The sequence below is a fragment of the Phyllostomus hastatus genome, unplaced genomic scaffold (assembly GCF_019186645.2).
Source record: "Phyllostomus hastatus isolate PE091 unplaced genomic scaffold, TTU_PhHast_1.1 phas_contig_159, whole genome shotgun sequence".
Classification (NCBI taxonomy): Eukaryota; Metazoa; Chordata; class Mammalia; order Chiroptera; family Phyllostomidae; genus Phyllostomus; species Phyllostomus hastatus.
The window spans coordinates 30,972,547-31,044,635 of record NW_025333640.1 but is presented as its reverse complement, the minus strand read 5'-3'; positions in this window follow the sequence as shown (position 1 = coordinate 31,044,635).

The window sequence follows — 72,089 nt, the reverse complement described above, 5'->3', positions numbered from 1 at the left end:
AGCTGTCCCACACCCCCACTGTCCTGCTGGTGGGGTCCTGATTTCCGGGCCAGCAAGGGTTCTTCTCTGTGTCCGGTTGGCTATGTTCACAATTTTGTACCCCAAACCTTGGGTACCTGCCACAGTGTCACTTTAGGTGCCTGTCCCTCGCCACCACCTTTGAGCCTCTTATTTCTTCAAGCACGAGGCCCACATTCACTCCACTTGTTCACGCCGGTCCGGGAGCACGGGAAGGAGCAGGTGTGAAAAGAGCGGTGCACACGGGGTGCCGGGGGCCCCTGCCCACACACCCTGACCCAGAGGGTCATCTGCATCCCTCCTCCCTGGCCATTACTGAGTTCCAGATCCTTTGAAGACAAAATGGTGATTCCGTAAGGAACATCTCTCTCTGAGCTGCTCTCACAAATTAATCAAACCCAAGGAGGGAGGCATGGAAGCCTCTAAGCTACAGCCAGTGGGTCAGAAGTACAGGTAATAACCTGAACTTGTGATGGGCATCTGATTTGGAGGGAGTGGTTGGAACCTCCAGGCTGTAGCCTGTCGGTCATTTACTACAGATAAGAGCCTGGACTGGCGGCTGGCTTCCGCAGAGTGTGCGTGGGGAGCGGAGGGCCCTGGCCCTGCGGGATCTGAGGCTGTCTCCGGGTAGACGGGGTTGGAGTTGCGTTCCGTTCTCACACACCCTGCTGGCACCCTGAGAATCGTCGGTTGCTGTTGGGGGAACTGCCTCTCCTCCCTGGAAACAGGCCCGGGAACCCAGCCCACCCCCTTTCCTTTCTTGGCATCCTCAAGGGGCACTGGTCACTTGGTGTTCCTCTAGAGGAACACTCAGTAAAGTGAATCCCCGCCAGCAAGCCTGGTGTTTGCTTTTCCTGAAAGGCCCATGCCCACGCCAGCCCCGGTCTTCACCTGGCCATCCTCTCTTCTCCTCTCACTGCGAGTCTCAGTTTGCGGATCAGTTCTACGGAGCAGCGCCCCCCTCCGGCCCCGCGCCCCACTCCCCTGTCACGCCCCGAGTGATCAGGTCTCCCTGGCACAGGTTCTCCCAGCACAAGACACATTTCAGTCACGGCGCTTGTTTCATCTATAATGAAATAACCTTTTCCACAATCATCAATGTCCGCCTCCACCACAGACTCAATGGTAAGATCTATGACATCAGTGTTGCTGGTATGATGTTGGTGAATTGCTAATTATTTAATGTTATATTCACAGCCATTTCTGGGCTCACCATTTCTGTGATAGGCTTTTTTAAGGCTCAGATATTAAAAACTACAAGTTTAGATTTAAATCACATGTATAGTCTCTATTTCTCTATCTCTACACTTTAGACGTATATCTAAATAGTTAATGTATAGGTTTGAGATGAGGATGAGACGAAAATAAAAATTTGGGGAATTGTAGGGGAATGGCATTTTTTCTTCAAAGGACATGTCAATCACTGACAAGGACAGGATCCTCCACCCACAGATGTCATCCTTGCACCTCTAGAAATAATGAACTAGTATCCATTTTCATTCAAACGTCACTCTTATTGCTGGGAGCGCTCACAGAAGAGTTCATTAGTGACACCAAGGGTGACAAGCTTACGGCTCCATCACTACTTCTGCTAATAAATGAACTGATGATATGAATCAGATTCACTGAAATCTCTGTTCCCCTTGAACTACACTGTAAAAAAAATCTAAGTCAAGGCGATGTGCTCCGTAGTGTTTCAGATGTAATAAAGCCTAAAGCTCTCCCGGCAAAAATGAGAATCAGGTGCAGTGAGCTATGTTATTTAACCCAGAATGTTTTGGGGGCTAATAGCCCATGGCATACTGCGCATCAGCGTGGCCCAAGAGAAAAGACACGGTTGAAATCCGAGGGCTGACTCCATTGCCACTTGCGACTGCCCCCGTCCCTGAGAGAGCCAGTGGAAGCACGTCCACCCACAGATGTCGTGGATGTCCTCCCCGGGAAGCCACTGTGGTCCTCCCCTCCACTGGACACCCACCACTTACTATTCTTGATTCCCTCATTTGTGGAGAACTTCGAGTGCACTCAATAAACTGCTCACAACTGCCTTAGGCTCTGTGGAAAACTGCAGTATAAAATGAAATCGAGGGGGTTCAGCACACGCCTCCCCAAGACGGGCTACTTTGGATTATCTTGAGCTCAAGCAATCAAGACCCCATGAGCTCAGAAGCAAGTTTTACCTCTCCCCTAAAGAATTTAAATGAGGGGCCTTGCCAGTAAGAGTTATTGCCAGAAATAACTTCTTAGAGGCCTCTCTGTTATGACAGGGAAAACACCTAATCACAGAACATCCACCCCTCTCATTGTCCTGCAAATGGCGTTACTCCCCGAGGAACCCCCAGGGCATCTCAGGATGCCGCATACACCTCACTGCAACTTTCCATGCCTGCACCTCTCACCCATGGGGGGTCTCTCACACTCTCGTGAGTATAGGGGTTCCAAACATGTGCATGTAATTAAATTTGGCTGTTTTCTCTTGTTAGTCCATCCCATGCAGATTCCACTATTAAGCCGGCTGAAAGAGCAGACAAGGGTAAAGGAACATCTCTTCCTCCCTGACAAAGCGGAGCCTGAACTTTAAAATAATTAGCAAGGTGACATTTCATAACTTTCGCATACATCTATAAACAAGACTAATGGACAACTATTTTAAAAAGTGGAGAATCTTTTGATAGAGATCACATGGTGGGTTTAAAGTGAATTTCAAAATAAAAGAAAGGTCACTGCGAGATCGGTCTAAGAAATATTCTTAGCAGAGCATAAAAGAGGCTGGGATTTCACGTGCGCTCCTACCTACCGCGTGCTCGCCGGGGTGGGCCGAGGAGAGCTGAAGGGAACGAGTTGGCTGATGTTGAAAGCGCGGAGAGGGAATGTTGGTGAGGTGGGGCCACACTGAGAGAGTTTCTACATACTGACATGAGAAAACCTGAACAACTCTGTAAGGGTGAAGGGAGGAGTATATTCTTAATGACAGTGACAACAAGAACGGTGCGACAAGGAAAGTGCAGATGGAGGGACAGATGTGCAAACGCCAGGGTACCACAGGTCTCAAATGACGGGGGCCTGGATGAGCCTGCGGAGAATGAGAATACCCAGCACAGTGACGAGAGTGACACTGAGAAGTCGGAGTCTGGAACACAGTGGCCGACGCGAGTGTGAGCGGGGAAAGGTGGCCGGCCTTTACGAGGGTTGCAGTGGGGAGAATGGTATCTCGGTCAACACACCTGGAAAAGTGGAAGGGGACGTGTTTGGGGACTTCTCAAGGGTGGGGCACAGGGTTTTGCAGTAAAGAACAGAGATTCGAAGGGGACTGCCAACATTTTAGAGTCGAGAAGTCCTTGGGTCCCGGAGTTCAAGTCCACAGGGGAATTCAGAAATCCTTCCTGAGATATTCGTAGCAGACATGCAAATATTTTCTGCATTTAGAGACATTACCAAGAAGCCCTTTTTACATTGAATTAAAATGTACTCTCTCCTGTAAGTTGTACCTAACATTTCCATTTCCACTTCTGGAGCAACGCCAGACAAAACTATTCCATGTGATCATTTTTCAAACATATGTCAGTCATTAGCTCCCCCCTTAATTCCAGCTTTCCAAGAATAACCACCCCGCCGTTCCTTCAGGTATAGCTCACTAACACAACTTATAAAATAAACTTCTTATTTATTGACAGAGATTTATAAGGCGTCACCACTCTCTCCCAGCTACGAGAACTGATTGCTACTTTAGTCTTATGGCTGGATTTTATAATACTCTCCTACGAAAAAGGACAGGCAACTTGCTTTTCCCTGAGAGTAAAAAATATAAAAACTACGCTCAAAACTAAAATATCTTATGTCTAATGAAAACTCAACACCAGCGAGTCTAAAGAATTTATGGTTGGGCTTCGAACTTCAACAGAAGAATAAATTAAAAAGAATAAAATTCAATGTCCTTAAAGATTGTGATTTCTCTGCTTGTATTCATACTATGAATTTGGCAGGTCATAAAGATTTTAGAAAAATTATTGTTATTATTGTCTGATATTTTTAACAATGTATTTGCTTCTAAACCTTGAGGTGCATACATCAAAATGAAAAGCAAATTTAACTCTATTATCTCTAAATGGAGACTGAATTCGAGGAAGCCCCCATACAACTAATAGATGTTGGCCTACCCAGACGATTCTGCCTGCTCTGGTGCTATGCCTCAGAAAATAAATTATTATTATTTATAATCATAATAGTGTGTATTTACATAATAAGTTTCTCAGAGGAGTTGAAACCAAGTTTGCCTCCTCAACAGCACCTCTTGTTTGTAAAAGTCAGAAAACCGGAGCTTTGTTGTTCGACGAGGAAGAATGCGTTAGAAAAACAGGCCCATCAAAGCAAAGTCCGGATTCCCTGTGCTGGCAGAAGAAGACCCTTGTGAATCTCATGAATCCACACACATGGTGTTTAATCTTTACAAAATAAAATCTCAGAAGCTTAAACATAAGTGCCCAACACTGTAAGCACCTACTATGTGACCAGTGTTAGACGATATGGAAGAAGGGGCCCAGCCTCAGAACTGAGCAGACAAGACGCCAAAATAAGAAATAGCCCAGACTCTTCCAAGAGAGAATATGACTTGTTTAGAGGAAGCAGCAACATCACTGAATTACGGGATAAGAAATAAAAAGAGCTCTTGTTTATGTTCTCTATTCTGCAACCAGCCTGAATGAAGTTATTTATCCTACTTGTAAAATGCAATGAAACTGCACACAACCATCTACCCCAGAAGGATAGGTAAGGATTAATCACCTGTAGGTCTCTGGAGTTTCACAAATAGTGTTGTGCTATTCAAATCGCAGAACTTTCATTTTGCTACTATATCACATTCATGGCCCTTACACACCAGAGGCCACCTTGAATTACTACATCAACATGCATCCAATATCCCTCCTCTATATCTCCTAAGGGTTAAGCTGAAGACCAAGATAAAAATGATTCAATGATTCTACATTAAATTACACCAGGTTGAGATGTACAAGGACTCAATTTACTTCCGTAATACAAAATTAACCTTGTTGGTAGAAAATTACAGTATTATTTTATAATTATAGATATATCCTCTGTATTTATGAGACATTACAAAACACTCAACCTTCCTGATGTAGGTTAGCTAATTATTGAGTTTCTAGCAAGAGCAATTTCATTAAACCTGTATTTCAACATAAGTGTGACTAACACTTCTTCATCTTACCAGTCTCTATTACCATTGTTCATGACACATTAATGAAATTTCATACTCAAGTATGAATTTAGAGTTTAAAAATTTAGGTAAGTGTACCCCGATGACTGTTGTTTATGGTGTCAGACTCTCAGTGTAGAAAGTGCCATAAATGATTTTATATTTACTTACTCATATATTTGTTTCATCTCTCTCTCTACTAGACTATAAGCCAGTTTGGGGCAAGGAAATTTATTTTTGTAATTCATGACTGTAACCATAGCTCCTAAAAAGGCACTTTGCACATGGGAAGCAAATTATAAATATTTATAACATGCTTGAATAATATTTGAACTGGAATGCCAGATATGACTTTCTCGGTATATTATATTTTTAGTGAGGGGAACATTGTCAGTTTACAGTGGTCATGTTTTGACACTGGTTATATTCTGACTTATATGGGTTTTAAACAATTGAAAATGTAAAACCCAAATTTCCAACTAATACAGCTGTGTTTACCTGTCTTCCCTTTTGATGATCGTTTCTAAAGAGCCCAGCATTTTGCAGGCATACGACATTATGTAATATTCATTGAGAAATCGAGTCTTCCCAAAATAGATAGAATCAAGGCGTGGACTTGTTTTTAATTACAGCAGATTTGGAAAGATATAGGAATCATTCTTTCTCATACTTCAGTTATAAATATGCATTTTAAGAAGAAACAGCTCAGTGCGCAAATGTGCACAAAAATGCTTTAGTAGATAAAGATGGAACCTTGAAAGTTATCTTGTGAGTATAAAACTAAGAAAACACTCAACACACATTTCTGATATATGCATTCTCTCTGACCATTACACTATCCTTCCTTAGGTTTTCTCAACCTGCAACTTTCTGTCTCTTTCTTCCCTGGAAAACATGCAAAAACCATTTGCTTCCCACCTCCTTCCTCTGAGTGGAACTCAGAGTAAATCTGAATTTTTTAAGTTTGATATCTAATATACACATCAAAGAAGTCCTTTATATAATGTGAGAAAAGGCAAGACCACCGTATTAAGACATAGCTAGGGAACTGGGTAAGATGTTGGGAGACAGTCCCCATTCTAACCTATGTATGTCCTGTAGCACGGGTGCACACTTGGATGTGAATTCAGGTGAGCTGCAATGTTAGCTATTTCCGTTAATTTCCAGGAAGAATAGAAAACTAACAGGTGCTGGTAGAAGGGCAAGTGAAAGAAAGAAGCTTGACCTTGAAGAACTTAAAGTAAATTTGTAGGAAAAAAACATAGATCCAAGGGGTGAGTAAGAATAATTATAAGCTAACACAGCAGTAAGTGCAAGCCATACACTACTCATTGAATATGTAAATCCTTTAGGGGGGGAAAAGTCACTAATGGTTAATGATGGAGGTGGTCTCACAGGCTAGCGACTCTCACAGCAGAGTTAGCAGATTCCAGCAGGTCAGGATCAGCTTCATTTCACAGCCACCTGTACCAAGTGGAGAAGCAGGGTTGCCGGCCACAAAGTCCATGCGGAAACAGTGAATGAGTAAAGCCAGGGAAACGCCAGCTATCAGGCTGCAAGAGCTTTCCCATAAATGCAACAGCTTTGATCCTGAAGCACCTAAGAATTCAATCTCCCTCTGAAGAACAAAAGCGAGAGTTGGGGAACACATGGATGGCATTAATATTAAACACATGTGGTGCGATCATCTGGCAGGATGGCTTCAGATAAGGAGGAGATTTTCCCAGAGGCAGGCAGGGAGCTTATCTTTTATATGTGAGAAAAGAGGACACTAGGAATTGTGGGAGATCACCAACATAATGTATAGCATCAAAGAGGAGGGGATGAGTAATATCAGGGCTTGAGGTAGCATTTCAACAGGAAAATGTGTATATTCTATTCCAGGACAGACAAAGCCAGGCTCCCTAGCCTTTTGTTTTTTACATAGGACTGAGATTAAACACAGTTGCTTATGATTGCTAGACCCTATTTCAAAATTCATAAGAAAGAAGAAAATAGTAATAAAATTGTTTATATAGTTAGCTAGCTGCTCTTGCCATTTAAACAGCCTGTAAGTCAAATTATCAACTTTTTATTCTTAAATTGTAAAACATAAGCCCCTAGAAAGCAAAGACTGGAAATATTTATAAAGCTACCATAAAATTATAAAGAGGAGAAAATTTTAAAGAATATCCTTACATTTTCCTGCTATGATAATGAAATTTTTAGTGCAAAAAAGATAAAATTGGAATGTATGATAAATGAAAACATAAAATGAACAGAAAACTCTATACGTAAAAATGGCATCACATTCTTGGTTTCTTCTCTACTTTATGTAAAAATCTACTGCATTTCTAAGTAGACATAAGTGAAATAACGTTAAACATTAATTATTAAATATAAATTTCAACTGCAGGATAAGTTCAGCAATGAGTGCACTTGACTTTCCATCATCTTTTCCGGCCACTAAATAAAAATGCATCCTTTTTTATTACTATTCAATTCACGGCGAACATCAGAGTGGGTCTGCGTTGCTTTGTGATCACAGAATTTAATCAAACTGTAAGAAAACAAGCAACAGATTTGTTTTTCCTTCTGGAAGTTAAATCGCATGTGGAGAGAAAGAGTTGCATTTTTTTTTCTTTCTACCCTCCAATTCTGAAGTTCAGTTCTAACTTAATTTATTGATTCTACTTCATGGTGTTTCATCCTTGATGAAGCACCTCTCTCGGGGGCCTTGTGCCTGGAAAACAAAAACAAAATCAAGAACTAAAATTAGGAACCACCACTCAAGACAAAAATGAGAAAATTAAAAAGTGAGCAAGCATTGTGGAGAGGCATAAAGCAGACACGATTGAGCTTATGCACTTGTTTTTTTTTTACAGAGAACTTAAGGTAAAAGGACCCTTCCTCTCCACAACAACAGCTGTGTTTCTCAGTGGCGGTGTTCGCTGGCTGCTGGTCCAATATGGTGGACAGAGAGAACTTCCATTTCTATCTGTCTGCGATAACGCCATCCGGGAGTGGGTGTAGGCTAAGGCAGTGCTCCCCAAATGTTCAATCGCAGCTGCTTCACAGCTACCCGGAGTCTTGTGAAACAGACCACTGGGCCTGCCCACCTCAGAGTTTTCTATTCATAGATCTTTCGGACGAGGAAGGGGGAAATTCTCAGATTTTGCTTTCCAGTAAGTTCCTAGAGACCATCCTCGATTAACACTGGACCAAGGCAACTAGGACAAAGGAGACTAAAGAACCAAAACATGTAAAGATTTAGGCTCCTCAGAATCCAGCTGAACTGAAGAATTCCAACCCAGGAATTTAATTGCTGATGAATATGCTATGCAGAGGGCGTGAATATTTTCAGATCCTTCTAGAAACTACCTAATAAATGCTTCCCACATGCCATGTCTAAGATTAATCCCATGCACCTAAGAACCAACATCATCACCGCAAAGAACTCAGGATCCAGAAACAGGAACAACGCTGAATAATGCACCTGTCTACATCACCACCCACACACTCCTTTCCTCGTGGTGGACTTCTTCAACACACACACGTGTGCGTGTCCACGGAAGGGCACCCTCGGCCCGACCCACGAGGAATAACTGCAGGGCAGACACAAGGATACAAATGAAGGTCCACACACCGTATGTCTAAAGATTTACAAGTTACAAATCCACCCACAAAAATCCTATTAAATAAAATATATTCTATCCATCTACCTTGACCAATACACTTTCATAACAACTGGTTCTAATTTAGACTATGTAGATTCAGGCTTTTGTGCCTAAATACTGAAGCCTTGAGAAAAGTAGTCCCCAGCCTACAAGAGACTCTCCTTCTCTCTCCAGCCTCAGCTCTGGGTATTAGTCTATACCCCACAAAAACAACTGCGAACCCCCGGAACCCCCCATGTGGACACTGTGGCGTGGTCCATCTCAGCAGGACAGTCCCTGGAAGATGCCCACACAGGTCCTGAGTAACAAACAGCTCAGGGACCGAAGTCTACTCTAGAAGGGGGAATGTGGGCTCTAGGTGGGGAGTGTCCTTGATCCCTGCAGGTTCTCACACAATCAGAAGGATGTGGAAAGAGAACGGTCAGAGTGCGCCCTCGAAAGAACAGACTCCCAGGAAATACGATGCTCCTCTTCAGAGACCTAGGGTGCTCACTGATGACACAGTTTTTCATCAAAACCTTGGAGTTCATTCATTGTAAATTTACAAGTAACTGACCTAACAAAGCATAAAGTGGCTTTCCTCCTAAAGGCATTTGTGCTTGTACAAACCAGTAAATACTGCTGAGAAACAGCAGAGATGCCTAAGGGAAGCCTGGGAAAGCCGAGACTGTCAGCCCTGAGGGCCAAAGGCTTTGGCAAGGTAGAAGGAGTCTTTGGATTGAGGAAGCGTTATTGGATTTGTGTTAGATAGACGCGTGTGACCCTTGAGATGGTACTTTCAAAGAATGATTAAGACCTCAATTCATATTCTGTAACTCAAAACCCTTTTTGCTTCTGAAACTAATTAAATCAGAAGTTAACTTACTGAAACTAAAATAACAGGGCTGTCCACCAGGTGCCAAGTCCCACCACACCCCCCGATCAGTACCTTTCCTAGGTGTGTATCCACAGTCATCGGAGTAGTTACAGGGTAGCGGAGCAGCTAATGGCCAAAGTGCCCACCCTTGTAGGCCTGGGTGCATGTGTGTGCGTGGGGGAGCGGGCAGGAGGCATAGATCTGGAACTTTGAAAGCAGTGAAGGTGACAACAGAAAGGATTTAGGACATTCCATTTTAACCTGGTGGGTGGACCCAAAGCTCTGTATGTAGAGATTTCAAGTTGGTGTGGGCCTTCCCACATTCTTCGGGGGGCACCTGTGGTCTGAGCCCTGGAGGAAAAGAAGCAGCTACCCACCGCCCAAATATTTGGTGCAGCGACCCCAGCCGGTGATACACACCACGCTATAGAATGGAGGTCGCTTCTTCTAAGACAAGCACCAGCTTTACCAAACGCACTTGAAAAATTTATATAGTAAGCCTGAATGATAAAAACATGTTAAATTAGTAAAACTTTGGGTTCAAAAAGCTCTATTTTATCAGCCAGTAGACACGGCACGCTGCTCCCACTCCCTGCTGACATTTTTGTCAACACAGTCTGTTAATTACTCAGGATAACATTTTTCGTAATTGGCAAAGCCATGACCCCTGCGTGAACTTTCTTGGTGAATGCTGAAAATTGCTAATACGATTGATGTCATTTATTTCTGTCAATGACCTTATCAGTGCCTCGCCTGCTGAACCGTGTTTGTGGGGGGGGCGGGGGGGGCGTGTATATGAAAACGCAGTCTTGACTTTCGCAGAAGAGAAGTTATATAACTTCACACTTCATCACTTTAACAACCAAACTGTTATCTGTGATGAGTGTTTCTGGGAAGCCCTGTTTCCCCCCTGACTGGCGTGATGAGAGCCGATTAGACAATGGGTTTTCCTCTGTGTGCCGCTGTCGAGACTGGCCCACCCCACTCGGTCGCTACAGGCAAAAGTCACCTGTGCAACCTGTGATGGGGTTCTCCGGGTACACAGCTTCAGACCACCGCGCATCTGGATGGGTCGCTTCAGCCGAGTGTCTAGTGTCACGTCTATCCCGTGTGAACACGACACACCTGTCCCTGGCACACGGACGGTTTCTGAAGCCGAGGCCTTGGTTTCCTCCCAGAGCTCAGCGGCAGCAGCACCTCGCTTCCTGGCGTTGAACCCGGGAGTCCCTCGCACAGGCCAGAGTTTCCATCCTCTTACTTTCAGATGCAACAATGCCCTTTGCTTAAATGCGCCAGCAGAAACTAAAACCGCTTTATTTTGACACAAAGGGGGGAATTAAAGGGACATAAGCAGACAAGCAGATACTTGATGATTCCCAGGTGCCGTTAGAGACCCAGGACGGGGATCTGTCACCACTCTCATCGTTCACGCGCTGAAACCCATTTTGCTGTCAGCGGTACAGAAGATTAATCACCCGGCCCTCGGGGAGCACCAACGCCGTGCAAGGCTCTGCATAACAGAATTACTAAGTCACAAAGAGGAGTGTGTCACTGTGGTCACCCGAGTCCAGAGCGGCTTACGCCCCATTTAGGTGGCCGGGATGGATATGCACGACAATAGACTGAACTGGACAGTAAATGGGTGTCAATCAGGTGCCAAGTGGGAATAAAGCAAATGACGGGGGGGCAAGTGCCCATGACCATGGGAAGCAAGGACGAAGTCTACCCTTTGATTTAAGCCTGTGCTGCTACCCACGGAGTCAATCGCTGGTGGCTACTCTGCCCCTCACCTCAAAACCATTGATTTCAATGAGCCGCTGCTTCAGCGTGGGCCTCGGGATCCATTGCCGGCAATGGCCATGCAACGTACATCGCATTCTCCGCTCTTCATCCCCAGCGCTCTGCTAAGCCTGCAATGCGAACGCTCATTCCGAAGGAACCCACTGATGCTTACACTCATCTTTTCCGTTACTGGATGTGCCAGCCAAAATAGTTACACTGGGAAGGAAGCACAGAGAGCAATACTTAAACACAGCCAGGGTGCTTGGGGTTGGAGGTCGAATAACTTTCAGAACAAACCCAGAGGTGTATCTTCATAATGACGGTTCACAGGTGATTGTTTAAGATGACGTGGCTGCAGCACAGCGGACAAGCACAGGGGCCCCTGAGGATGAGCCTGTGGCCGTGTCACAAAGGGTGGAAAGCAGGAAGCCGGGAGGTCTCTACGCTCTATGCCTTAGCGCCCACCCCGACCCCCGCCAATCCGTTCCTACACCAAATCCAATCACAGTTTTGATATCAGGAGTCCTGTGCCTCTAAACATTGGTGATGTTGTCCACCTGTGGGAAATAGACATTCGCCGGAAGTCAGCTGGCTGGGGAAATGGCTAAACGGCAGAAATAGTGTGAAGGTTAGTAAAGGTTCGTCACCAGAAGCAACAAATCGCCCCTTCTGCTGTCTTTTCATTTTTATACCTTCCATGGTGTTACTCTGAGAGTCCAGTTGTATAGCGTTCCAGAAAATGATTTCCTACATCTAAAAGCAATCATTCACAAGAGTCTACATGGACATATTTTTTTTCAGTTTAATTATTAACTACTTTGTGAAAGATGAATTGTACCAAGACATTTCCTCTTAATATCTGCAAAATCAAGATTTCATTTTGACCAACAGAAACAACTTTCAGAAAGAACTTCGGTGTCGTTAAAACAATTGTTTCTGATTAACTCCATTATTAAGAAAAGTACTCTAAAATAGTGTCCAGTTCTACCTGTGAAAGACTGTCTGCCAATCCAAACGGCGATAAGATGAAACCTCCGGCCTGTTGGAACGGCCGTCGTCAAAGAGGCACGAGGCAGCCAGTGCCGGCAAGGATGCGAGAAAAGGGAGCACCTGCGTGCTGATGGGGGCATGTCGGCTGGCACAGCCCCTGGGGAAAACGGCAGGAGGAGGCTCCCCAACATATTAACACTTGAACTCCCATGTGACTCAGCAACCCCTCTTCTGATGCATAATCCAAGGACTGAAGTCACCACCTCAAAGATACATCTGCACGCCCACGTTCCTCGCAGCACCGTTTACAACAGCCACGCCGCGGAAACGACCCGAGTGCCCATCAACAGATAAATAAAGAAAAACATGCGGTATGTACCGCATACACAGTGGAACGTTATTCAGCCGTAAAAAGGAGGAAATCCCACCATTTCGAACAACAGGGACAGATCTCGGGGCCATGACTGTAAGTGAAATAAGTCAGACGGAGAAAGACGAACACTGGATGACCTCACTTATATGTGAAACTGGAAAAACCAAACTCATAGAAAGAGAATGAATTGGCGGTTGCCAGAGCTTGGGAGTAGGAATGGGAAAAAGATACAAACTTCCAGTTATAAAATTAATAATTCCTGGGAAAGTAACGTAAAGCATGGTGACTAGAGTTAACAGTAATACTGTATCAGGTCCTTGCAAGCCAGTGAGTGAATACATCTTAAAAGTTCTCATCACAAGGAAAAAAACTGTAACTCTATGAAGTGATGAGTGTTAACTAAACGTGTGATGATCATTTCTCAATGTGAACATATATTAAGCCATTATGTTGTACAACTAAAATTAATATGATGTTATATGTCAATTATATCTCAATAAAACTGGAAAAAATTTAAAAAGATAATCTAGAAGGTCTTAACCAAAATTTATACACATATATGTACATATGCTTGTGTGTATATATATAAATATGTGTATATATAATGCCTGTCCAGAAAAAGTTCAGCCATTGTTAATATAACAATATCATGGTTTACACAACATCAGTGTAACCTGGCAGCCCAGGAGAGTGGACTGGAATGCACATGCGTGAACAATCATGACTTCACTGTACTAGTCAGTGAGGGTTGTAGATGCCATTGAGTGAGCATGTGTACTATGTGGCTGTCACATTCAAAATGACTGAGCAGGCAGAGCAACGAATCTGCATCAAGTTTTGCAGATTGAACACTCCTACAAGGAAACTATTTGGATGATTCAGAAGCCACAGCTATGGGCGACTGGTGATTGGCAGCTTCATCAGACGAGTCTGTTCACGCATCACGTCTCATGCAGAGAGACTTTTGGCCAAACAGCAAATCACTCAGGTGACTCAGCCCCACTACAGCCCAGATTTGGTGCCCTGAGACTTCTGCCTTTTCCCCAAACTAAATTCACTTTTGAAAGGGGAGAGATTTCAGATCATCGAGGAGATTCAGAAAAATACAGGACACCAAAAGACGGGGTGACTGATGGAGGTTGGGAGAATTGTGTGAGGTCCCAAGGTGCCTACTTTGAAAGGGACTGAGGTGTCATTGTCCTCTGTACAATGTTCCTAGTATTTTGTATCATCTTTAATAAATGTATTTTTTATATGGCATGGCTGGCTACCTTCTGGACAGACTAGGTATATCTGAGACACCATAAATCGTTTTCAGAACAAAATAAGAGCATAAGTATAAATACATATACAAGAACACCAAATAGGGAAAAAAAAATGTTTCTAGCCACGGTCCCCTGCTGTTTCTCCATCCACTGAACAAAAATTACATCAGCCTGAAGATTTCTCCTCTACTGGTGCCCAAACATCCTGAATGAAAAACAAAGGAAGGGTGCCTCTATTTGCATAGTGTCACCTCGCCTGGGAAAACCCCTCCCTTGCCTCCTGGTCCCCTGCTTGGCCGCTGGAGCCCTGTGGTTCCTGCAGCTGAGCTCCTGTTTGCTCTTCGCATTGTTTGATCGCCCGAGGGCACCGCACTCAGCGGGTAGCTGTTGCCTTTTTGGCCCAGGCCTGACAGTCAACAGGAGGTGGTTTCTGGCCAGCTTGGCTCTTGCTTTAGAACAATGAGTGACAAGATGTTAGTTCACACACCAAGGCTTATGTAACTCACAAAACAAAAAGATTCGGCTGGGGGTTTGTTCTGCAAATCAGCAAGATTTCCAAAAACAGGAATAAAAGTCTTTTTTCCCCCAAGATAAAGATGGCTTGGCCAGACTAATAAAGGGCAACTCAGTCAAGAGAATGAGTTCCTGTGGACAATGTCATTTTTAAGTGAATGCTATTCAAAACAGCCAAACTGGGATCCCTGAAGAAAATGGTTTTCTTTTTGGGGACAGGCACAAGGGGTGGAGGGGTTGAAAGCAGAAAATATCATTTATAAAGGAGTTTACCTCCTGACACAATGGCCATGTTAATAGAAGAAAAGTAACCCTCCCCCCAAAATACCCCAGAGTTTCAAGAAACCAAAAACTGCACAGCAAAATTTTTCATAATGCCAATAAAACTTTTGTAAATGCTTTCCTTTTGCTTCACACACAAAAAAATGGTTGTTAGAAAGTCAAACATCCCTTAAAACGGGTGTGTCTGAGGTCTTCCTGAGATATTATACAATAATTGTCACAACTCAGAGTGTGGATTCCTCAGTGAATCCTAACCCCTGGCTGCCCAGCAGTGACAGCCACAGTTTGCACACAAAATTCCCACGACCTTCCAATGTCTGGTTATCACGGGTTTGTTTGTTTGTTTTTTTTCCTGAATATAAAGAACAAAACAAGTGAACAAACAGAGTCCTATATCCTTCCAGAATCTGGAATGCAAATTTCAATATATTTCCAACAATAATGTCTGAAGGAGGTCGTTTCCCCCCAAATTTAAGGTGGCAATTAGGTGTTACCAGGCAGTGTAGTGTCCAGTCCCCCTCCCATCGGTCATGGTCATGGCCCTTTTTAGATTGCTCTCATTGCAGTGACAGCCCCATAGGATTCCTTTCACCTCTACCTCCCAGAAGTTCCAATTTTTCACATGTCCCTGAAAATAAAGTAAATAACAATCTAACATCTATAACAATTCTACAATCTAATTTTTAAAATATAACTAGAACAGAGGTCAGAAAACCAACTGAATATAGTTTCATTAAGCCAAATTAAAGTAAGTATCCTATATATAACAAGGTTCTACTTTTTTTAAAGTCCTGAACAGTATTAGAAGGGGTATTAGCAGTAAATGAAGCGCAGAGGTAGAGTTGTATAGCGAACGGTTATTGTACTCCTGGCAAATGGGTTTATGTTTGCTCAACCACTAACCACTATGACCTCGCCAACTTGACCTTTCTGAGCCTCAGGGCAACAAGATTTGCTCCATTCCCCCACACACACTAAGTGGTTGTGAAGTTCAGACCATACGATGTATGTACAGGGGGTTTGATACATTGTAACACACCCAGAAAAAAGTTAGGTGTTATTGTGCCAACGTACTATGTTGGGATTTTGTTAAAGTCAGGTGACAGCTGCCATCTTGTCTTCTATACCGACTTTTATTCTTTCTAAAAGAAGATGATAGAAGAAAAATAAGGGGTCTGACTATAAAGTTTCCATGCATCAAAGCAGCAGAGCTAACTACTTGTTTCTGTAACCCTCGCTCCCCTTCCGTGGCCCAGTTTCATCACACAACCACATGCTTTAAATGTGGGAAGGACTTCCATCAATTCCGAGTCCCAAACCATAATGTGTAGACAAGAGGACTATGGCAGAGATAGGAAACGAGGTTACCGAGGCGGTGCCCAAAATAATCAAATTGCAAGCATGACAAGTCAGCTGGCAGCCGAGAGTGGGGATTCAGCCGAAGCCTTCGGCCCTTTTGATGCCTTCAGACCTCTGTGGCTGATGGCAATCTCAAGATAGACTAATTAGCCCTGGTCAGTGTGGCTCAGTTGGTTGGTGCATCATCCCACAACCAAGAGGGTGAGGGTTCAATTCCCAGTCAGGGCACATACCTAGGTTGTGGGTTCGATCCCTGCTCTGGACACGTGCAATCCCTGGTCCAGGTACAGGAGGCAACCAATGGATGCTTCTCTCTCCCTCCCTCTTTCCTTTCTTCTCTCTAAAAGCAATGAAAAACAAAATGTCCTCAGGTGAGGATGAAAAAAATTAAAATTAAAAAAGAAAAAGAAAGAATGATCAGTCCTGGGGTCCTTACTGGCTAATGGGTCTATCTGCCAGAGCACAAGTGCTATAAATAGCATTTCTCTGTGAGTTAAAAATAACAATCAAATGTGATCAACTGCATCATTTGCGGCTGAAAAGTGTGCGTGCTGACTAGACGAACACATTCGGACACGGCGCATCTGTGCTCTATAGCTTCTCAGGGACCGCACGGCGCGAAGCCCATTGTTTGCGAGACACTGGCCTCCTGCTGGACTCAGCGTGAGAACAACAGGGCAGGACACCAATTAGTGGAGACATTTGCACCGACTTGACAGGACCACTGTGCAGGGAGGTTTATTGGACCCCAAGCCATGGTGGAAACGTGTCCTTTGGCAGCAAATAAACTGGACGTAAGAACTTTATCCTTCACAGATACGGCTTTGATTTATGTCCAAGGAAATCTGTAACCTTCAGGAAATCTGATCAGTGGCCAACCCCACGTGATCTTGACAAAACCACTCGAAATTGCATTGTTCTCCCGTGCCATACTTCCTGTGTGATCTAAATTCTTTTTTTTTTTTTTTTTTGGTCTTTGGCAGACGGGCAGGGAAGCACAGGTCATGGAATTAGTTTAGCATCAAGCAGAAGCTGCCAGGACCTCAGTGCCCACTTCCTGGCCATAAAAAGCAGCCACAATTATTTGCCTCTCTGCCACCTCATGCTATTCTACTTTTCAAGTTCACAAGTTCCCATTTAGCTGTAATTTTTAAGTGTTATATTTCCTAGGGTCTTACATCATGAATTGTTTTCTAGAGATGAGCAGCCACACGTTGGCTGTATTTTTGGTAGCACAGGTTTTGCTTTTAATCCCGATCTCCAGATCTAATTCCCATTTGGTCTATTTCTGTTCAGACTGATTGGCTAGAAAATACGAAGAAAAGATCACAAACTAAATCCTATTGTAATAGCCTCAGAAATTTTAAACAGCTCTAAGAGGTTTGGCCTCCGACCCAAACATTAGTGCGATCACTCAATTTTAATGAGGTCACACAAGCAGCGGGGCGTCTGGCTGGCGACCAAGGTCTTGGCCTGAGTCGGGAGGGCCGTCTTGTTCTTACAAAGGATGGTAAGATGTAGTGACAGGTGATAATGTAATGCACGAAGCGGCTGCCCTCGGCCACTTTATCTTTGCACCTCCCTGGGACCCCAGAGGCCAGATATAAATGTCGCGGAGGATCTGAGGAAGAACCATACCTTTACAGAGGAAGTTTTAAGGGATTTAAATAAACCCCTCACAGGTCATAATGAGTTCATCGATCTGAGGAGAACAGGAAGAAAACAAACCTCAGGAAGGGGTAGGCAGAAAGATGAAGGAGAGGGAAAAGCCGAGTTAATACAGTTATCTTTTCATCTTCATTTTCACCAGTGAACTCCAGCGCCTTAAAGACACATCCGAGATGATCTATATCTCTTTACAATTCCCTCCCACTAAATATCTCTGAAAAAAAATTATTCTTGGGCTGCTTTTCTTTAAGTGCCAGCAATGTACTTAGGTCTGAACCATTTACTAATTATATAGGGAAGCTCATTAGAGGCTAAGATCAAACAGGAAAGAGAAATATCGGAACCTGACATCACAGAAGTGACTCCCTTGACAAATAATTGCTCTCATTTTTCCTTCCACCAGCTCACATGGAACCCTCCTCGCACTGCCATGATCAGCGCAGAGGCGCCACGGGACCAGCAGCGGCCAGGTCACCAGATACGGGAAGGAGAGAAGCACCTACGAGCAGCTTTAACTCTTCCTTTTGAAATTAAACACGGAGATTAACACACGTATACGGCAAGGCCAAAGCACAAGGGCGAAGTCCTTCTCTATTCCTATTATGCTACCTTAGAATCTGCAAAATTCCGTGACTTGAGTGATACATTTAAAGGGTGATGAAAAACCAAAAAAGGTTTAAAATCACAGAAATCAGCCTAAGAACCTGGGACTTGGATCACCTGACCTATAAACAACATTAAGCTACCTTATTACAGAAGTTGTGAATGTTCTCTAGTAAAATTTGGGGAAGTACTTCATCAAAAAAAATGAATGAAGAAAATATCTGTCAAGAAAAGTAGAAAACCCAATAGCCTTTCCTAATTCCCAGTGAGAGAAACAGCATATGAATACGCAACTCAGGGTAGAAACGACTGTTTTCTGAGAGCAGACCGGCTCCCTGAGTCGCCCTTGTATTAGGTGAGTCCTCCTGACCTACTGTTAAGAATGCATGTATATGAGGTAGTCATTATTTCACCAGCCTTAAGGGTCTATTACTACGCAATCCACAACCTAAAATATTGCCAAAAATCTTTGAAAGGCACTTTTCTGTGTCACTGTGAGCATGCAGGCAGGAAATAGGGGTGCTCTACACTAAGGCACACACCCGTTGGTACCTCCTGTGATGATGGACATGTTCTAGCCCGGGGCGGCCAACCCACAGCCCGCCGGCCACATGCAGCCCGGGATGGCTACAAATGCGGCCCAACACAAAATCGCAAATTTACTTAAAACATTATGAGGTTTTTGTAATTATGTGTTGCAATGGCACATAAAATAATTGTATGTACGATGACGTTCTATTCCTTAGCTATGCACATTTTCTATATTAGTGATACAAACTTGGGACTTCCTTGACAATTTTAAAAGATTATGGAAAGGACTGCTGCATAATTAGGGTTATTTTGTGAGGAACTTTTTATTTTTTGCTTATCTGTGGTAGCAGATATCACAAAAATTATGCATGGACCTTTTTTTTGCTCATGATTTCTCGTTACTGTTTGTGTATTGAATGAGTGGCCCCAGACAACTCTTCTTCTGCCAGTGAGGCCCGGAGACGCCAAGAGGTTGGCCACCCCTATTAGCCATTAGCCACAGGTCGCCACTGAGTACATGGAATATGGCTACCGTCACTGAAGAACTGATTATTTTATTTTATTTTAACTAATTTAAACTTAACTAGTCACATGTGGCTAGTGGCTACCTCATTAGACAGGAGACTTGTAGAAAGTGAGCATAAAACTTTGGTGATCAACTGGATGTACTAAAAACTTGCATCCGCCCACATTTCTTCTTTTGGGCAATCTGTTTGAGCTCCATCACCACCACGGTTTCAGTTCTCTAAGATCACCTGCTACTGAGTTTCTGAAAACTGGGAAGTGAGAGGCCAGGGTAGAAAACCCTACGTAAGCACATTCCAGGTGATAGAAATATTGGTAACGTGGCCCATTATGGACACGCCCTATGTGTAATGATTACGTCACTTGTTGCATTAGACAGCCTGCTTGTGCATCTAGCAAACAAGCACACCTGCCATGAGGCATGATGTAAAAAGAGTCCTCACATCAGTAGAGGGGTTATTTTAAGCATCAGCTGCTCTTCCCTCCTGTGCAAATACTACAAGAAGAAATAGCCTTACTTTGGATCAAGGGATATACAGACCACACGTAAAGAGCTCTCTTCAAACTTCAATATTAGGCTGTGGAATGGGTGTGCAAAGGGCGATTATAGAATCTTTAACACAGGACACTGTCTTACATGCCGTGTGGTTTAACTCACTGGTTTATTTCAGCTGAATCTGTTTAGCTGAGTTTCTCCCACAGAGTCTTACTAGGTTTCTTCTAGACTTTCAGCTGCTGTGCAGTCTAGTATGTCTAAATGCATAATTATTTCCTTAAATGCATATGTTCAGTTAAGGTTAAGTCGTTCAGTTAAAGTTAATAACCTCCTACATATGTCGTCACTAAGGTTTCTGTTTGGCCGCCAAAGATAACAATGTGGTTGCACCACGCTGAGGTACAAACAATGCAATCCTCAACTTGAGGTGACAATCTAAAACTTGGCCAAATAAAAGATCAAGAGATAGCTATGATTTGATTATTCAAAACCTCTATTGGTAGGTTAAACTCTAGGGAAACAGCTTTAGAAACACTGTGGAACAGCATAAAATGATATTCATTTCCACTTTAAAAAATGAGGGTAAACAAAAAAATAAGAGAACAAATTGACATATTGGGCAAGAATTTAGAGAGTAGTAGACTTCGTATGTACTCATTAGCACCCAACAATACATTTAGAGGATTAATTATTCACTGAGATGCAGAGAAGTAAATCCTCCTATGGGCTACATTTATTAAACACAGTTTTGACAAGCAACAATTATGCAAGCACAACATTGCTTTTCAGAGTTGGTTTCCTTAAGCTTTCACCATTCACTATTTGCCCCCCAAAAATGGGAACTGTAAATGCAATAACACAGAAGCAAGACCTTCAGGTGGGTTTCAGAATTTTGCAAACACTTACACTGTGTTCTCAGGAATCAGTGAGCGTTTGAGACAAGCTCTCGCCTACCCCACTGCCCACCTACACCCAAGGCAGCGAGGGAAATGAAAGATGAAAAATGGGGCGATCTGGCGGGGGTGGGGGTGGCGAGAACAAGAGCTTTGGGTGGTGAGCAAAGAGAAGACAGGGTTGAGAGACTGTAGGCAACGAAAGAATAAAAAACCTGAAGCGAAGAGGGAATTAGGGGGGTTGCAAGCTCAGGAGTTCTGATCCTGTCTCCAGGAGTACTCGACGTGGCCAAAACTGTGAGCAGAAGTAATAGCAAGGGCTGTGGCAGAGGACTTTCCCATGCTGCTTTCTCCTAGAGATCAAGCGGCTCCTACCGCCAGCGTGCCAAAGACCACAGGAAGGTCAGCCTCTTGCTGCTGTTGTGGGTTTGCGTGAAGACTACTGGATAGTTTTATGACGGGCCATTCGGTAACTCATTGGTAGGAACACAGGCTGCGGAGTCACACTGCCTGAGTTCAGGCTTTCTACCACTGACCAGCTGTATGACCTTAGTTGCTCTTTCCAGGCCTCAGTTTCCCCCAGATGTGAAGGAGGACGCAATCATTCTGGCCTGATAGCTTCGTGCATACTCAAGGAAGTCACATTCAGGAAGTCTACAGAACAGTGGCTGGCTCGTAAAATTTTAAAAAACACTCCACAAATACTAATTATGATTATTATTTGTAGCTTTCCTGCTGTGTTGGAATAAGTTTGACTGTATTTGCCACAACAAACAAAATTATTGATATTCAACGGCTACTTAACAGATAGACATGGTAGCTTTAGTGGTTGGTAAATCTCATTAAATAGGTTTCTAATAGCCAACTGGTGTTTGGTGAGCATGTTAATGATCTTGTTACCTTTAAAATAAAGCTTTATTTCAACCATTTAATTTGTTCATAACTCAGACACACTTTCATCGTTTTAAAAGAAGTATATAAAGCTTCTCTTCTGAAAGAATAATGATGGCCATTGACTCCTCTTCTCCCCTGTTGATTGGCTACCTAAATCCTCGGAAGCATCTGGGCAAAGACGCTTTGAGTTGTTTAGTCCTGCTAGGCCCTGCGTGGTCGTGAAGTTATTTTCTGCCTAGCCACAAATACGTTATGCCTGTATAACTTCCTCTTCTACGTCCCAACAGCCCCTGACTCATAGGAAACCTTCACATTGTGGCGTGAATAGCATCACATGAATGTCTCTTCCCTTGCGGATGACATCAATCCCATCATTTCTGTTCCCGTTCCATTGTGAGATCAATTTATTTTACCACTGTGCTGATCTTCACTTTCTTCTCCCCCACACTTCCTATCAGTATAAACTCGCCCCCTAGGTTGACTAACCAGCCTGGTGTAAGGTCCTGTTTCTTCACCTGTCTTCCGCTGATCATCGACACACTCAGCAGGCACTGGGTAAAAATAATTTGTGCCACAAAATGACAATGGATCCCTGGCCACAGGAAGAAGGCATATGACTCAATCGTTTGGCAAAGAGAAAGTGGACCCTCGCTTGAGGTCTTGCAGGGAAGTGCAGAAAACTCACAAAAATCCCCCTCGAAAGAGTCAACGGTCAACATCCGTCAAGCTGTCAGCTTTAACACACGCCCAGATGCTAGACACCACACAGGGAGCTCTGAAGTAACACCTCTGCTGCCTTCCTTGCCTCTTCCCCCTCCCTACTCCCAACCCTTGAAGAGCCAGAAACCACTGTCGGGGAGCCGGAGACGAAGGGGCAGAAAATGAGGTCATAAATCCTTTCCACACCCAATGTCAACTTCAGGCTTCCCCCTGAGCTGCCAGCTAGCAGGAAGCCTCAACTTTAACTCCTAATCAAAGTTTTTATTAACGCATGCAACTGACGGTTAAATTACTAAACGAAGGCAAGTGACCTGACATTACCAGAAAACCTTGTTGCCCAAGAGGGACCAGGCGAGCCGCAGAGCTTGCCAAACCCCTCATCCAGAGGTGAAAAAGACTAATCACACAGACCACATTTCCAAAGAGAGAGGGTGACAAAAATCGAAACTGATTCATGACCGAGGTCTGCAAGTCTTCTCTGCTCAGTGTGTCAGTTGCTTTTTTTGACAGAGAAAATGGTGATAACAGAGGCCCTAATGGCTTCCCCAGAAATAAAGATGCTATGCTCAGGCCAAAGCGCGGGGCGGAGCCTCGTGCAGCCACATGCCTGGGAACCATGGAAACCATCCTGGGCAGGAACATTTCCTGTGTCAGCACTGGGATCAAGATTCATGTTTCACATGTACCTGGGGACGTGGAAAGGCACAAAAAACTACAAGTATCTCCATTTTCCTGAGCTTCTGAGAAGGAATCATCTAAAATGGCTCTCCCTTGCTTTCCAGGAATGTGTTATGAAGTATTATAATTATCTTTTTAAATAACAGTGAAGGCATTAATGGAAACATTATTCTTTTGCATGATAATATTGCCATCACTTACAGATACTAATACAACTTATGACAGCATAAGCTACCAGAGGTTCTAAATCAATGAATGCACAATAACAAAAGGATAAAAACCTATTCCCAGAGACACAACAGGAAATGCATTGTGTTTATAAAATGCAGATATAACTATAATGCAAAAAATGATAATATTAAACCAAGAACTTAAATTATGTAGAATAATTTATAAGATTTTTAACTTTGCTTTTTGGGGGGAAAGAAAGGGTAGGAAATGTAGTTTCATGAAGTTTCTATTGGTGATTTGAAGGCATCTAGTACAATATCTCCCATTTATTTTATTTATTTACTTATTTGAGAAAGAGGGAGAGAGATACATTGATGTGAGAGAGAAACATCAACTGGTTGCCCCCTCCCCACTCTACCCTCCTGCAAATAGAAGGGGGGCTGAGGGGGGTAACTCCAGGACACTTCGGGAGAGTCTGTATAAGGAAGAATATCCGTCCTCCCCTTGGAAGGGTGGAATTAGAGAGTCATCACCTGCCGTAAGAATAAGAACCCAACAGAAAAAGAGGCCAGCTCCCCTCCCATAACCAAGGACAAATAAAAACCCCAAAGACAAAAATCTTCTGCGCATGGCTCACTCGCAAGCACACCTATGTTCCTTCAATTGTATGCTTTTGCTTTCTTCCAAGGTTTCCAGTGAGACTGGAAACCAGGGGAGCGGTGGACTGCTCGTCCCAAGTGGTAAGCTCATCCCAAGCTTACCCCCTGGTCCTACCTCCAGGAACCCCTGTCCCTTGCTTCTCTACCTTAAGCTTTAACAAACCTACTTTTACCTCTACCTGGACTCGTCCTTGAATTCATCCCTGCATGAGTCAAGAACCTGCAAGGCCTGGACCCTGCTGGGCTAGGGCCTGCCTTGGTTCAGACCTGATCCGGGAACATTCTTCACTCCCTACCCCTTTATTCTCTCTTCATTGTAGTTACACTCACCTAACACATGTTTACATCTTTGTTCAGCATTTGTTTTCCTCTCCTCCAGCCCGCAAGCTGCAGAGGGTTGGGTCAGCATTTAACAGCTCTCTGGGAAATGAACAGATGAACCCTATGAAACAGGGGTGAACACCACAGATTCTGGAGTCAGAAGGTCTAGATTCAGAACTCAGTTCAGCCTCAGACCACTATGTGACCTTGAGCAGGTTACCTAACTGGACTTCTCTGGGCCTCAGTTTCCCCACAGGTAAAATTAGGTTAACAATTGCTCCCACCTCTTAAGGTTGCTGTGAGGATGGAACAACATAATACATGTGAAGCCCTAAGAGCAGTGCCAGGCGTGTGATAAACACTCCATGAATGTTGCTGTTTTTCTCTACCATTCCATTCACTAATGGAGGTTTCCCGAGATTGCACTAAATACAGGCATGTGTCACTGGACCAGTTTAGGGCAGCGTGGTCTGGGACCTCCAGGCTGTTGATTCGCTCAGGAAAGAGTTCGAGAACAAAAGCCAGTGTGGTTCAGGTAGAGAAGACAAAGGCCAGGATGGGAGTCCTGGACACAGGATCGTAGGTGTGGCCCAGGACCGGCTGCCGCCGCACACCGCCCCTCTGGTGGCAAGTCCGACAGGGCGCCACTGTGCACGAAGCGGAAGGGAAGCGCACATCTGAGTGCATGTGGGCCAACAGTCACTTCCTGTGGTTTTACATGTTCCTGGTTCCTGAACTTGGTGGCACCAAACTCTGTTTCCACCTTTGGGCTGGGAGGGGGTCTTGTTCCCCTGTGGTTGTTCTCAAAGTGTCACTGCATCACCATCCCCTTGCCCCCCCTTCTACTTGTGGTGTCAGGTCTCATTACAGTGATGGTATAATGAGCCAGGGGTTCCAGCTCTGGTCCATTTTCCTCTGTCTTGGATTGAGCTGGTGCTAGCCAGTCCTTGCTGTCGTTGACTCTTGTGACCACTGCAGGAGCTTCCTGCCTGTGCGGCTTCCCTTTGACCGTGAGTGGAGGCGGGGCCTAGAGGCTCACTGGTCTGCGATGCCCACTCCTCCTCCCGTCCTCACTGGTCGGGAGTTCTCCCTGACTTCTGTCTGTCCTGCCTCTCTCTGAACACGAGTGCACGAACAAACAAGATCACCAAGTGGCAGGCACTGTACATTGCGATTGAATTTCGCAGACTTTGTTCTGAAGTTTTTTGAATGTCATACTCTCTCAAGGTGCCCTTCTTTTTTGTTTTTTTTTTAAGAAGTTTCCATTTCATAATCATGACTCTGCTTTCAAGAATCTGCTAACCCGACACTTTGAAGCCGAGTCATGAGTGACCATTTTAGTATGTGCTGCAGGTTTCCTACGATGGCTGCTCTTGGGTCTACTGGGTGCGTTTTGTGTTGGGAACAACATTTGTATTGGGAATCGTTGCTTTAACTTCTGAAGCATTTATAAAACCAGTTTCCCTGAATAGGATCATTCTCTGGGCCATAAGACATAGTACCTGTGGTTTCGCTGGGAGCCATAATGGAAAGCTTTATCTGCCTTTACAGCACGTGTAAGTCTACCGGCAGCACATTCTTATGACTCGCCATCAAAATTTTCCTGAAATTTTCCGGAGTCGAGCAGATGGTTCAGCTCTCTGATAATGTCCATGATGGCCTCACAGAGCTTTTGATTCTATTTGCAAAATTTGAATCTTTAAACAGTGAATCATGGAGGGAGGGGAAAGTAGAACATTAAAATGAACTTGTAAAGATGATTCAATGACACCATCCTTTTACGTGTCCTTAAATGGTGGGAAATGCAGGTCCTAGTTTACAGTCTCCCAACCTAATGGATTCTAAATGTTTGGTGACAGAAGCATGCAGACTCGAATTTTAAAATGTGGCTTTTGTCACTTCCTGAAAGGAGAAACAGGGGGCGAGACGAACAGCCAAGAGCTAGGGGACTGCCACCCCTCAGCACTCTCCATCAAGGGTGGCTGCCTCTGACAGAAGGCGAATCGTAACCCCGCCCCTCTCTGCACTGCTGTGTGGTCCACAGGGAGGAAAGGCCTGGTGACATTCAGACGGCCCTGGAACTCTCCATCTAACACACTTCAAATGTCATTTGAAAGGGAAACTGACGACACACATTAGAAAGAGGTCGCCAGACTGTTTGAAGATCTGTACAGGAGTCACGATCTCTGTTCGAGGAAGGAAAAGAAGGAAGGAACTTCTTGTGAGGTGGGCTTCAGAACTGAATTGTGCTAGCAGGTTCTCCTGATTCTAGAAGCTGCTTCCCTATCCAAAGATAAAATAAAATGCTCTTGATATGCAAATGATAAAAACATTCTTTCGTATCAAATAAGATCTAAAAAAGCAAACTTTGCCAAGTGTCTTCCCAGAACTGTTTACTGAAGGACATTCTGTTCAAACTCCAAGGTGGAGCCCATAGGCAAATATTGACTCGGGTTATTTAAAAAGGGATTTTTACTGATTCCATCATCCAGATTTATTTCATTGATCTCTATCATTTAACTTTACTTTTTAATCATTTCATATTCCTGCCACAAGGAAATACTATAGTTGAGATCAATCATAACATAAGAGAATCCAAAATTTTCTAAAAGTTGATAACTCTGCAACGAACTATAGTGAACAATCTTTAGTATACAAACCGTTACATAAACTGTTATTTTCCTAGGTCACATCAACCAAGATAGCATAACTGACTAACAATCACGAAAAACTTCTTGGCTTAGACAAAGCAAAAGCAGCTGGAAATTTGAGTGGTAAAAACCTTATTCCACGATCAAGAAGGTTGCCACGTTTTCCTTTTTTAATTGATTTTGATTTTTTTTTTAGAGAGTGAGAAACATTTGTTGTTCTACTTATTTATGCCTTAATTGGCTGATTCGTACATGTGCCCTGACTGCGGATCGAACCCATAACTTTGGTGTATCAGGACAATGGGCTAACCATCTGAACAACCCAGCCAGGGCTGGTTGCCAGGTCTTGCACCTGATATCATGTGACTGGACCACCATCTTTTCTTACTTACACTCTCCATACCCTCTATTGTTCCACCAGGTAGCTCCCTGCATGCACCACTGTCACCCACTGGAAACTGTCGCTTCTCTCGGTGGCCCAGTCAGCCCAGGTGAACCCAGGAGCTCTGGCTTGCAGGGATATATTCTGTCCTGAGGACACAGCTGCTCTCCGACTCAGCCCAAGTTGGTGGCTGAACTCCGTTACTAGGCAACAACACTGTCTGACCAAGAGTGCTGTTTCCAGAGGCTAAGTCTCTTCCTCTCAACTCACTTTCTATGTATACTAGTCTCTCCCTCGGATCTGAGGCCACTCTTTGGAGACTGGTCCAGAAGATAATTAGAGTGATTAACGAAGTTCATACAAAATTACTAACGATGCACCATGGCCATGCCCCTACCCCACATGCTAATTTCCATCAGAGGAAAATCGTGAACCCAGGGAATTTATTCAAAGCTGGCACAATTCTGTCACGGAGAAAATGAACTGCACAAGCTAGCAACTTTCAGACCGAGTGCAGCCAGCCAGCTCTCTGGTCAAGACACCGGCCTCAGACACAGTCTGAATGAGCCCGTTGCTCAGCCTCCCTCCACCTCCAGCTCCTAGAGGACACCGGTGCTCACTCTGCAGACGCCCGGCAGTGGGCAAAAGGCCAGTCCAAGCAAATGGAAGACCTGGGCTTGCGTTCCAACCCCCTTCTCCAAACATGTTTGCAACCTCTTGGGGCTGGGTTAAGTGCCAGAAGGACTGGGGACACTCCCTCTCAAAGATCTTTAAAGTAGAAGGGATTAAGACATACAAGTTATCAGTCATAAAAGTAGTGCAGCACAGAGAATGTAGCGAATAATATTGTAAATACTGTGCGTGGTATCAGATGGGCACTGGACTTATCAGGGTGTTTCCTCACCATGTGGTACTAGTATATAATGTTGTATGTCAACTGTGACTGGGAAATACTTTTTTTAAATCCTCAAAATAGGGTATTGTATAAGAATGGAAATGGCTGTCTGAAGCATGCTAGAACACAGAAGAATGGGGAACCCTTGAGGCCTTAAATGATAGAAGCATGATTTAGAATAAACCTTGGATTTTCATAGTCTCATGTTATATCCCATATGCTGATTTTTATTACGTATCTGTGAATCAGAGCACTCCCAAATTCATTACTTGCTGGTAAGATTTGTTTGATTTGTTTATATAACATATCTTTAAATACAAAACTTAAAATACCACCCCTCCATTTTTTTTTTTAAATTTCTCCAGAATGAGCCACAGAGGGCAAGCGGCTAAGAGGTCTGTCCAAGCTCAGCCACTAATGAGCTGGGTGGCTTTGGGAATGTCCCTTGGTGTTTCCTGGCCCTGGTCTCTCCTGCTGCAAACTGGGCAAGGGGATCTGTGGTTCCATCCAAAGAATTCCTCCGCTCGGCTCACAGGGCCATAGTCACGGACTGGGAAGTTTTACTGTAAAATCCATAGCAGGCCAGAACATAAAACTATAACTTAAAGGGCTTTTCTATTTTAAGCATCGTTATATTGGAGGGAATGCAGTCCCAAATGTTTTTACACTAATTCCTCTTAGCAACTTTCTAACGGTCCCCAAGGTTTTCAAATTAAGCAGCCAATTGAGATATCCTATAGCAGATATACATTTAGTCCTAAATTGCTGCCTTCATATTTTACATATCATTGAATTTTCAAGGAATACAATTAGCAACGAGGCAAAAATGTAAGTGAATTTAAACAGCGAGGTTACGGGGATAAAAGTTTTTAATCACTAGATGTTCTACAGTATATCTGAATCAGGTTGTTTACAATAATTTTATTACCTCAGCCCCCTGTTTAATGGAGTTACTGTATTTCCTCATGACGCATAATATCCCACGTTCGAAGCCCTTTCAGTAATTGCAATCCCATGAACCTAGCTTCCAAGGCTCATTATTGTGAAAAATGATCTTAAAAGTCGAATACGTGTATTCGTTTCAATTGGGTTTGGAACTCCCCATTACGGAAGGTATTTTCTGTATTTATGACCGTATTTCTGATTACAGACCGCCTCTGTTTGTCAACACTGTACCTGCATGGATTTCACCTGCCTCAGACCTATGGGTAACGGCCGGGTTTCAATTTCTCAAAGTGCTAACGTCCATGTGTTCATTTCACCCAAACCGCACATTTTCTTCCAGAAGCTGCACAGCAGGGGGTTGAACTTTGTTGTGCCTTAGAATCGCCTCGGGAATTTGGGGGGAGATCGACAGCCAGACCCTGCCCCACAACACTGAAAGCTGGGGGTGGGCGGCAGGTTTCGTCATATTTTAAAGACCCCCAAGGATGGGGGTCAGGTCGGGACCGACCTGCTGGCCTAGAGTAACGACTTATCTCACTGCGCTCACGTCAGTCTGTTGCGTTTCGTGGCCGGCAGCTCCCTGCCCGCACCTGCTCCACCGCCACGCCCTCTGTTTCTCCTGTCCGTAATCGTGCTTTTTGAAATGCCCTTGAAACAGTAGTTGACTTACTTTGTCTTTCTATATGATGATGGGGTAGCGTTGGCAGCACAGGGGTCGCCCCATTTTACAGATGCGAAAGTCAGAGGGTGCCCAAGGGGACACAAATGCGAAGAGAAAGAGCAAGAATGAAGACGTGGGTGTTCCTGCGTCAGGGTTGGCGCACTTCTGTGGCCGGATGTCCAGCGCTGGCTTTAATCATGCCTGCTCTGTGTGCATGAGTCAGCTGGGGGGGGGGGGCGACCCAACGAAACAGAATTTATTATTAAAAATTGTGTACTTATTCTTGCATGTTTAAACTTTAATCACCTTCAAAGTACAATCTATTGGATGCGATATACCCATTGAGACATTTTTTCCACTGCTGAAAACAGTTTTGAACTCATCAATTTTGATGCCTTTCAGTGCTTCTGCCGTTTTTTATTTCACTTCTTCCAAGAAGTGTTTCTCTTTGGGGACTTTTTTCATCCAGGGGAGAAACAAAGTCACTCAGGGCAAGACGGGGTGACTAGGAAGGATAGCTGTACAGTTTGGGTCAAAAACTGCTGGACTCTCTGCATTGGGGTGGGGGGGCGCAGGTGTGCTTGGAAATCACCCACCATGAAATGGGCAAACGTGTTGAGTCTTCAAAAAAAGTTCACTGGAGCCGAACCCAGTCTCTCACAACAACGCCAGCTGGTCCACTGATACAGATGGGTTCCTAGAACACTCACCTAGGGAGGGAAGCCTATACTGCAAAGGGGCCCACCCTCCAGAAGATAATTCCAGGTTTTTTGGGTTCCCCCTCATATCTTGAGACTACCCAAGAAAATAGCAAAAAGGAAATAGAGGCAATTTATGTTGCTGTACTTGAGGTCCACTGACTGCCTTTGATAATAGTTTTAAAAGTTTTGGCAAGGCCTTCAATGTTTTGTTGTTGAGATTTTATCTTACTGAAGATGGGTCTTTTAATAAATAATTCATCCACTAGTTTTTAACCAGTTCTCAAATAGTTGAAAATTATTAGCCAGAATTATGTTCTAGCGTGTTTTTCTCTGTTACTCCCTCATTCCTAGTTCCTCTTCTCTAATTAAAAAAAAAATTCTCAATTTTTTTAGCAGCTTCTCCTCCCTGGCTTCCAGATCTGGAAAGAAAAACATGAAAACCTTTCCGTTCTTGTAATATATTTTAAATGTGCATAATAAAATGTTAAGATTAAAGAAAATATTACATTACAAATATTTTCAGAGCAAGGTATCTTGACTCCAAGATCTGCTGACATAGAATCAAGTGAATATAATGACTGCTTTTGACTTCCGCAACTCAGTCGACAATCTCAGCCTTTTTTCCTCAACAATAGATGTGTATTCTTTTGCTTCAATAACCCGAACTGGTCCGACTGCTCGTTTCTCTATTTCTGTACAGAAGCAGCCCATGATGATACTATTTAAACAATACAGCTGACCTGAAGAGCTATCTAGGGAGTTGAAAAACAAATTATATTTTTAACTAGAAAAATGATCATTCTTGCAGGTTGATTTTCACTTACTGGCCAGTGGTTTGCGGAGAAAGGACATGTCGACCTGTCCAAACAAATAGAAAAAAAGGCCGGGCTTCCCCCGCAAGCACCACACAGGAGAGGTAGCGGGCGACATCGACAACGAATCAAGACCCAGGGCCCATCCCAGTGCTTCTCAGCACGGCCTCAGTCTCCTTATCTCGGAATGGGATGCTAGAGCTTCTGCCTCATAGAGTTGGCATAATTCAGTGACCGAGTGTCCATAAAAGCCTTGTAACCACGCCTGGCACTCAGATCAAGGCCGCCTTCCTGAGTGTCAGCTGGGAGGTGTTAGTCGGCGGACCGTTGGCTGAGAGGTGGTTTTAACTTCTGCTCCTAATTCCTGCTCTCTCCAGGGCTGTTCCGCCACCAGAGACCTTTGTTCTCACCCTGAAACCCCTGTCAGAATGTGCACTTCTAGCAGCGAAGCAGCAGTGACGACATCTGGGGTTCCTGTCGCCGATAGGGGAGACTGCCGACAGTGCAGGGTGGAGAGGAAAGAGCCAGAGCAGCCCCACGGGTCTGCGTGCAGAGCCCCGCCGGGCAGGGTGTGAGGATCACAAATCCACCAAAGGTGAAGCGAGTCCTGAGACGCCCACCATGAGTTCAGAAGTCCTCAACCACCCACACACGCTGCACGTGACGCTTGCCTTCCACGCTCTCTTTAAAATCTAATTGTCGTGAGGAAACTGCTGACACTGAAAGGGGGCACTCACACACACCCCCACACCACGCACACACCACATACACACACTGCCCAAAACTCTTGTAGTGACACCAAGAAAATGGACTGAAACCTGAGCGCGCGGGCCTATGGCAGAATTTAAACAACACATCTGCTCCGGCTTTCTGCTGCTGCAGCCAGTATTAACGAAATACCCTTCAAGGCACATTCCTTCATTTGATATTCAGACCTGTGTCTTCCCGCTTACAATTTCAGAACACTGTGACCCTAACAAATCTTTCTGACATCAAGCCCCAGGGTCAGAGACTTTGAACCTCCTTTAAAAACGTGACAGTTGATGGAGCAAATATAAAGAAATGATAATAGTAACTAATATTTATGAATATTTTCTTAAATGCTTTACAGACACTATTGGCTTTACTCTTCATAATTAACTTTCTAAGGGCTATTTAATAAATCAAACAGGTTTTGAACTCAAGATGGTCTGACTGTGGAAGCCCAAATTTTTATTCATTGATAATATTTTGTTTTTGATAGTGCAATTAGTGGAGAAAATAGTACAAAAGTACAGATCCCAAACATGATTTGGGTTATACAGAACTAACCAACAAAATAATGAGAACGGCATTTGAACTTGAGACATAAGTCCTCCAAATCTTGTAATACACTTCTCTTCCTAGCAGAATAACATTCTATCATTTGTATCTCCTAGCCTTTTTATTACTTAAGATGAACAAAATAGACTTTTAAGTTTATAGGAATTTAAAACCTAGCAATAGAATTACAGTCCTTATACCTTTGGCAATGACCCTGATGCTGTCTACATGCCACTAGTGAATGAAAACTAATTGCAGCTCTTTCAAGCCAAAAAGCAGCCGCTGAATACCACTAATTATGCAATGAAGCTAACAATAATACTGAAAAGACAGCAACAAATGTATTCACAGGAAAGACAAATAAAAAATAAAGGCAGCAAAGCAGTTCTTGTAGACAAAAAAAAATGGCAAATGCTGGAATCTTCCTGCACCACACAATGGATACTTTTAAATGCTTAATTATCATACGATAATTATTTCTAGCTCATCACAAATTTTCATAGCAGTCCCCTACCCCCAAATGCATCTTTACCACATATTGATGATCATGAGTTCGGTATTAACGAAGCTCCGCCTAGGCTCACACGGCAAACGGCTACCGCTGACATTCAGTTACGCCAGTAATCGTGGGCCGGTTTATAAGACCACGGTTATCCAAATGAGTGAGAAGGGGGCAATAGCATTTTGTTTGGATTTGGGGCAAGTCATTGCAATTCAAACTGTGTTAACCTAGCCAAATTGCTTTCCATGTGAGACTGCTCTATTCTCGTCAAATTAGATGCTACATAAAATCCTAAGGATTCAACTGGGAACATATGTCACTGATATCCTTAATGTGGTCCGATTCAAGGGAGACCTGCTGGAGAGAGACTGATAATAGGAATGCAAACCTATTCTGACGGGCATCTGTTTTAATAGTGCCGTGGGCACCCCCTCTGTTCTTCTCCGTAAGCGTTTGCCCCAGAGTGAGTGAGGGGAGGCACCTGAGCCTGCTCTCTCCCTGCCTGGCCTCGGTTTTCCTGGGTCTCTCATGGGCTGAGCCCCTCACTTGCTTATGGGCTATGAAAGGAACTTCCAAGGGCAATTTAGTAAATTTGACTTTGTGTAATTTTTGCCTCCCATGCTCTCTTTAGAATATAATTGTTGTGAGGAAATTGTTAACACTAAAGGTGAGTTTCTCTATGATACTGTATAGTTCATGTAAATGAACTAAGGATTTTAATAAAGTCTTAACAGTTTGAGCTTGGGTAAATACTGAGCACTGGAGAAAGAAGCATGCATACATTTGTTACATTTCGGAGGAGGAGCCAGGAGCGCTGGAAGAATATCAGAAAAGAGACAGCAAACTACATTCTAGAACTAACTCTGAAATTAAACATGTGTGACCTCGAAAAAGTCATTTATAGTTTATTTACTTACAAAATGGCCTATGATTCTATTATTTTTAGCATTCTTAGTACTAGATTCATATCCACAGTATTCTGAAACTTCTTGATCACTGCAAAGAGAGAGAGAATAGGACATTTAAAAAAAAATTTTAAGGAAGTTAAAGATCCCTGACTGGTGTAGCTGGGTGGATTGAGCGCCAGCTTGAGAACATAAAGGTTGCTGGTCAAATTCCTAGTTGGGGCACGTGCCTGGGTGGCCCGCCAGGTCCCCAGTAGGGGGTGCACAAGAGGCAACCACACTGATGTTTCTCCCCCTCTTTCTCCTTCCCTTCCCCTCTCTCTAAAAATAAATAAAATCTTAAAAAGGAAGTAAAGAAAAATAAAGGAAAAGTGAAGTTGTGAATATAACACCATTTATATGTCAGTGGGAGTTAAATAATGTCCAGGGAGACCTTCTGATTTTACAGCTTTTAAACATTAGATCTCTACGCCGCATCCTTAGGCCTTTCCTCATGCTATCATCCCCCCAGCATCCTCCCCCACCCCTCTGCACCCTAGTTCCGGGCACCAGCACCCCCAGACAAGCACGGTGACATCCTTCCTCTGCTCTCACGTCCACTTCCCCGGTCTCCCCCCTCTGCACACAGCCTCTAGAATCCGACCTCCGCATTGAAACCACAGGGGCCATCCCAAAGGGCTATCAGATCATGCCTCCCGTAATCCCCTGATTGGATTCCCGGTGCCTTTAGGGCGCCAAACCCTGTACTACGGCCTGGAAAGCTCTGCAGGGTCGTGCTCCTCCGCCTGCCCTCCAAACAGATGACAGGACACTTCTCTCCTGATGGAACCAACCCAGCCCCTCTCCCTCGACCTCGCATCCCCGAACTATTTCCTATTCATTTTCCAAATCTCAACTCAAGCATCATGTCCTAAGGCAAGCTTTCCCTGACCCAGACCAAGCCTGATCTCTGCATTAAATGTTCTGTTAGAACCAAATACCATTCCTCCAGAAGACTTGTCACTTGGAAGTACACATTCGGGTATGTGATTATGGGATTTGATGTCTCAAGCCCCAATTAAACAGTAAGAACTACGAGAACAGGACCTGTTTTTGGTTGCTGCTCACCTTCGTGTTCCAGTGAGTGCATAGGACTACACACCAAAAATGTGCAATGAACATGTTGGAAGAACAAGTGGGAAAAAGTTCAGTGTTTAGAGAATGTAATACTAATCTATTAATAACACCCAATTCTCCCATCGCCCCCATGCTCCCACCTGGGAGCTGTCACTGCGTCTTCCTTTCCTCCCTCCCCTGCTAACCATGTGGTCTCACCGTTCTTGCTCGGAGACCTCCATGTTCACTTCACATTCATACCCCACATGCCAGCACAAACATCACGCTCTCAGAAGTCAAGTCTTACCATTGCTGTTCAACGGGCTTGAGGCTCTCCCTCTTACAGCACCCTGCCTACCTCCCATGACTTCCCACTGCCTGCCGAGTAAATTCAGATTACTGCATCCACTCCCCAAATTCTCTCCCTTCTATCCAACCCTCGTGACCTCCTTTCCCATCACTCTCTTAAACCTGAGTTCAAAAACATCAGAAGACGTTGCCCATAAACGATCTGTCGCTCTATCATTTCCTAACCACCAACACTGGCCCTTGTGCCGGGAATGCAGCTTCCCTCATCCCAAGTCCAACTTCTAGCCTTCATTCAAGGCCCGCAGACACTGTCGTGTGTCCTTCCAGGAACCACTAACTGAACAATCTCATTTTTCTCTTCCCAGAGCAGTACAATATTTATACTTAGACGGTGGCACTTGTCCTTTCCTATGTTACACTACAGATTTTTATGCCACCTATACATGGTGAAGCTGGCCGGCACAGGGAGCCTGTATACGGGCCTGCCTTAGTGTCAGGCAGTCCGAGTGCGCACCTCGTCCAACGAAGTGACCTGAGGCAAGGTAGTTAACCTCAGGCATATTATCAGTACAAGCAGGGGTACAATTAACTTCACCTATTATTTTAATGATGAATCGTGCATGTAAAGTGCCTGTCACACAGCTGACTTTCAAGTAATAGCAGGTACTTTTTTAAGCCTTCTTATGTACCAGCAGATTTCACAAGCCCATCTCACTTAGTGCCCACAGCAATGCTATAAAATACGCTTAATGCCATTCAACATTTGAAAAAGCTAAGGATCGTGGCACACAGGTACTAAGTCACAGAGACTGACTATGGCTCTTTATTCATGGTTATTGTCCTCATAGCAAAATGCTATGTACCTAATAGGTGCTCAGTTATCAAAAACAGTGAGTGATTCACACTGTTCAAAAATGAAAAAAAAAATTTACTGACTAAAACCAAATAAGAAAGGAGCTCTACTCATAAGTCAATCATAGTTTGTGTTCTACGTTACATTTTTTTATGCTGTGACAAAACGGTAATCAGGATTCTAAATTTGAGACATCCTGAAAAAAGAAGATGGGAACAGCAAAATAATATCCTGCCACAGACAAAACAAACGTAATTGATCTTAAGTAAGATAATCCACAACACCTGGAAGGCAGCCATGACCAAAAAGAATTTTAAAAGACCTGGAGGGAAGAATGGGTAACAGATGATGTATGGGCTTGCATTTCAACGGAGAGACAGAAAGATGAAAGAAAACACCCTAATGTAATTTTGCTGTGAGCTCGGAGGAATCATGACACGGTACAGCATTTCCCCTGGAAAGCTCTGGTCACTTCTGGAGAGCACGGCGTGCGATGGCTGTGAAACACGGACGGGAGAGGGGGGCCCTTCCGAGGAAAGCTGTAACGTGTGCCCAGGAAGAGCTGGGTGTGGGCTGAATCTACAGGATGCCGCTGGCACAGGTGGCCTGCAAAATCCAGTCCCGGCCATGCATCTCCATGAACACAACGGCAGAGAACAGATGGGCTTGAAGAGCCACCCAGTGTTGCCAACGTCTACATGTGCGCTTGCAAACTTATTGCGTCTCTGGAAAATCAGGGTGTAGTCTCCCTTCAGAATGTAAAGCCTGGAGAAAACGGGCCACTGTCTGATTTTCTCTAGATATAAGACGAGTAAACCCAGACAGATTTTGTTTCTAAGGAAAGTTTCGACTTCCACAAGGAGTGGGCCAATTAGGCAAATTAACATTAACGAGGAGAAAATGAGTGCCTTGGTAAAGTCCCCTAATTGGTTAAGAGACTGGGCTCTCCAGCTGTGTACCTGGGTTCAAATCCCAGCTGCACTAGGTGCTTCACTATGTTAACCTCGGGCAAATTAGTCAACCTCATTGGACCTTAGCTGACTCAAGGCTAATAACAACACTTACCACCAAGAGAGGCAATAAAGAGTAAATGAACTAATATAGCTAATGCACTTAGAACAGCATCCAGCACACATTAACACGCATTGTTACTTATTACATATTACTTTCCAAGAGCAGGCTTGAAGTCAGATGATAAAGGGAAGTGAAGGTTCGAGAAAACTGTACAGAAGTTATAGTCAGAAAGTCTGGCTTCAAATTGGAGTTGTAGGAGGTGTGATTTATGAAGTTCCCTTGCCCTCTGCACCTCAGTTTCCTCCAATGTGATATTTCTTTAATCATACCAAATGATGTTGTGATACTCAGTTTATATAAAAGAAAGAAGTCTGTGGAAAGTTAAATAAAAGTTATGATTAATATCAGCACAGGTCAGAGGGCATGGCACTTAATAGATGGTCAGTAAATGTGGATGTTAGATGAACCTCAAAATAAACAAATTGTTTTAAGGCAATTACTTGAGGAATTATTTTGAGGTAATTATGCAGAAAGGAAAGGAAGAGAGAAGAATTCACACAGCCAATGAAGAAAAATGTATTGGGGTGTTTAACCTATTAATAGATTTATTGTAAGTTTCCAGATAGTTATCTCAAATCTCACTTTTACATGTATATAATGAAAGATTTGTATATAAAATATTTGAAAAGTATTTTTCACATGAAGAAAAACAAAACAATATGTAGAGTTACTAAGCTTCAATGATATCTAACATGTTATATATCAAGCTATCAGATCATAAGTTACAGTTATTTTAGAGGTGAGCTCAATGTCAACAGATCTAACTCTTTCCCCCACAGACCTTTCCTGGAACTAATTGCAAGGAGCGAAATGGACTCATTTTAAAAGGAACACCTCTGCTATGGAATCTTTTCTTAAGGTCTTTTTTTTTTGAGGTACAGAGAAAGGATTTTTGACATAAAGTCACACCTCGCTTCCACAGCAAATAGTAAATATACAGAATTTGTTTCACCACGAATAGATTGAAATGCGGAACGATGAAAGGACACACACAGGCCTGTCCAGAAGGTCCCCAGCCATGTGCTACGAAAAAGAGAGACATTTATTGAAGAAGATACAAGATACAAGAAACGTTGTACATAGGACAGGGATGCCTCAGTCCCCTTCAAAGTAGGCACCCTGGGACCTTGCACAGTTCTCCCAATCTCCATCAGCTGCCCTGTCGTATTTTCCTGAGTCTCACTGATGGTCTGAAATCTCTTCCCTTTCAAAGGTGATTTTAGTTTTGGGAAAAGGCAGAAGTTGCAGGGCACCAAACCTGGACTGAAGTGGGGCTGATCACCTGGGAGATTTGATTTTGGGCCAAAAATCTCTGCATGAGATGTGATACACGAGCAGCCACATTGTCATAATGAAGCTGCCAATCACCAGCTGCCCCATAGCTGTGGCCTTCTGAATCATCTGAATAGCTTCCACGGAGGAATGTTTAAGCTTAATGCAAAATTGTATGCATATCTATTGCTCTGTTCACTCAGTCATCTTGAATGCAATGGCCACAGAGTACACGTACTCACTCAACAGCATCTACTGCCCCCACTGACTAGTACAGTGAAGTCGTCATTGTTCACACATGCGCATTCCAGACCACTCTCGTTGGCTGCCAGGTTACATGGATATTGTGCAAATCATTCTCGTTATATTAACAATGGCTGGACTTTGTAAACCCACAAAGGACATATTCCTAAAGCAGTTGTGGGAGGAAGAAAAGCAACAAAATGTGAGGGGGAACCTTCTCGATGACTAAATTACATGCACAGCGATCTAGGCAACACCTGGTCGGTAGTTGAGGTGAATTGACCATCCACCCATCAATCAACTGCACAAAACAGGCCATGGTCTTACATATTTTCCAAACATGAATTTCCGAGTGTCCCATTCCATGGGAACTATCTGTACTTCAAAATTATCACTTATTTCCAAATTTTTTATTGCTATCACTCTTTTGGTAATAGAAAACATCTATATCTCTTCTAACTTTTGGCCCTAATATTAAGACCAAAAAAAAATGTTATTTAGTGATCCATTAGACTCAGACAAGTATGGTTTAGTTTTACATAGTTATGTGGCACCTTCCTATTAATTAGTGCATTTGACCCTGTTAACAACTCTCTAAAATAAATTTCATTATACCATTTTAAATCTGAAGAATCCCCACAGTCAGCACCATACTTAAGAGTAAAACGGTAACAGCCTTCCTATTAAAGTCAAGACAAGAGGAGGATGGCTTTCTGTCCTTCTTGTGTAGTACGGTTGTGAAATCTCTAGCTAATGAGTTATCAATGCTGCAATGGAGAAGAGAAAAATAATTCCATTTGCATGTGGCTGTATTACTCAACATATAAAATGCAATGAAATGAACTTATCACCCTAAACAAACAAACAAAAAGAAGAAAAACCACTGTAGCAGTTAGGTTTGTGTTTTGGTAAACAGCAAAGTGACTCTACGAAGCAACGGCTCACCTATGCTAAGGTCATTATTCTCTCGTGTGAAGATGTGGATGCGGATGGCATTCCCCCAAATCGCGCGGGAGCCGACTTCTCCCAGCTTTGTGCTGGCCTCCCCCAAGAAATACCCTGGTGGTGCCCGGGTCGGGGATGGCTCCGTTCCATCCAGCAAGGAGGAAGAAGAAACAGAGGCCATACCTCCACCCTTAAAGACCTGCCGTCTGGAAGTCGTATATGACGTTTCTGCCCACGTGCCATTGGCCACAACTTCCTCTCGTGGCTACGCCTCGTGGCCACGCCTCGTGGCCAAGGAGGCTGAGAAACGTGTTCATTCACGATGACCGTGTGTACAACTCTAACACTGGGAGCTCCGGGAGGGAAGACGAGGGGAGTGCGTCCGGGTGTCCACTACAACATCCCCGCCTCAGTACCGTTCAAAATATCCACTCTGTTTCTCTTTCAATAGAAAAGGGATGTTTATGAAAAATAAAGTTAATACAAATTATGAAAAAATAAAGTTAATAAAAATTACACTAGCAACTAGCAAGCCTTGGTGAATTTTCTTTACATTTGAGATAAATGAAAATAAGTCATATTTTCCTGGATTGAAAGATTCCACAGTAGAAATATCCGAACTTCCCTAGATTTGCGAACCAACAGTGCATAATTAGGAAAAAAAAACCCAAAGGAATTATTTGGAAGTTAACAAAATGATTCTAAATGTTAGGAAATACATGAAGGAGGATTAGGGAGAAATTTTAGGGGGGGAAATGAAGGGAGGAACCGGCTCAGACTGTGATTTGTTTATGTAGCCTGCCAGGGCATTAGAGCTGTGAATGATTTAAGACATGAAAGATTCCATCAATACTCATTGGCCTGGAGAGAGAGAAGGGAAAAGGAGCAAGCAGCTGATTTTCGGCGCTCAGGCTGCCTCTCGTTTTTGGTATGCATTCCCCCCCACTTCCTGGCAGGGAGCGTGGTGGCGTGAAGATGTGACTGCCATCGCAACTAGAATTCCAGCAGCTGCCTGGCCCTCCTTCCGAGGAACTGAAAGTCCTCCAGGCCAACCTGGAACTTGAAAGGGAAGAAAATCCTTAATATAAACATCACCTGAAATAACTTGAGACCAACCTACTCATTCCCGTCGCTGCCGCAGCGACCCGTGTGCTGCAGACAGGCACCCCAAGAATCACCAGGCCGTATCTGCTGCGTCTCTTTGCCACAGGCCCTTCGTCACTCTGAACACTCCACGCCATTAACAAAGTCATCAGTGTCACCCTGGGCTCTCTGCGTCTCCTCCCACACTGCCACTCTGTGAGTCTGCAGTTCTAAAAACATGAGAAATCACTGCGGGGTCCATTTCAGAGATCTAGGGGACAGTCATCTGTGCCTCTGATCAGTTTTACCACTGAGCAAATGGGGATGAGACTATCAAAATTAAGGGAGACTGCTCAAGCTGAATGTTTACCACGATCTGGATACCCTTCTATCCTCCATTCTCTTGATCTACCAATTTAAAGAGAAAGCACAAGGAAAGTTGTCTTGAAACAATGACCAAAGATTCACATACTGTCAAGATGTCAAGTTTCATGTGTGCATTCCAGCCTGATTCTGGGGGAAAAAGAGTTGTCTAGAGGTTTCAGGGGGGGAAAAAAAGCTGTGATACTTGTAATCCATCTTTATACCTCAATTTATTGTCTATTGAAAAAAAAACTATTTTGCATTCATGAATGCTTTAAAGAGAAAGCAGGTCTCACCTAAAGACCTTAGTCAAAGGATTGAATCATTGGTCCCAATCCTTCACTCCCTGAAATAACAGTGCACATCACACCTGTAATACACTGTGTAGAGTATTGGAGGCTGAATAGTTCACCAGAAAATGTCAGAAACAGGATTTCTGCTTAGATTTTCTGGTTTCAAATCCCATGTGCCTCCCATGAGTAATGCTCTTCTCAAACCTTCCAATGAATAGAAAAGTATACAAAATAGTCTCTAACAGTTTCGAAAATACTATTCATCACTCTGAAACTAAATGAGGATGCCTTGGGTTCATTTCAAGTTGCCACAGCATTGATGAGTTTCTTCCCTCAACAAAACCACCTAGAAGTGGAGTGAAAGGAATTTATACAACATTTTCAAAGAAAAGCTCCAGAGGCCAGATGAAACAGAAGTGCCTTGTTGAGAGAGGGGTGAAATTTCCATGTCAAAGCATCCACCTTTAGGACAATGAACTATTTTCCTTCCAAGACAGAAATTAGAGTTTTCTCATGGATACTCACTTGTTTATAAAAACTCTCTTTTATCCAAACATGTGCTCTGCAGCTGGTTCAGAAATGAGTATCTAGCCTGCCATTGCATGTATATCATTATGTAAAGCTCCTGACCTTCACATCCTCAGAGCCATCTAGCATTTTCTCTTTCATTCTCGAATCTCAAGGGGGAGAACACAGCACCATTGCAGGAGTTACTTTTTCTCTAGCTTGAACATTTTGCAGGGATAATATCACTTCCAGATGCTTTCGTATTTTTCATCTGTTGAATGACCTTACGCATCACAGAGTTGGAGGGTTTCTGTGTCTGGCTCCACCTGGGTATTGGGGGGGAAGAATGTTGAAAGCATTCTCACCAGCAGAGTCTCCGTTACGACTGCCAAAGGACACTTCCAATATGTAAAATGACTCCCCTCTTCCCACCCTGTTCAGTTATGAAATTATACAGATATATGTATACATCAGATATATGGTGCATATATAATTATATATTTGTATAACATCATATATATATGATGCTATAATTATTAACGTCTGTCAAGGCCAGTAAGAGGGAGTTAAATCTAAGAATCACTTTGTGATTCTATGGTCCAGGTTCAGCTAATTATTTTGTGGACACCAGAAGCTGTTTTAGGCACAGGGTGTCTGCAGACTTCAGATGTATAAGTCATTGAAAATACATAAATGTTGGGTATGCCCAGATTGCTCCAGAAGACATGTCTGTGAAATAACTTTTAGCATGGCTGATTTCTTCACATTCTCTAAGTGATTATAATCTTGATTCTGTTGAGGGTTGTGCAAATACCATTTAGGTATCTTATTTTTACATATTGGGTGAAATTTATTTTCAATAAAGTAATAGAAAGATACATAGACTGATCTAACTGACATAAAGTAGTGCAGAAACAATGTACCTATACAGAACTCAAGTATGCCTTGGTCTCATTGAACCAGAATAGCTAACAAAGTTGGACACGAGCAGAAAAGACCTAATTTCAGGGGAACTGGAATAGGTGTGACAAAATTGACCCTCTCTCGGAGACCCTTTATTCGTATTTTCAAACACTTGCAACAAGCCTGATTTCCCATTCTCTGTAGCCAGAGTTCATCTTCTAAAATGATTTGAAACCAAATTTGGAATGCCTTCTCTCTTTGAAAACTATAACTTTCAAAATTTGGTGTGATAGTTTCTTTGAACTTGTAAAACTGCACAATAGGAGATAACGTCCTCTTATCCAGAAGACTTTAGAGACTTTCATTCCAAAAGCAACATGCCTACAAACTGACTAATTTTAAGGGACTCAAAACGCCACCCCGCTTTTCTCCCTGTAGACAGGGGTGACCTTGGCTGGCCCACACCTGCGCAGCGCCAGGACAGCGAGGGCTGCGCACCTACCGCAGTCTGTGCGCACCGTGCGCAGCACTGAGTTTAGGTGTCTACTGCTTTCATGCCGGCGCTGACGATATTAGTCTGGGATGAACATCGGAGCCTGTTTATGTACTCTCGATGGAACTCCTGAGATGTGGGGAAAATCCCATCAAATTACCCTTTCTCCGTGTTTTCACTTAAATGTAATACTATTCTGTTTATACCGAAGCATTCCTCTCAGATTTTTGAGAACCGTAGGTAACTTTCACATCGCGGGATAACCATGCCTTTATTGGGAGCCCAAAGGCAGGGTCATTACAAATGTGGCATATGTACTGGCTTTGACATAGGATGCTGCATGCATGGCTCAGGACATCCGGAAGGGTCAGCTGGAAGTCCCTTTCCCTCGGTCCCCTCACTCCCACTCCCTGCCCCCTCCCGGGTTCTGTCTCTGTCCTGCAGCCAGCCCTTTGATCCGTTCCTAGTTCCATCCAGAGAGGAGTCCAGTGCATCTTTCTTCTTCAGAGACTACTATTTACAAAAAGTACAGACAAGGTTACATCCTACTCATGCTGATGGTGTTTATGCAGCAAAAGATCTCTCTTCACCAAGAGCAAAGTGGGAAGGATTAAAGAAATGGAAGAGAGAGATGACCATGTTCCGTTCACAGGCATTTTCACCCAAAATCACAAGGTATAAAAGGCACAAGCATCTTACTAGAGGCAAGCCTTTTTGCATTCTATGAGGTGCAGCATAAAATCTGGCAGAACTTTCACCAGCACCTCTTCTTGTTATTGCTCGTTAAAGAGAGCAAAGCTGTACTTAAAACCCATCTGATCAAAAATATCAAACTTAAAAATTTCTAATTACTATACAAGGCTGAAAGTTAATGGGCAACCGAACCTTTTCAGAAGGAATTCCTACTGTGATCCATGAGATAAGGCGTCCACTTAGCAGACCGTATTTTCCCACGGTCCTGTATATAATAAGCCAAGGGAATTTTTCTTTATTTAGAACAAGTGAGATGAAATACTTGTTATTCTTATTTTGATGCTCTTGAAGGGCAGATCCAATGAAGCTGATCCACAATAATAATGATTGATGAGCTTCATCTAATGATAACCCTTAATGCCTCAGAGAACAATTCCAATAGATGCAAACAGCAGCAAAATTTCTCTCCAAGAAGTGCATCATGCACACATAAACATGTGCAACTTGTAACGAGTATCATTGGGGTGTTTTTTAAGTATCTATGTTAATGCCAGCATGGCATTAAAGGAAAGAGAAACAACATTGTGATTTCTAAATTCCTGCGTGTTCGCCCCTGCTGTGCCACTTAAGAACAATGGACATCGGGGGATTGCACTAATTTCTGTGAACTTTAGGGTCAAAAGTGTATAAGATGGGCACTTGCTTAATTGCTTCTTTTCTCTCTTGATATTCTATGATTCTTGATATTCTGTATTTTATATTCTGTGAGGTTAGAAACCTTGTCCTTCTGGTTCATTTTGCTTTATGAGTGCCCAGCATAATGCCTGGCTCTCACTAAATGCAGAATAAATACGTGATGACTGAAAGAACGAACACACTCATCATTCAGTGAGTACTGTGCACCTCACGTGGTCCAGGCACTGTTCTGGTTGCTGGGTATAAGGTTGTGAGGACAGGGGAGAGAAAACAGACAAATTCCTACCTTTGTGTAGTTTACATTCTAGTGGGGAAGACGATGAACAAAGCAAGTAAGTAAAACTGATACTCCCCCAACGTAATTAAAGCTGGAAAGGAAAGTATGAAATGTTCCAGGTTGGGGAGGGTGATGAGGTTTTAGTTAGGGTTGCAAGGGAAGTCCTCGGTGAGAAGCTGACCCTCACATTGTCTACAGATGGCCATTGGCACCCGTTCAACGCCAACCAGAATCCCCAAACTGGGGCACAGTGAAGGAAATGTTATTTACTGTAGCCAGCTGCACAGTAACACGGCACCTCACAGTTGTGAAAACAGCACTGCTATGGAAGGGTGTTACCCTGCGATGGCGCCATTCATCTTGGTCCTTTGAAGATGGTGGAAGGTAGCTCCCTAGCCGGGGTAGGGAGAGTTGGGGCGGGGTGGGGGGGCAGGTCGGGCTGGCTTATATACAGGTTCCTGCAGAAGTAATGCCTGCTTCTTGAGTGTGGTTAGTAGGATAATAATATGGGTGTAATAGTTTGATTTGAAAATTCCACCTAAAACTTTATAGTTTGATTTGAAAATTCCACCTAAAACATCCTATGGCGTGCTTGAGTGTGATATTGTTATGTTACAGAATTACATGCTTATGATTTTGTAATAAAAGATTTTGTAATAAAAAGATTTTGTAATAAAAAGAGGTGTTATGTGGACCCTCCACAGTCCCCACCCCTAGTCTCTGATTGGTCAGAATAGATCCACTCTGATTGGTCGGTCCTGCACAGCTGTGATTGGATGGGAAAAGCCTTGGCCCTTTTGGTTGAAGTAGAGTTCCAGGCACTCCTTTGTAAGGGCTCCTCAGGTGGCAGGACACAGCACAGGCAGGCAGTTCAGCGCAGAGACTTCTTGGTGAAGTGAAACTTGTGTGAGAGGCCAGTGTGCAGAAATGGTTGCTAGACTCTTTTTTAAAACTTTATTTATTTATATGTTGGCTCATTTGTTCACTTATTATTTGGTCCCAGTTAGCTCCCAGGAACCCTTCTTAGTCCTTAGGGTCCACAATGTAAAGACGTTGCAGAAGTGGGCTGCTACCCACGTGTCTACCATGGAAGCGACCATTCCAAACAGAAGGGGCAGAAATTACAAAGAGCCTAAGGTAAGGGTTTCAAGAAAATAGCACGGGGCTCGGGGTATAGTTTATGGAACAACATGAATGAAAGGAGGGAGGGTGAGGTCAAGTGCTGAAGGAGGGACAGCAAATCATAGGACTTGCAGGTCAAAGCAAGGACTTTGGCTCCTACCCTGAAACAGACAGGAAGCTGCGGGAAGTTTCTGCGCAGAGGGGTGACGTGACCTGCCCTACACTGGAACAGGGTCGCTTTGGCTGCCAAATTACCGACAGACTGCAGGAAGGCCAGGGTGGAAGTAAAATAAACGCCTACCTCATATCATGTTTGTCAAGATCACTGAGAAATACTCGTGCAGAGCCTGTGCAGCCCTGACACGAACCGCCCTTGCTCGCAGAAGGAGAGCTGTTGTCCTTTTCAGGGACAGTGGCTGTGCTCTGGCTGCAGACACACACACACACACACACCGCGGCTCTGTGTCATCCCCGGTAACCGTCCCAAGAGACCGAACCTCCTTTACGGTGGCCAGGGAATTGGGATACTGAATTAATATCAGCCACAATTACCAATGGGCTCCCGAAAGAAAAAAAAATGAGCCTAGCATCTAACAGAGTTGGTCGGGCCACATGAGGCAGCCACCCTACTCACCGCCCCTGCCCGAACCAAGGGCTCTCCTTCACTGAGTGGGGCAGCGCCAACAGGCTGCGAGATGCTGGGAGTTCAGCTTTCGTCAGAACATTTGTGTCTAAATTCCACAGACCTAGCGTTCAAGGGCAGCCATTCACATCAACGTCTGCAAACAAAACACAGAGGGCGCTTCCTCCTTACTCCCTGCTCAGTATGTTTTGTCTAGAAAAAGCTCAAAGCTATGCGAAACATGTCCAAATCCATGAACCCTAAGTAAATTTCTCCTTATAATCCCATTATTAGACCTCAACCAGGGATGTTTTGTTCTCTGGAGGAGTGGCTGGTTAGTTTTCTTTCTGCCCAACAAACAAGGACCCGGTCACTTGAAAGAGGTCGCCCACGCAGCCCTGACCTTGTAACCAGCCAACTGCGCAGGTGGCACAGCCCGTCCTTTCTCCCCAGTTCTGCTCACAGGTGGTGGAAGTCCCCGTGTTCCCACGGCGGTCTGCACCGCACCGCTGCTCCTGGGGGGGTGTGCAGGAGTTGACTCAGCAGTGTGTGGGGTGTCTGTTTTGTGCCAGGTGCTATTCTAGGAGCTCATGTTACAAGACACTGCTCTCCGGGAACTTACCCTCGAGGGCGCATGGGGGTTCAGAGAAAGGGGTGAGCACGAGAAAGAGCAGCCCACCTCCAGATCCTCCCTTTCCCGTGTCTCCCGCCCTGGCCACGCTCCTCAGGTAGCCCTGGCCAGATGCCGACAACAGCCTTCCTTGGGAAGGAAAAGACTTGAGAACAAACCTGGGCTTTCTTCTGAAACGTAGATGAATCACGGGTTACTCTGCAGGGCTCTAAGCACACACCACACCACGTATGTGCACCCGCGCTGGTACATGCGATGCTGAGCAGAAAGGAGGGGAGGGGACAGGCGTGGCAACTTTACTCATAGCCAACAAGCAGAAGCCAGGAATATGGGCTTTCTATTTTTAAAGTATCTTTTGAAATTTTGGAATTTCCCCCTTTAATTTTAGTTTTAGCTTCTACAGTAACTGTTTTTCAGAGGGTGTTTAGAGCTACCCACCATACCAGACACATTTGGTTGCCTGCTAAGTACCCTCTTCCTCTTCTGCCATCCCATGGGAATCCCAATTTTATTCAGAGATCCCGTTTCCACTTGTGATGGCTGGCTGGGTGACGTTCCTGACTCCAGGGGTATTGTAATATGTGATCAGTCTCAGCCAACCAGCTTAGGGCACCCCAGGGAGGTGCCAGTGCTTTGGAATGGACAGGCGACCTCAGGTGGTTTCATTATACTACATGGAAGATATCCGTGGTTGGGGAGAACTCTGTTTCTGTCTTTCTCCAGCTGGATGAAGGCAAGAGATTAGAGTCAACACTATGAACAGCAGAACCTGACCCCCCACACACCAACTAAGCTCTTAAATGAATCAAACCTGAGGCTGTTGGAGATGACAAATTTCTTCATCATCTAAGCCAGTCCGAGTCAGGTACTCTGTTACTTGCAGCCCAGAGCATTATATCAGATACACACTGGAATTGTCACAGCTCTGGGCAACTGCAGGATTTATTTGCAGTTCAGATTTTGAGCAGAGAAAGATTCTTCACATCACAGAGTCATTTTAAACCACTCCTGTTTTTATGGCAGGAAGAAAGAAAGCTGTGCCAGAGCACAAAAATCTGACCCTGGCAGAGAACAGACCCAGAACTCTCAGGTCAGATTTCAACACTGCAGGCCCACTGCTCTGAGTACTCAGCGACAGAATCGTAAACAGGTGCATAAGGAAAGATCATCATAGGGACAGGGTCCTGAAACAGAAGTCCTACAGACGGCTTAACCGTGCAGGACAAGAATGATGGAGGACACAGGGAAGGGAGTCCAGATGGGCCTGCTCTATGTTTAGTGGAGAGGAATGGGAGGCAATAACAGAAGCAACTGCACATCTTGCATATTTTTTGCCTTAAAATACGTCCAGCATAGATATGTAGTAATGTCATTGTTTTTCTTATGGACCGTTCAGTCATCCTCAGCTGATCCTATTCTTAAACCCCACAATGAACTCTAGGTATTGCTATCTGTAGATATATTGATAGGTTACAGTTAGTCTTCTCTGATAGGTCATTTGCAAAACCAGCTGCATCCATTCCAACCCTGGAAGCATAGGCCTCTGTAAAGTGGTTTCGCTGCTCTCATTCCCAAGACTGACTTTCCCTCCCCTTAACATTGCTGAGCTTGTCCCATGACTTGGTACAACCCAGAGAATGCAGCAGACACAACGCTGTGTGACTTCAGACCCTCCAATTTAAGACGTCTTGCAGCTAGCTTTCTCCCTTGCCTTTTTGCTTCCCTGAGCCTGCCATAAAAGAAAGCCCATGGCCTCCTTGGGGAAAGAGAGTTTCTGCAGACTGCTTTGTATTCTCTTCATTCATCCAGCACACAGTTAAGGAGTGTCCATCAGGAGCACCAACGCTGTCGCAGGTAACAAGTCTGGCAAGGTCTCTCTGCTCTTGTGAAGAAGAGGCTAGCAAAGGACTAAAGGCAATAAATAATGCAATGCCGGACAGGAATAAATGCCATGGAAACAGCGGGGCAGGCTGTGTCACGGAGATTGGAAGAGAGTGGGGAGGGAGTACTGGTTCAGACCGGGTGGTCTTAGAAAGGGTTCTTCGTATAGAAAACATTTCAGCGGAAACCAGACTAACAAGAAAGAGCCAGTCCAGTAAAGACCTTGGGAGGTAGAACTCCGGGGAGATGAAGGGCAAGTGCAAGGGGCCCTGGCAGGAGGGGACTGAGCATGTTCCAGGGAGAATCCACCTTGGAGCAGGAGGTGGTGACTGTGGGGAAAATGCTCCTGTTAAGCCGCACTCCTCATAGACCCAATCTGTTTCATACACATGTGCACTATTGTCCCAATGCACACACATCTTAGAAATGACATTGTCATGCACCGAATACATTACTGGATGTTCAGCAACTGTCTCTCACGAGTAGAGGGATGTTGAATTTGTTGACGTTAAAAGTTCTTGGAAAATATTAGCAGCCACTACCTGCTCTGACTTTGTGATGTTGGATTCACTTGCTCAAAACTGACTTTCCATTCTTTTTTTCTCTTCTGAGGATAATCAAAATTTTTCAAAGAAGCAAGTGTTTACAGGTGAACTCTACAGCCTTCTGGAAAGAACCAAAATCCATATACAACAGATGAACTTGAGGGTAGTTGGTGACACCAGCAGAAAAACCAGCCATCACCTCCAGGCAAGTATCTCTGTATTCTTGCTACAAATCCCTTCCCATACAAACACTATTTGTTATCTCCAGAGATTCTGCATATTTACATTTCAAATAATTCCAAGGAGAACAAGGACTGTATACTTTATCACCTTCCCAGGCAAAGGTTTTTACCAACAGAGATTATAAATAGAGTTATTCATAAGGATATAAATTGAAAGCAGATTTGCTTTTAATGGCCGATGCCAAAATTGTCCTGGAACTATCTCCAGCTTACTCTCAGAGCCTTGTTTACCGTAATTGACTTTCTCGCTGTTTTTACCTTGTCTTTGACCCTGCACACCCAGCCTGGTTCTCCTGAATTTAAAAGAGAAAGTGATTAATGTCGCCGGCGCACAGTCAGTAGAGCTCGTCCAGGCCAGTGGGGACCCGGGGGAAGCCTGATAAATAATAAACACCCCTCTCACACTCCAACTCTCCCTCTCCCTGGAGCTTTCGGGCAGCCCTTTGAATGAGAGGTCACTTATTTTAAAGCCAAATATTCCTCCGTGCTATTTGAAACATTTATGCCGTGGTCAGGAAAAAAATATTTACATCTAAAAATGCTGAACCATGAAACTCTAGCCACAGGAAAGGTTACTTGTATAAAAAAAAAAGAAGTTTGTATCAACATAATTTCCATAATCATTTTTTCTTCTCATAAAACTCTCACCTCTGCTTTGCCTTGAGAGACTACTTGGGTATCCAAGTTTCAGAGCTCAAGTTTCTCTGTGAGACAAACCCACAATCAAAAGCCTTTAGGTTGAATGTAAAATTCCTTTAATGTTGAGAGGGGAAATAACAAAGAAAATCAGGCCTAGGAATATAGATAACAGGAGAAGAATGGTTTTGCGAAAGTAAAGAACAACAGTGGATTTCAAATTCTCTCTGTGTTGGATGAACTGAATTAGAAATGGCATATCCGGTTTCTAATTCCGAGCTAATTGAAAGTTAATGAATACTATAACTCAGTTTTGCTTTCAGAGATCATTTATATCTCCTCCCACTATTGCCTATTATCTTTCTATCTTATTGCTACTTGGGTCTGCGCTGTTGGCTACCAGCTCACCGGAAATTGCGCTCTTTCTCTTTCTCCGGAGCAGCCAAGGAGGTCAAGGCACAGGGACCGAGGGACTGTGGGAAACCCGGCGATCCCCGAGTGCAGGAACGGAGAAGAGTCATCAGTGGGATGTGGAGAGGAGGCAGGCGTGGGAGGAAGGAAGAGATGACATTGAACCATTAAAAGGGTCTCTCCGGGACTTAAATTACTGGGCCAGGTTTAGCGCTCGGTCCTGCTTCATCCAAGCGTGTCAAGATTATTCTATTTTAGTGGCGGCTCCGTCGTCCTTTGCCTCCTCCCTGTCCCCATCTAAAGCGGCAGCTCTGAGTCTCGGCTCTGACCTGTGATACCACACCATCTAAACCCCTGCATTTCCGTTTCTTCATCTGTAACAGGAAATCATGATGCACTAAAATAACGCGGGCGGCAACCCCTGCCGCAATGACTTCACCAGGACTTGAGGGCGATCGTGGTATATTTTATGTGTCTGGGGAAATTCTTTCATTCATTTTTTTATGTATTCTTAAAGTCATTGAAATATTTACAGAATATCTGTTAACAGATATGTGCCTCGATGCAGTCTCTAACCTGAAGGAACTTGCAATTTGATGAGAACTCAACGGAGAGATGCTGCTCCTCAAGGGCCCTCACGGTCTGCTAAGACTTCTGGTCTCGTTTGCATCTTAGTACTTGAGCCTGGTGGATCACCAGAATGGATTTTAAGGTGACAGTCACTTTCTCCGAGCTATGAAAGCCACAACTTAAATTTTACTCTATAGTAGCCAATATAATGAAACATGCAATAGAGAACAAAGGAATTTAATATTCAAACCGAACAAATAGGTATATTTATGCTCACTTTTTCAAATCTTTAGCTATATTAGAAAGGAATCCCACTCTGACAGACCTTCCATGAGACAGTACCCAGGTCCTTCCAGCCCTCTTGGGTCTGACCGAAGGCTCATCCCCAACGGAGTCGGTGTCACCAAGGCAACGCCAACGGCGGGGAGATGCCAACACCATGTTCTGTTCGTCTGTGGTATAAGCAGTAAAGAACACTGCTCATTCCCTTCGATGTCCTTTGGGTGCCTGAGTTCAGGGTTAGGGATTTACTGCTGATCTACTTATTTTTTGCTTTTCCTCCATAAAGTAGATTGGCATGTGCATTCCAGAAAGGCATCGTGTCTGACTCAACACTGACTGTAGAGAGAAACAAAGAATCTGAAAAGAACAGAAGTAGACGCCTATACATCCAATCAACTGGTCTTAGATCAAGAAGCAAAGGCAATACAATGAGCAAGGACAGTCTTTTCTGCAAATAGTATGGGAACAACGAGACAGATTCACACAAAGAGAGAGAGAGAACTGAGACACAGACCTTACAGCCTTCACAAAAATGAACTCGAATGGACCACAGACCTAAATGTAAAGTGTAAACTATAAAACTCCTAGAAGATAACACAGGAGGAAATGCAGATGACTTTGATGGGTATGATGATACCTTTTTAGGTAACACCAAAGACACGATGCATGCAAGAAAGAATTAAGCTAGACTTCACTAAAATTAAAAAATGTCTACCCTGCAAAAGACATTGTCAAGAGAATTAGAAGAAAAGCCACGGACTGGGAGAAAAATATATGCAAAAGACACACTTGATAAAGGGCTGTTACCTAAAATATACAAAGAACTCTTAGAACTCCACAATAAGAAAATGAGCCACCTGATGAACAAACAATTGGCCAGAAACCTTAACAGTTACCCCACCAGAGAAGATGTGCAAATGGCTAATAAGCACATGAGAAGATGCTACGCGTCGTGTGTCCTCAGGAAAATGTGAATTGAAACAACAGAGTGGTACCACTACACACCTCCTAGACTGGCCAAAATCCGGAACACTGACGGCAGCAAATGCTAGCAGGAATGTGGAGCAACAACAACATTCATACATCGCTGATAGGAATATAAAACGACACAGCTGCTTTGGAAGACAGTTCGGCAGTTTATCACAAAAGTAAGTATACCCTTACCATAGGATCCAGCAATGGTGCTCCTTCGTATTTATCCAAGGGGATTCAAAACTTATGTCCACACCAAAACCTTTACATGGATGGTTATAGCAGCTTTATTTACAATTGCCCAAACCTGGAAGCAACTAAGATGTTCTTCAGTAGGAGAATGGATTAAAAAAAAATGTGATACGGCCAGACAATGGAGTATTTATTCAGTGCTAAAAAAGAAATGAGCTATCAAGCCATGAAAACTCAGGGAGGAACCTTAAATGTGTGTTTCTAAATGGCAGAGGCCCACCTGAGAAGGCCACACCCTGTGCGATTCCAAACACGGGATGTGTTGGGAAGGACAGAACTCCCGGGACGACGGAAGGATTGGCGGTTGCCAGGGCAGGGTGGAACGGTAGGTGGGGGAAGCAAGGGGGCGTGTAGGGGAGTGAAAATACTCGGTACGTGATGATGATGGAACCTGTCCTTACATATTTGTTCAAATGCATAACATATATAATGCCGAAGTGAACATATAGGTCAAGTATGAACTGTGGGTGACTATGATGTGTCAGTCCATGTGGGTTCTTCCTTATTCAAAAACGCACCGCTCTGGGGAGTGGCCGAGGAACACCTATGGATAACCCGCAAACAGACACAACCGGTGTGGCGATGGCCAGAGGGAGGGGGGAGGGGTCTGGGAGGAGGGGGCAGAGTGGGGAAATGGGGGCATCTGCAAGAGCCTGAGCAATGAAAATAAAGGAAAAAAGCACCAGTCTGGTGAGTGATGTCAACAATGGAGGACAAGACACATGAGTGGGGTCAGGGGTATATGAGAAAATCTCTGTAACTTCCTTTCCATTTTATCGCAAGCCCAAAACTGCTGAAGGACAACAAAGTCTTTAGTTAAAAAAAAAAAAAAGAACATAAGCATGACCAATCTATTTGGTTTTTGATATGTTTAACAAACTCACTACATATTCTAAACTTTCTTTATTCAACATAATTATCAGTATCTACCCACTTTTTAAAAATGAGTTATTGATTTTAAATGAAATGACTGAGAAATTACATTTAAATATGCACACTTAAGGAAGAGGGCATGCAGGGGAGGAGCTTACTGAACCTGTTTTCTTGATTTACTGTTCTAATTATCGCGTCACTTTTCACCCCAACTACTCAATTTTAAGTGCTGTCCACAGGTAAGGCCAAATGATACCCAGCACCAGCACACTTACCAAATAATTTTGAGTCAAGAAGACAGAGAGAGGAAGATTGTGTCAAGGCCACAGAACTAGAAAACTCATTGACACAAAACTCATTGTTCCTGAACTGAAAGACCAGCATAGACTAGACTGCAATGAGGAAGAGAGGGATTAAAGAGAGGAAGGCTGAGCCTTGGCTGGCGTAGCTCAGTGGATTGAGCTTGGGCTGCGAACCAAAGTGTTGCAGGTTCAATTCCCAGTCAGGGCACATGCCTGGGTTGTAGGCCATGGCCCCCAGCAACCACACATTGATGTTTCTCTCTCTCTCTTTCTCCCTCCCTTCCCTCTCTAAAAATAAAATAAAATAAAATCTTTAAAAAAAAGAATTAAAAAAAAAGAGAGAGGAAGGCTTTCTCTCTGCCTCCAAAATAGCCAGCTGATTCAGTCCATGAAGTGGCAGACGAATCTAATTGCAGTGGTCTATTGATCTGGAACAGAGTAGAGTCCATCAAAACCATCATTTGGGAAAAGAGCAGAGTCATTATCAGGGACTTTGCATTAAACACATGTGACAGCCTGGATGGGCGCGGAGAACAGTATGCTAAGTGAAATAAGCCAGTCAGAGAAAGACAAGTGCCATCTGATTTCACTTACATAGGAATCTAATGAACAAACTGAACTAACAAGCAACATAAAGCCAGACTCATGGATAGAGAGCAGGCTGATGGCTACGGGTGGGTAGGAGGGGGTAGGGAATGGGAGGATTGAGCAAAAGGTAATAAGAACTCATGGACACGTACAATGGTGTGGTCATTGCGAGGGAAAGGGCAGCAGGTGGAAGTGGAAGGAGGTGGACGGGGGATGAATGGTAATATAAAAAATACAATAAAAAATGAACTATTCTAAAAAGAAAAATGAACTTCTGTTCTGTAATGCATGATTGACATGTGCAAGTATTTTTGGCCTGGCCTATTCTAAATCATGCATTCATGCCCCACTTAAACTAGAATAAGGCAATGCAACTAGGCTACCAGTGAACACTTCTCACTTTCATCTAAATGAACCATGTTGCTTTTATCCCTCCTTTTCATCACACACACACACACGCACACACACACACACACAACTAACTGTGTCATGCTTAGGAAGAATTAATCATTCAAATGGATGTTGTCCATTCAGTTCAGCAAACTCTTATTCAACATCCCCGTCAGGGGTGCTTACCCTCCCCTTTTGAGGGTCATAGTCCACTTTCAGAATCTGAAGAAATCGGACGGACCCCTTGCATAGAAAAACGACACATACACATTGATTGGCATACACACTGATCTCAAACACACAAAATATCGTATATCAATTTCAGACATTTCACAGATTCTCTGCATCTGGGCTGGGAACCACTGTCCCATGTACCTGGAACTGAGGTGGATACTAAAATCCTGAAGTAAAGAAGACAGGGTCCCCTGTCTAAATCAGGAAGCAAAATGATATGACTGGGAAAATAACAGCTTGATGACCCTGTAAGGCAGGTAGAAAAGGAAGTCAGAAGGCAAGTGGTGGGCAGGAGTCAGGACGCTAGAGATCGCATACATTCTGCTAAGGAATTAAACAGGATGCTCTAGCCTAGTGTTTCTTGGTGTGAGCCAAAGCCATTTGCAGAGAATCACCTAGTGTCGTTTGCTGATTTAGCATCTCTGGGGAGGGGACCCAGAAATATGCATTTTGAGGTTGTTGCTCAGATTATGCTGATGCATATTAAAATTTGGAACCCTGCAGTGGGCTGGGAGAGGGGACATGGTTGTTGAGAAGGTAACAGCAGCACATGAGATTCTAAGGAAGGCTGGAAATGGTGACCAGGGGCTCATTTTGGACGGAGCACTCGACAGGCTGCCGAGGGTGGTTTCCACCAGGCCAGACTGAAGGGTGCAGACCAGTCCTGAGATTACTACTGTGGTCGCCCTGGGGAGCGATGTTGCGACACAAAGCAAGGTTTCGAGGAATGCAGAAGATTTTCAAGAAGTAAAACTGACAGACTGCATCGTTGAGAAGTAGAGAGAGGGACCCAAGGACCAACAGAGTTATTTGGCTGGAGACACTAGTGCCAGCAGGATGGGGAACCTGTATAAAGAGATGATTTAGAAGAAAAAAAATCAAAACATAAAAGGCTGAGGTTTGGGTTTTAGATACGATGCTTAAGGAACATCCAGGTGGAGATAAACACAGACCCAGACTCAGGTAGAGGTGTGGGTGCATGAAAGACTTCAGATATTTATGCAGGTGCGTCTCTTCTCCCGGGACAGGTCTCCCTAGGAGGACCACCCCCCTCCTCGGGAACCTGGTACAGGAGATGGTGGGGACCTCATCTGTCTCTTCATTCCCTGTCTTCAGTCCAGATCTCACCTCCCCTTCCACTGGGTCCCCAAGTCTGAGCCACCTTGCCTCACTTCTGCTGTGGTGACTCCTGAACCTCGCCAGGACTCAGCTCTGTCCCTGTCACTATTCTCTCGGCCAACACTGTCTTGCTCAACTCCGGCAAGGCATCTCCCACCCCTTCCCATCACCTGTCCATCGCATGCATTGAGCTCAGGTCCCAGGTGTCACCTCGTCTCCCAGAAGAGAGGGGTGTGTTTTTCTGTTCCCTCCTCATCGTTACTTGGGAGATGGGTTTTGGAAGGAAGCACGGAGCAGGGGCAGGCAGAGAGGTCTTTGTCATCTGAAATCTAACACAGGCTGTACTTAAAATAACATGGACATTTACCTCATTAGTAAAATAACATGGTTGTTGTTCTTTCAGATTTTGAAGAATTCAGTGATTCCATTTCTAGGAATCTGACCCAAAGAAAATCTCATTTGAAGTTCACAATGATGTATGTACATTGATGGTTACTTTATCCTGGTTTGAGGGAGAAGGAGGAGGAGGAAGAAGAAGAAGGAGGAGGAGGAGGAGGGTGGGGAAATAATCATAACAATCATGAAAAAGGGATTAGTGGGGTAAATCATGGAACATTTATACCTCATGATACTTTACAGAAGGCAAAGAATAAGGTGAATCTAAAAACCCAAGCTTAGGAAATTATGTTTTGTGGAAAATGTTCCTGCTACAACTTACCACCTAAAGAATCACTATTAATTCATTAATATTTCAACAATAAAAGGCTCACCCAGAAGAGAAGAGGCAACTTATACCCATTAGTACCAACCTGACAAGTAGGAAAACAGGAACAAGGTTAAGCATCAGTGACAGTTGTATAAGACTGGACCCCATTTGCTGAAAGCCAGAAAATCTGATAATATTGGAAAAACTAAAAACCCTATTTTGAGAACTGGGATATAAATACAGAATTAAATCAAGAGAAAGTTAATACTGAGCATCTGCAGAGACTGCCCCACCAGACAGCACAACCTACTCACAAATCAGGACCGCGTGGTGTCGTGCAGACAGACAGCAGGAGGCCCCCAGAGTGGGGTCCAGAGGTACACCCACAAATACATGGGGATTTTAGCTATAAAATTTACAATGAAGTTGACTTTACTAACTAGCAGGGGAAATGGACAGTTCAGTAAGTGGCATAAGGAAAATCAGCTGCTGGTAAGGGAAGAAAGTCCAGAACCATGCCCCTCAGGGCATGCAGTACTGCATGCAATACTGAAGGCTGCAATACTGAACACGGCATTTACACACTGCGTGCAGATGAATTAAGGAATTAAATTTATATGTGCATGTGTTAGAAGAAAATACAGGGAAATATTTTTTTGTTTTATAATTTTAGAATATAAAAGGCCTCCCTGAGCAAGCCATGAAACAGGAAAGTCCTAAAGGAAACACGGACAATTTTGAGCTCATGGAAATTAAAAAACCATTTCATTTTGTTGATTGTTTCCTTTGCTGTGCAGAAGCTTTTTAGTTCGACGCAGTCCCCCTTGTGTATTTTTGCTTTTGTGGCCTGTGCTTTTCATGTCACGTCCAAGAAAGCAGTGCCAAGACTAACGTCAAGATGCTTTTCCCCGATCTTCTCCTCTAGGAGTTCTGTGGTCTTACGTTTAAAGTCTGTAATCCTTTCTGAGTTAATTTGTGTGTATGGTATAAGATAAAGGTCACATTTCCTTCTTTTGCATGTGGGTATTGTTTGTCCACCACCATTTATTAAAGAGATTATCAACAGCATCATTTCCTCATTGTGTATTCTTGGCACCTTTGTCAAACATTACTTAACCATGTCTGTATCCTTTCATTTCTGGGTCCCTATTCTGTTACATAGATGTCCGTGTCTGTCTTTATGCCAGTACCATATTGTTTTGATGACTGGAACTTTTTAATGTATTTTGAAATCAGGAAGTGTGAGGCCCCCAGCTTTGTTCTTCTTGCTCAAAATTACCTTGGCTATTCAGAGTCTTTTGTGGTTCCATGTAAATTCTAGGATTCTCTATGTCTGTGAAAAGTGCCATTGACATTTTGATAGGAGTTGCCTGAATACATAGATCACTTAGGGTAGTATGGGCATTTGAACAATAGCAATTCCTCCAAACCATGAACATTAAACATCTTTCCACTTATTTGTGTCTGCTTCAATTTCTTTCCCCAGTGTTTTATAGTTTTCAATGTACAAGTCTCTCACCTCCCTGGTTAAACGTATTTCAAAGTAATTTAATTTTCATGCTATTGTAAATGTGATTGCTTTCTTAATTTCCTTTTTGGATAGTTTGTTACTGGTGTATAGAAATGGAACTGAAAGCTTCTGCCAAGCGAAGGAAGCAATCAACAAAATGACCAGGCAACCTACTGAAGGGGAGAAAACATCTGTAAATTATATGTCTTATAAAGGGTTAATACCAAATATATAGGAAACTCTTGTAACTCGGCAGTAAAAAAATACACACAGACACACAGCCCAATCAAAACTTGGGCAAAGAACCTGCAGAGACATTTTCCTTGAGACAAAGATGACATATAAATGGCCAACCGGTGCATGGAAAGGTTCTCAGCATCACTAATCAGGGTAAAGCCAATCCAAACCATGATGAGACACCACCTCACACCTGATAGAAAGGGTATCGTGAGAAAACCAAAACAATATTGTGCCTGCACTAGTGATACTACTGTACTGTGCACTTAAAAAGTTGTTAAGAGGGCAGATGTCATGTCAAGTATCCTTACCACAGTAAAAATAAGTGCATGCATGGATCTGGAAAAAAAGGGCACCTTTGTTCAATGTTGATAAGAATATAAATTGGTGCAGCCATGATGGAAAACAGTCTGGAGGCTCCTCAAGAAATTAAAAATAGAACCACCATGTGACCCAGCAACCCCACTTCTGGTTATGACTCCAAAGGATCTAAACTCAGGATCTTGAAGAGATGTCTGCACTGCATGCTCACCACGGCCTGACTCACACCACCAAGGCGCTGAAGCACCTAAACGTCATCAATGAACCCATGGCTTGTTTAAAAAATATACTATATACATACAATAAAATATGATTCAACCTTTGAAAGAAGGAAATTCTGTCACTTGTGACAACACGGACAAACCCAGAGGACAGAAAGCTAATGTGAAATAGGCCAGACACAGAAGCACCATTATACATGATGCCACTTATATGAGGAACCTAAAATCCTCCAACTTACAGAAGCAGGAAGTCGAATGGTGGTTGCTAGGGGCTGGGAGCAGGGGGGACAGGGAGGTATCGGTCAAAGGCACAAAGCCTGTCATGCAAGGTGAGTAAGCCCTAGAGAGCCATGGACAGCACAGTGCCTGTAGTTAACAAAACTGGATTGCATAGTTAAAAATTTGCTGAGGATAAATCTTATGTTGCATTCTTATCACTAATAATAAAACTAATGTTTAATTTAAGAAGTCAAGTAAAGCCTCGCAAGTTGATGAATACGTTTATGGCATAAGTTATAGTGACAGTTTTACAAGTATATACTCGTATTTATTTTTAAACTCATCAGGTTGAATACATTAAATACATACAGCATTTTCTACACAAGCATATCTCAGAAGAACCAGAAATGGCCAATCTACTTATGAAAGAAAACCACCTCACTAGTAATCAGGAAACTATGAAGTTTTAGAATACGATCTCATGTTTTCATTGTGGTGAGAGTGCTTAACATGAGACCTGCCCACTAAACAGCTTTCTCAGTGCACGATGCAGCAGCATCATGAGTGTGGGCAACGGTGTATGGGGGATCTCTGGAACCAACTCATCTCACAAAACTCACACTCCTCGACAGTCACTGAGCAGCAACTCCCTCTTTTTTATCTCCCAGATGGGCAGCAATTAAAAAAGATATATTAAGGTGGGTGAGGAAGACAAAAGACAGGTATTTTTGTATACTTTCGGGAAGAGCATACATTAACAAAATCCCCTGGAAGGCAATTTCAAAAATGAAAGTCAAAATATTTAGCACCCAATGTGGCACAGGCCCTGGCTTAGCAAAACAGAAGCTGGCGATGACCAGTCAGGGATGGGCTGCCAGTACACTCTTCCCAGTACAAACCAGCTGAATCTCTACCCCAGCAAACCTCTCTAGTCGTAAAGTGCACATGCCCTATTGATCCAGCAATCCATTTCTGGGAATCTAACTCAAAGAAGTTCTCTTTCAAGTGTGCGAAGATGCATGCACATCCATGTTTATTTTGCCGTTCTTTCGAACATCTAAAAAAAAAAGAAGCAATCTTAATGACCACCAGAAACTGGAGTAGTTAAATGCATTAGGTCACAGTCATGCTACGAAATACTCAACAGCCGTTAAAAGGAACGAGGTCAACCTAAGTGAACTATAGAAAATTTGGCACAACATTAAGTGAAAAAAGCAAGGTGCAAGTCACAGAACAATGTGTATATTTAATCCCATTTATTTTTAAAATACACATATGTTCGTATGTGCAAGCATGCCGATAGCATAATGTGCACGAACACAAATTCACGTACAGAAAAGTGAATGCAAGCATATGTAACGTTAGTAAGAGGAGTGGTTCCTAGGATTGAATATAAGAAAGATGGAAGGCGGGAGGGAGAATTGCATTTCACTTTGTGTACTCTGCATTAAAGTTTGAATCATCTCCAATGAGAATACATACACAACATTTTAAAGATATAAAAACACATACGAAGCCCTCAAAATACTAAGTACATCCTTCAAAACCACGGCATGACTAAACTGCACATTCACCTTTAGAAATGAAAGTTAATGTCACTTCTCAACACATAATCGGAAATATTCAAAGCGTGTAGAATAAGCCACATCTCAGGGGGAACGTTCTGCATGGAATTTATTGGACCGTTTTTAAAGGATCTAATTCTGAGTTTTAAATATTTGACCCCTGGGTTTTATCCACTGTCCTCATTCGCTCTTCTATTCCTCATTCTGTGCTTTCCTTTAAGGAGAATTCCTAGAAGCTCTCAGGGAAAACAGGCCAGCTCACTTGTTAAGCACGGGCTCATCTGAACCAAAAGCCCAAATGCATAATGGCCTCCGTATTTTTTAGAGCAGAACATCATTTGCAATTGATATTCCTCTCCGTAGTTAAGGTATTTTATTTCTCACTCTGTGTCACTAACTCTACAAGGTGAACGGCCAGACTCCCAGTTACAAAATGTCAAAGCCTAACTCTTTCAAGTCGACTGCATCTAGTGCACACTATGCCATCAGTGTGAAACCCAGTTCTTAAAATACTGAGCGGCATTGAAAGACACCTCTTAGAAATAGCTGACAATAATCTGTATACAACTGGATCTATCCATCCCTTGCCATCAAGAGTACAAGCCAACCACTCCCAGGGTATTTGCCTGGGTTGCCTTCATCAGGAAGGGACAAGCCATCCAGGTTGGAGGCGGGAGGGAGGTCCTTACCAGCAGACACCTGGAACCGCACGTCCTTACCTTCTCCCCCAGGTGGGTCCCGGAATGCCCAGGGCCCCCAGAGCTCATCCGCTCTGAAGGGCTGTATTCTTCACCATCGACTCTGTTCTCTCTAATGCACAGTGAGCGCTGGAACCTTGTTCCAAGTGATGCTTATTACATCTGTACCGTTTTTAGCACCACATACGTACCAAAGAATTTCATCGTGGAGGAGAAGAATCTCAAGACCACCACCTCGACTCTGGGTCACATTCTCACCCAGAACGCCTGCAGAGCCGCACAGTAATCCGAATCATGTTTCCCTTAGGTAATTAGATTGTGCTTTCATTTCACTTGTCTGATGCGTATTCCTCTCAGATTCCTACAAGACAAATGAACCGCTGTCCTCGAGTGGACAAGAATGTTCAATCAATTGGGGCAAACCTAATTCAAATCTAAATACAAAAAAAAAAAAAAAATGAAAACTCCGCTATCCTTGCAGCGATTTGGGCCCACTGATTTTGCCTCCAGTTTTAACTGAGAATTTGACTTCTGGGTGGATTTACTGTGCGCGATTACAGTCATTCGGATAAAGAAGTTGGAGTGGTACTAATCCAGACACCTTTACGTCCCTTCGGGGAGAACTCTGGCCCTGCCATTAACTTTGATGGGGCTCCACAAGGCAGAGTCCAACACTTCTCTTTCCCCAGCTGCTCCAATGACAGGAAATTCAGACAACCGACTGCTTTAAAACCAGGAATATTTACAACTTAGTTCGAATTTTTACTTTGGCATTTTGTCGTTCTGCCTTAACCCTTAGGAGACCTTGTCTAACTGACATCCAAGCTCATCAAATCTCCTGAGAACACCGCGCACCATCACCGCACGCCAGAAAGAGGCAGCTGGCTCCCACTGAAAGCTGAATGAAACATGATGTTTCAGAAATGAAAACTACACAACAGAGCGAATATTCACCCACTCTCGGCTGTTTCGGGTGATTTCTTTCAAGAGGTCACGGCTTTGAACCCTCACAGGCCAAAGCAAGATGCCTGCTTGGGCGGCCAGGCGGAGAAGGGCCAGGTCTGGGGAAACCACAGCACGCACGGCCCCTCTCGCCCCCGTTACCCCGAAGAGGAGTAAAGGCTGCGTGCACCACCACGTCAAGGATGCTGCCGTCTCAGCTCCGGCGCCAGTCCGGCCACTGGCGCTCTATGTTTTGTCGGGTGTCTGGGCGACACAACCGGCAGAGGGCTCGCCCAGTCTGGGGGAGCGAAGACTTATTGTTGCACCCACATTCCTGCCACTCGTGGAGAAACAGAGCACGGCGGAGGCGATTCAGCCGGCCCTTGGGAGAGCTGGTCCGCGACTCTCCTTCACCCAGCCTTTCCCCTACTCTCCTGTTCTGATAGGCATCAAAGCCTGCGAAAGCACATTTGAAAATGAAAGCCCTATCACATTCCACGCTTCTTTTGAAACATCAAAAAAGCCACATGAAGAAGCGGCGGGACTACAAAAAAGCTGACAAGGAGCGGGGCCGCGCCTGTGAGGACGGCGGAAATAGCTGGAGGTGAAGCAATGTGAGGCCTGTGCAAAGGCGAGCGAACGAACCAGAAACGGGCTGCTGACAAGATGAAACAGCCCACAGCTGTGTCATGCTAATAAAAAAGTTAATTTCAACTTTCTGACACCCTTCATGGTGCTTTACAGTGCAGTGGCGCCAAGCCCGGCCGCGGGGCCGCGCGCATCACCTGCGGAGGCCGGGCCTATTTACAAGCTCTCTGAGTCCACATAGAATTTGAGAAAGCGATTTCAGTCCTGGAAGACGTCCACGGAGATAAGGACATTTGCGATCAGGCTGGACAGTTACCCCAGCGTCCTTGCAAATCCGAGCTTCAGCCTTGCAACAATGAGTCTGAGACGCCGATGCAGCAGGGGGGTCAGCAGCTTTCCCTTGGTCACAGTCTATGCCATCGCTAACGAAATCAGGGGAGAAGCAACGTTTCGCTGAGATAAAGAAAAACCTTAAATTTGTTGATAAATCCGTGGGCACCCTGCTGACCTACGTCTTTCAGCCTGAAACAGACAACCTACAGAACTTCTTTAAAAGGCACGTCCTGTAAGTTTTCTGCCATGTTCTTTCCTGAGAGCGTACACCCAAGCTGTGTGTATACACAGAAGCTGCCTCCGGGAACCTTGTACTTGGTGACATTTATTACACACAAGCAGAAAACAAAAACCCAATAAACACCTCACGGGCGCATCTTCTCAGTGCTCTCGTGCCCCGACTTCAGGAAAAGTCACAGTGGCCGGTCTGCTTTATAAAGTAGCATGAGCGTTCCACTTCTTGCAGAAACCCTGGGATTCAGAAGTGCTATGTACGTGAAATTTAAAATCCGACACGCCAGTCTCAGCTTTGCCCCTGGTTGTTCCATTGCAAGCAAAATATTTAACTCTCTCCCAAGCCACAGCTCCCTGGTGTGTAGAATGAGACAGAGTGAAGGCCGCCCTGCCCTTCATCACCTTACACAGGCGTGTTGGGAGCAAATGAGAAAACATTCGCCGCAAAGCACAGGACAGGGAGCTATTATTAGACTTAGCAACAGCTTGCAGTGCCTGACACTAAATATGCTCAATGTATGTGTTGAATTCATGGAAAAATTAATTCCTCATGATACTAAAGAAAAGTTATCATATGACTTTATTTCAAAACAAATATTTGATTAAATATGCTTTTATGGTTTTGATGATAATATCCTTAAGATTTCATGGCATATCCCTGAAGATATTAACTATACTTGTTTTAATATCCTCTGTTTGCTATGTTCACCCTGTTTCTTTGGGTGTTAGCTCTTCTGCTTACTTGATTAAGTGTCTCACTGTTATGGAGGTGCTTGTCTGTCGGTGTCTAGTGAGTCCTTCCTGTCGGTGCACCTTTGTGTTTAAGAATGCCAGTTCGCCCTGGCTGGCGTAGCTCAGTGGATTGAGCGTGGGCTGCGAACTAAAGTGTCACAGGTTTGATTCCCAGTCAGGGCACATGCCTGAGTTGCAGGCCACGCCCCCCAGCAACCGCACATTGATGTTTCTCTCTCTCTCTCTCTCTCTCTCTCTCTCTCTCTCTCCCTCCTTTCCCTCTCTAAAAATAAATAAATAAAGTCTTTAAAAAAAAAAAAGAATGCCAGTTCTGTGGCCTTTCCAGCCCAGCCTCCTCCATGGGACACACCGACAGATTCCTTCCTGAAAAGAGGAACCCCAGACCTCCCTGGTCTTGGTAACCAGCGAGGACGAGGCTCTGCCTCTGCAGACGCAGCACACGGTGACCTCATCTGCTGTGGGCCCATAACACTCCAACCCCTTCCAGAAGAAGCAAGGCTCAGGGGAGAAGAGGCAACTAGCCCAGCTGTTTCGGTCGACGCTACAGGCCCATTGTTCCCAGCTCCCCCTTCCTCTCTCTCTCAGGTGACCATGAGCTGCGTGGGGAGGACCCCCAAACGGCTTTGACTTGCTCGGGAGTCTCTTCTTTGTGTAGAGCTGGTGTTTCTCTTTGAATCCACGTGCTTCCTGTTTTTTCAGAAAGGTTTCACTGTCTCGTCCTCTGAAAAGACAGTGTCCTTGTGTTTGATCCAGTGCAACGAGGCAGGCGGTCAGTATAGCATGGACGGAAGAAATAAGCTGGGAACATTTCCTACGCAATTGCTTTGCTTATCACTCCATCTGCCCATTACCCCGCCCATTTACTATGCAAACAACACGTGCTTTTCCGTCAGAAATTCAAATAGTAGAATAAGTGTCCAAAGAAAAATGAGTCACCTTCCCAGCCTAGTCTCTCTGAGTTACTCCCCAGAGATAACCACAGTCAATAGTTTCTCGTACGCCCTTCCAGAACTTACCCACACAAATACATGTCTATAGAGGCTGGTAAGTAACTTCATTTTAACTTAACAATACATGTTGAAGATCTGTCCACACCAACAAATATAGATACACTCGTTCTAATGGCTGTATGACTGTTTGTTACATGACCGACCGCATCAAAATATTGTAGTCTCAAAAAAAAAAATATTGTAGTCTCTTGTTGGTGGACGGAGAGGTTGTTTCCTGCTGTTGTCAGTGTTACTGTTACAAGGAATAGTGCAATGAACAATCTGTGCCCGGACCTCTCTACACAGCTGTGCAAATAAAACCGGAAGACTAATTCCCAGCAGTGGGACTTACAAGGCTTGAGCATTTTACATTTTGACAATGTCGTCCAGATGCATTTCAAAGAGGCTGTGCTAATTTTTACTATTCCTGCACTGTGCGTATGTCTCCATAGCCTCACACCATAATCCACTGTGAATTTCAAAGTTTTAAAATGATCATCAGTGTGACAGGTGGGAATTGTCTTATGGTCTGAATTTGCATTTCTTTAGTTGCAAATGAGACTTAGCCTGTTTTGTGAGATGTTTGTATTTTTCTTGTTGACATATAAGAACCATATATATATATACACACACACATTTATATGTATGTGTACATACATAGAGAGAAGGTATAGCTGCATATAAATTGCAGGTTAAAACCGGCACAACCTCCTTGGAACACAACTGCGCATGTACAGATGTTGTTCAGTTTTGTCTTTTGCCTTCAATGACCGGATTTTTCCATAGAGGCGCTTTAATATTTTACACAAAAATTTATCTCTATCACTCTTGCTTTTAAATGTCTAGTTAGGTTGTTTCTTACTTGAGAAGGTCTTATTCACACCAAAATCACGTCAAAATTTTTCTCCGTGATGCCTTATAAAATTTTTATAGTTTTTTGACATTTTCTCTTGAAAGCATAGAGACCCCACTTTTCTCCGAAGTGGCTAAAAAGTTGTCTCGCTGCCATTTATTAAATAATCTGTCTTTCTCCGCCACCGATCTAAAATGCCACCTTTAACATATACTAAATTCTCTGAAGTATTTGGACCTACTTAAGATTCTGTTCTGTTTCATTGATCTGTCTGCCTATGCGGATATTTTAGAAGTGAATACATTTAGGGAACCGTACTTCAGCCTCCGTGGGTACATTTCCAGGTTTCAGTTATTTGTATTCTACAGTATGTCTATTTGTCACTGTGTTCCTCTGGTCTGACTTCCTCAAGGGCAAAGATTATGGATCCTCCTCCATCTGTAATTCCCAGAAACACTCGTCTCTGCCAAGGTTGACGTTTCAGACACCGAAATGTGTCTTTAGGTAGAATCAGCGATGGTCAGAGCGGTTTAGGCAAATGAGGCGCCCATTCAAAACATCTGACTCCTCAACATAACATGAAACACTACAACAATGAATTCTTTTCATTAAAGAGAGTTGTAAAATGTAAATCCTTTTTGCATGTTACTAAGTTTCCACACTGTCTCCTCGGTCTGGGCTTTGAGATAAAGGCCACATGAACCAACACTGAGACAGCCGGTGGTACCTAGTCCATCTCATTTAATATCACCGAGTAGCCTGGGAAATTGCTATCATCAATCTCACTTTACAAAGAGGAAACGGGCTCAGAGAAGTTAGCCTGTCCAGCTCGTTAGCGACAAAGCTTGCACTCAAACCCAAGCGGTCCGTTCCAATGTGTAGGACTCCATGCCCAGTTACTGGATTTGCTACATAGTTCCAATACGTTCCACCGCGCGCCTGTGCTGCCTCTCAGAAACAGAGCTCCCGAGCGAGCGTGCAAAATACTTTCCACTTCTTTGCCAGCCCTGCGCTGGCTGCCTTGGGCGCTGAGTGGAGAATAATTTCCAGCCGCAGCCACACTCAGCAGGAAAGGAGCCATGATAAATGACCGACGTCTGCCATGGCGGTCGGGGGCGGGAGCGGCAGCGTGGGACGCAGCATTTGTCACCACTGCCCGAAGCGCCACCCTGGGGACCCAAGAAACATTTTACCAACTCCACGGTTGTATTTAGAAAAAAAAAAAAAACCCAAAAGTCGATCAGCCAATAAAATTTCACTCCTTATAGAAAACCTATTTATTTATTTATTTAAAAACAAATTTTGGGAAATACAGTAAACGGAAGCGAGCATGAGGTACAGCATCCGAAGCAGAGCGGGCCCGCCAACCGGGCACACTAACTGCTCAGCCTCGCTTTGCAACAATCCGCTCGGCTCTGCCAGTCACCGGGAGGTCCGCTGCGCTTCGCCGAGGACACCGCCTCAAACCGGTTTTCCCCAGCCAAACAGACGTGAGAAATCCTAGGCTGGTAGGTGCCTGGCGCGGCATCTCAGCTGCCTTGTTCACCGCCCCATCCCAGAACCATATATCAAACCAGGAAAACTGAATTTTGAATCTAGCTCTTTCCAGATTTACCAGTTCTCAGAAGTGAGCCTCTGGGTTTCTGTGGCAACCAATAGCTCCCGGACCAGCACGCAGCCTGCCTGGAGCAGCCTCTGTGGGTGGCCACCCAGCTCCTCCTCCTCCTCCTCCCCCTCGGACATCTGCTGTTTTACTGAGGTACACAGTCATCCCCCCAGATTCATGTGGCGCAGGACTAAGGCTAGCCCCACGCCAGCTCCTGGCCGTCCCACCTGCAGTCCCACGCCCCCAGCAGTGACCGGATCAGCGGTAGGGGTGGGACTGCCTTCAGAGCCCTGGGAGCAGGTGGAGGTTTGCTCTAAGCACCTGTGGAAGCTCTTCTGTGCCCCACTGGGCCTGCCCAGAGAAGAGCTCTCGTCCTCTGGCCAGTGCCCTGTCTCATGGGAGACCCAGAACTACTGCAGCCACAGCTCCACCAGCCGTCACTCAGGGGGGGCGGGGAGAAAAGACTCACAGGGAAACGGACCAGGACTCTCAGCCGGGAAGACCACAGGAACCCTGAACTTGCAGTTACTGAGTCAGCAAATGTGCTTAGGTTGTGAGCTGTTACTTGCCTCCAAACGCTTCTTGGATGACCTCATGCACACAGTCCCACGAGTATCTGAGGTGGGCACCCTCTAGGCTCTAGACTGGGTCTCCTTGACGCCACTTGCCTACTCGAAGGACAGTGGAGGGGTTAACAGCACCGGCTCAAACCTTGCCCCCGGCTCTCATTTCTTGTGTGAGCTCAGGCAAGTTAGTAAAACTCTCCGTGCCTCAGTTTCTTCACTTGTGAAGTGGGGACAAGAGTCATCCCAGACTTGTATGAGGATTAACGAGATAAATCATGTGAAGTGCTTAGAACTAGACCTGGCCTGTACCTACCATCGCTGTTACATGAATTTCGTCAGTTCCTACAGACGAATTTCCCTCTCCCCGACAGCAGGAATCCAATCCCACACCCCCTGTGTCTACTTGGAGCTCCACGTACCACCTCCACCCCGAGTCCCACCCCTGGATCCACCTAGCCCTGCACCCACATTCTTCCAAGTGTGGACTGGCCCCTTTCACACCCAGCTCTAGTCGCTGGAATTTTCCCACCCAGGAATCCCAGAGCTGATACAGCTAATACAAGCATCTAACCAAAGAAACCCAAGTCTAATGCTAGAAGCATTCTTATAGGTGTTAATCAGGTCTTTTGTTTGCTTGTTTGTTTGTTTTTTGCCATGGCGCCACTTCCTCGGGGCTTGTGCTTGTGGGTTCGTGTGCACAGAAAAGTTAGTCACTAATTACCAGTCATTCCTGGCTTTGCTGTCGCTCCACGCACAGTCATCTTGCTACAGTAGCCCTCGCTTCCCGTTGGCCCCATCTGTTTCATTCATTTGGCAATCCTTCCCCCGCCCCCGCCCCCTCCGCCTTTGCTATGGGGCCACCCTCAGCTGTCATGCTGAATTTCAAAAGGAGACTCACGGAGAAAACTTTTGAGTACATCTTTCAAACATCTTTTCTCCTAGAAAATGAAGTTGGACGGTCCTTACGCCATTAAACGTGGCACTTGAGTTGATGGGACAACTGCTTGAAAAGCCCACGCCGGTGGCTGGTTTCCAAGCCCCAGCGCTGCCAGCCCGCCTGTGCTTTTCAGGCCGCTTCCCCGGGAAGTGTGCCATCTCCAGCTATCATTCTCTGCTTATGAAAGGGGGAGTGAGAGAGCAGGATCGTTAGATTCTATAAACACTTGAATGCTTGAGAAATGCAAAGCAATAAGCTATTTTGCAGGGCTGCTGGAGACAAGGAGCAGAGAGAGGAGAAAAGAAATTATATCTTACAACTCCAGTGCGCACCATTCTTACATGCTGTCTGAAGGGACAGGAATTCAAGTTGAGCATTTGAATGTTAAAACAAAATAGACAATGCCATGAGCTTTCCGGCAAAATAGCTGCCATACACGTGCTGCCCTGAAAGGAAAAGGGAAGAAAAAAGGAGAAAGAGAAATAAAATAAGACATGGGGGGGAAGGGGGAGGGAGAGATGGATTGTCCAGGGAGGGTGCAGCTAAGATTCCTGTAGTCTTACACGAAAAATGATTACGTCCCCAAAAGAGAGTTAAAACGAAGGAAATAGGAAAAAGTCGGGCTGATCTTCAGAATCTATGATTCCCTGACACAGAATATTTCTGCATCTAATTCCAGCACTTTTAAATGGCAAATGCAACGCTTTAGCATCTCAAAAACAATTCACAGAGCCAAAGAGGCAACTCTAGAGAGTTCGCACTCCCTGGTTCAAACCCAAGAATATTATTTTCCTATTTTTCTTCAGCTGCTCCACAGTTCCAAGACAAATTAATAGAAAGCCAATGAGATTTCAATGTGTGGGCCGCATTGTTCTTTTTTTTTTATGCAGTCTGTTTATAACCTTTCCTCATCTGCATAGAGACAGTGAGGCCTGTTTGGGTGGGCTTTTTTAAACGTTCTGTTCTCCTGTGAAATGAAATGCTCCCGAGAATCCAGAGTGGTCAAGAACGTGGAGCAAGCAACGAAACCTGGCTTGCGTGCTGTCGCTCAATGGCAGTGCGTGGCTGAGTGGCCATGGAAATGGTGCTGGCCCACCAGCCCTAGGACAGGAAGAGAAACTAACTGTGAGAACGTGGGTTTTATTAAAAAAATCAAAAGCCAGCTGACGGGATGCTCTCTGCCCTCACCCAGGAAACTCTTAGCTAGAGTCATTGGATATAAAAAGACTCTGAGAAAGGTTTAGAGCCTACACCTCAGGGAATTGTTTTTAAAAAAAAATACACATACGCCCGCACATCGGGGTGAATTTCACACAGGTATGAGAAAGGCCGCAGGAAAAGGGGGTATTGGAAGACGGTACACCACAGCCATCAAACACTTAATGCATTTTTTAAGTTTAATAGATTCCTCACAACTGTAATTGAGCCTAAAAGCACAGAGCAGAAAAAGGAGCAAAATAAGCAAGGGATAACTTTAAGGCTGGAGGATAATGCTTCTCTAAATCAATATGAGAAGTACGGCGTATATGAAGGCACACGAAGCAAGTGTGATTATGCAAAACAGGAATTCCTCAAGCACTTGACCCCACCCATGTTGGCTGACCGTGGCACATTTTCATGGACACCAGACACATGGCTTTCTGTAAGTATGTGATTTATGAAATATGTACTCTTTATGCTTTCTTACCTAAGCTGATACACCGAAGGCATCTGGAGGCCAATGAGTCTCTGAACTAAAGATTTGTCACTTTCAGCAGGTCAAAGAATTTCCACCTCTGCTTTGTTATCCCATTTAACATTTTCAGGTTTCCGTTTTCTT